The sequence below is a fragment of the Rutidosis leptorrhynchoides genome, chromosome 11 (assembly GCF_046630445.1).
Source record: "Rutidosis leptorrhynchoides isolate AG116_Rl617_1_P2 chromosome 11, CSIRO_AGI_Rlap_v1, whole genome shotgun sequence".
Lineage (NCBI taxonomy): Eukaryota > Viridiplantae > Streptophyta > Magnoliopsida > Asterales > Asteraceae > Rutidosis > Rutidosis leptorrhynchoides.
In genome coordinates this window covers 7,704,611-7,776,699 of record NC_092343.1, presented here as the reverse complement: position 1 = coordinate 7,776,699, position 72,089 = coordinate 7,704,611, and the positions used below count along the sequence as shown (strand labels likewise).

Sequence of the window (72,089 nt, the reverse complement as noted above, 5' to 3'; positions counted from 1 at the left end):
TGAATCGAATGATGTTATGAACATCATTACTACCTCAAGTTCCTTGGATAAACCTACTGGAAATGAGAAAAATGGATCTAGCTTCAAAGGATCCTTGGATGGCTTGAAAGTTCTTGAAGCAGAATCATGACACGAAAACAATTTCAAGTAAGATTTCCACTCGAAATAAGATTGTTATAGTTATAGAAATTGAATTAAAGTTTGAATATGATTATTACCTTGTATTAGAAAGATAACCTACTATAAGTAACAAAGGTTTCTTGATCTTGGATGATTACTTGGAATGGATTTAGAAAACTTGGAAGTAAACTTGCATCTTGGAAGTATTCTTGATTTTATGAAACTAGAACTTTTGGAATTTATGAAGAACACTTAGAACTTGAAGATAGAACTTGAGAGAGATCAATTAGATGAAGAAAATTGAAGAATGAAAGTGTTTGTAGGTGTTTTTGGTCGTTGGTGTATGGATTAGATATAAAGGATATGTAATTTTGTTTTCATGTAAATAAGTCATGAATGATTACTCATATTTTTGTAATTTTATGAGATATTTCATGCTAGTTGCCAAATGATGGTTCCCACATGTGTTAGGTGACTCACATGGGCTGCTAAGATCTGATCATTGGAGTGTATATACCAATAGTACATACATCTAAAAGCTGTGTATTGTACGAGTACGAATACGGGTGCATACGAGTAGAATTGTTGATGAAACTGAACGAGGATGTAATTGTAAGCATTTTTGTTAAGTAGAAGTATTTTGATAAGTGTCTTGAAGTCTTTCAAAAGTGTATGAATACATATTAAAACACTACATGTATATACATTTTAACTGAGTCGTTAAGTCATCGTTAGTCGTTATATGTAAATGTTGTTTTGAAACCTTTAGGTTAACGATCTTGTTGAATGTTGTTAACCCATTGTTTATTATAACAAATGAGATGTTAAATTGTTATATTATCATGATATTATTATATATAATATATCTTAGTATGATATATATACAGTTAAATGTCGTTACAACGATAATCGTTACATATATGTCTCGTTTCAAAATCATTAAGTTAGTAGTCTTGTTTTTACATATGTAGTTCATTATTAATATACTTGATGATATGTTTACTTATCATAATATCATGTTAACTATATATATAACCATATATATGTCATCATATAGTTTTTACAAGTTTTAACGTTCGTGAATCACCGGTCAACTTGGGTGGTCAATTGTCTATATGAAACCTATTTCAATTAATCAAGTCTTAAAAAGTTTGATTGCTTAACATGTTGGAAACACTTAATCATGTAAATAAAAATTTCATTTAATATATATATATAAACATGGAAAAACACTACTGTACGATTAGGTACACTGCCTATAAGTGTTGTAGCAAGGTTTAGGTATATCCACTCTATAAATAAATAAATCACTTGTGTAAAAAATTGTATCGTATTTAATAGTATTTTGTAGTAAATATATAACTATTTCGTATACACCTCTACGCACATCAGTAGTCATTTTAACTACCGGTGAAAATATCTCTTTGTAGTCAACCCCTTCCTTTTGTTGAAAGCCTTTGACTACCAAACGAGCCTTGTACCTTCTCTTGCCATCTAACTCATTCTTGATTCTATACACCCATTTTCTTTGCAATGCCCTTTTATTATGAGGTAACTTCACTAGTGACCAAGTCTTGTTCTTCTCAAGTGATCTCATCTCTTCTTTCATGGCAAGCTCCCATTATATGGATTCTTTTATCTTCCTTGCCTCAAAGTAACTTTCGGGTTCACCATTATCGGTATAGAGCAAGTAGTTTGCTGATGGAGAATACCTAGGATTAGGTTTGGGCACTCTAGTCGAGCGTCTTGGTATAGGAGTAACCGGAATGGTTGGACCGGTTTCATTTATGTCCTCCTCATCACTAGAACTTGCACTGTGTTCGGAATCATCACCGCTTTCCGAATCATCCCCATCATTAGCATTTTCTGACGCCTCACCGTCATTCGACAATTCATTGTTTCCCAAACTCCCACTAGAACCTGCAAGATCATCAATAGAAACATCGTCAAAAGTAACTTGACTCGGTTTAGGACTCCCCGTTTCCGGTTTGCCATAGACCGAATCTTCATCAAAAGTAACATCTCGCGAACGAATTACTTTTTTAGCTTCGTTGTCCCAACAACGATAACCCATTTCATCCGACCTGTAGCCTATGAAAATACACTTCTTTGACTTAGCTTCAAGCTTGTCTTTATTCGCATCTTTGGTCTTCACATATGCATTACACCCAAAGATCCTAAGGTGACCATAACTCACCTTCTTGCCTTGCCATTTTTCCTCGGGAATTCGGAAACCCAACGGTGTTGAGGGTCCCTTGTTTATCAAATAAGCTGCAGTGCTTACTGCATCCGCCCAAAACATCTTAGGCAAACCGGCATGTAGTCTCATACCCTTAGCCCTTTCATTTAACGTACGATTCATACGTTCGACGACCCCATTGTGTCGCGGTGTCTCCGGTACCGTTTTCAACATTCTAATACCGAGCTTTGCACAATAGTCTTTAAACTCAAGACTACCATATTCTCCTCCATTATCCGACTTCAAGCACTTGACCTTCAAGTTAGTCTCATTTTCTACCATAGCTTTCTACTTTATGAAAGTATTAAATACATCGGATTTAACTTTAAGAAAATAAACCCATACCTTTCGAGTGGAGTCGTCAATGAAGGCGACATAATAGCGAGAACCTCCATGTGATTCTACATTGGTTGGACCAAACACATCCGATGAACGAGCTCCAATTTCTCCAACTTAGGTGCATTCCCCGATTTCTCAAAAGTCACCTTCTTTTGCTTCCCATAGACACATGGTTCGCAAAACCCAAGTTCTACCTTTTTCAAATCTTGAATCCTCCCACTCGAAACAAGCATCTTCATACCCTTCTCACTCATATGCCCGAGTCTTCAGTGCCATAGAGTTGATTCGGACTCAACATTAACCATAGCAACCACCGTATCTTCATCTAACACTTCAACCATATAAAGAGTTCCCCTTTTATGTCCACGAGCCACTACACAACTACCCTTAACCACCTTCCATTGGCGGTTTTCAAAAGTAACCGCGTTACCTTCATCATCTAATTGACCAACCGAAATAAGTTTCCTTTTCAATTTAGGAATGTACCTTACGTTCTTCAAAGTCCAATTAGAACCAAGAGTAGTCTTCAAAACAACATCTCCAATGCCCTCTATGTTGAGTTGCTTATTGTCCGCGAATCTCACCTTGCCTTGATATGAATGAAAATTCGTCATCATGCTTTTGACATGAGTAGCATGAAACGAAGCTCCCGAATCCAAAATTTAAGACTCCATAGAATTTTGAACACTACACAAAAGTGCATCATCACTTTCCCCTTCGGCCAAGTTTACACCTTTCGCAGAACCATTTTTGCAATTCCTTTGAAAGTGCCCTTTTGATTGCAACCCCCAACAAGTAACTTCACTTCTATCTTTCGATGAATTCCTCTTCTTAGACTTCTTCCTACCCTTCTTCTCACCGCGTTCAAATTTCCTACCCCGGTTGTCGGTACTTAACAAAGAACCGGACGTTGATTCTCCCGAGTTTCTCCTACGAGTATCTTCACCAAGAATCAAATCCCTTATAGCTTCAAACGCTAGCTTAGTAGTTCCCGTAGAGCTACTAACCAAGGTAACCGTACCCGACCAACTTTCCGGTAATGATGAAAGCAAGATAAGTGCTTTTAGTTCATCATCAAACTTAATCTCTACCGATTCAATCCTTGAAACGATATTATTAAATCCATTGATATGATCCGTTGCACTCATACCTTCCTTCATCTTAGTATTGAACAATTGACGCATGAGAAATACCTTATTTGCAGCTGTAGGTTTCTCATACATGTTAGAGAGTGCTTTCAAGCAAGCAAACGTCGTCTTCTCATTCACAACGTTGTATGCAACGTACTTAGCAAGTGAAAGACGAATAGCACCCAAAGCTTGACGATCTAAAAGCGTCCAATCTGCATCGTCCATACTTTCGGGCTTGGTTTCTAACAAAGGTTGGTGTAGCTTCTTTTGATACAAGTAATCTTCAATTTGCATCTTCCAAAAGCCAAAGTCTCTCCCATCGAATCGGTCGATTCTAAACTTTCCATCTTCCGCCATCATTCCCTTAACGAAACCTGGCTCTGATACCATTTGTAAGATTGCATAGCCCAAACACAATGTCCTGAAATATAAGCCCAAGAGTCCAACCCAGAAGCTTATGGTAAGCAGTATAATGGACAACGAGCTATTCGATTTGGATAAATAGACTCGCAACCCCGTTCAACAATAATAAATTAAGTAATGTCATGGTTCTTAACGAGATACAACTTCGTAGTTTTGAATGGATCTCTGATAGATCGAAAAAGTTCACCCTTGATTGGCAACAATGGATATCGACACCCTTATCCTTCGTTGTTTGACTATCTAATAGGATTGGTATTGGCTGAAGAAGAGTGGATTCGGTTAAAGAAGTGGCCACGTTAAGTATTCAACAAAAGTTGTTTGAAGTCGCTTAAATAATCATCTCCACTTTCTCCATTGGCTGTGTTAACATTTTCTTCCAAATACTCAGTTTAAACAGATTATTCGTCATTAAAAAGTAGTAAATGCGTAAATATAGTCACCAGTAATTTAATCTCATAGAGCCTAAATTTATACCTGTTAGGATATTAGGACCCAAACAACGCAAGTGATTCTTCAAGATCACTCACCCACTTAATGAACGAAAGAATATAAATGCGAAAAAGTAAATCGACACAAGATATAACGTGGTTATATGCAATCGTTGTGATTGCTTTAGTCCACGGACCAACTAAAGATCGTTTATATACTGGATATTTGAGAGTGGTGTGGTACAATGAGATACAAAGAGCTCCATTTATAGGAGAAACAAGAACACTAACAAAGATTAGTTAGGAAACTTCACATGGCCAAGTAATCATCATGTTTGCCAAATAGCTTGCTTTTACACCCTTGAATTTGCATGATCACAGCCTTAATACAAGGTGTAAAGTACCCACTTTGCACCTAAAGCAAAAGGTTAGACAATAAAATCCGGAACACACTTGAACAACTTGCTGATTCCAGGTCGATGCGCAGCATCTCAAAGGTGATGCGCCGCATCACCTTGCTTTGTTGTGCCAGATAGGTTCCCACGATTGCAGGCTCAAGTTCCAGCTCCCGATGCGCCGCATCGAGATGGTGATGCGCCGCATCTCTCGTGTTTGATGCGCCATATTAGTTAAAAGCCCCGCATCCAAAACCTTCGGCATAAAACGCTGCATTAATGCGCCGCATCCATGTCGAGATGCGCCGCATTGATCACCTGAACCTGTTTTCTTGTTGTTTAAACGTCTCCACACTCCAACAATACCCCTTTTCAAGTTCAGTTTTGACCGCCATTTTTTTTCCTTTTTGCTCTCCATATGAATATCTCGATAATTTTTTTGAAAGCAAGTTATTCCACAATATTTTGAAGCTTTGGTCAGGCTCAAGAATATAAGTAAGCACTTATGGACAATAGTTGTTTTGTAGTAAATAAGTTCTTCTCGTTTAGCTTCTAAAGCAATATATCCTTGTCCCGACCTGTTATGAACACTAAGTGAAGAATTTCCGTTAACTGGCGTATGTAACCTGCATTTTCTCTTCTCGATTGATAACACGACCAACACCACATCCTATCCAAGTAAAGAATGTTTTTCAGATCCTATCTTTTCCCAACATCTCCTTTAATGTATCGAGCCATAACAGCTCGTCGTATCCATCGCATAGTCTTTGTAAACAAAACCATTTGTCGTACCAAATACTAGTTTGCCCACCACCATCGATAACTTTGTGAAATGAACTTGAGAATCTTAGGTCTGCCAAGTATGTTTAACTCGAATCCGATTGAAATTATCCTATTCAAATGGTTCATTTGACACAATTTGTTACTGTAACATAATCCTCCCTCGTACCCATATAAACTTTTGATGCTGATGTCCAAAACTAGTCCGGGCCGGCCCGCGCGTTGCGGCGGGGGATTTTGGCCTGTGTATTCATATTTAATGTAGCGTTGTGTATTTACATAGGGGAAAACGGGCCGTGTGTTAAGCGTCGTTGTAGGTGTCGTCGTATTCAGTGTTTTTTAAAAAGTATCTGTTTCGAACGTAGTTAGTTTCGTTTTGTTGATAAAATTATTTCGAGTCTAATGGTGCTTTCGGAAAAATTTAACTCGCGTCGAGGAGGAAGATACGGGCTGTCGTTGTGTTTAGCGTTTTTTAAAAAGCGCCCGTTTCGAACGTGGTTAGTTTCTTTTTGTTCATAAAATTAATTCGAGTCTGACGCTACCGTCGAAAAAATTTAACTCGTGCCGAGCGGGAAGATACGGGTTGTCGTTGTGTTTAGCGTTTTTTTTAGAAGTGTCCGTTTCGCGTATAGTTAGTCCCGTTGGATTCGGAAGATTTTTTCAAGTTGAACGGTGGTCTCTGAAAAATTTAACTCGCACCCAGCGAGAAAATACGGCCCGTTATAAATTCGGGTGGAGTTGATGTCTTATATTTTAATTAAATTATATATTTACACTTTTTACCCATTAAAAAGTGTAAACTTGGGTAGGGGTGTTCATTTTCGGATATCCGAAATTCGGATATCCGAATTTTCGGATATCCGAAAATTCGGATAGTGAAAAAACCTATCCGAAATCCGAATCCAAAATTTCGGATATCCGATTTTCGGATATCCGAAATTTCGGATTCGGATATCGGATTATCCGAATATCCGATATTTTTTAAGAACTTCCAATATTTTCGGATATTTCGGATATTTCGGATATTTTTTCGGATATTTCGGATAGTTTTCGAATATTTCGGATAATTTTCAAATAATTTTCGGATTTTTTGGGATTTTTTTCGGAATTTCGGATATTCGGATATCCGAATATCCAAAAATTTTGAAAACTCCATCCGATATCCGAATCCGAAAATTCGGATATCCGAATTTTCGGATATCCGATTTTTCGGATATTTTCGGATTCGGATTTCGGATAATTCGGATTCGGATTTCGGATTCGGATATTTTGAACACCCCTAAACTTGGGGGACTGTGTGAAAATATAGGCGAAGTTGAGAGACTAGTTGTAATGTGAGCGCAAAGTCAAAACTACAATCAAATATAACTAAAACTACAACATATGTCACAACTTTTAGTGTGTAAGGTAAATAAGTGTTTATTTTTCACCATTGAGGTATTGTCTGAGTAGTATACGGGGGGCAGCCTGTTTGTCCTCAACTAGTAGCCGCAAGTTCGATTTCAATGGTCGGGATCTAATTGGTACTGCCAACAATAATCTTATCAGAAGTGGTTTTCTCAACGTTCAACCGTACTGTCATTGTTGTTGCGATTTAGGTTTCTCCTAACGCGTGTGTTAGTGGCATATGATCGTGAAGGTGGTTAAGTCTCTTCTGGGTGATGCCAATAATAATGACTTAAATAAAAGTGTTTATTTTTCACTTTAGCTAATGAAAAATAATTTAATTGAAAATCAAGAAATTTTATTTGCTAAATAATTCGTTACTGAACACTAGATAATGTTAATTTCGCATACGATCGATGCGTCTAACAAAGTCAGCCATTAATATAGGTACTTAATCTCCAATTACGAAATCGAATAAAATCGATTTATATAAATAAAGTTTTATATTATCATCTGGTACAATAAAAGTCATTTAATAATTTAGTTCGTGCCATCTGAAGCATTCGATGTCACATAAAAAAAAAAAAAAATTAATAATAATAATAATAATAATAATAATAATAATAATAATTATAATGACGCCACACTGGCGGAGTTGCTGTCTAAACACCCTTCTTCTATAGCTCCATCCTTGCCTGATATACCGGTTGATCACCTTCACCTCGTTACGACTTCTGCTGTTGTTTTGGGCCAGATTAAAAGTTTTCCTCGGGGCACATCATGTGGTAGAGATGGTTTACGTGCACAACACCTTATGGATTGCTTGAGTGGTGCTGCTGTGGCAGTCTCGGATGAGTTGGTTGGATCTATTACCGGTGTCGTTAATCTCTTTCTAGCTGGAAGGTGTCCTATGGAATTAGGAGAGTATATAGCTAGTGCTCCTCTCACACCGCTTGTCAAGCCCGGCGGTGGTCTTCGTCCTATAGCTGTGGGTACTGTTTGGCGACGTCTTGTTTCGAAGGTTGGCGCTGCTATGGTTAGCCAGTCTTTGGGAAGTTACTTCGATGGTCTTCAATTTGGTGTTGGTGTTTCTTCAGGGGGTGAGGCAATTCTTCATGCTGTGAATCGGTTGATTGAGGATCGTGGCTCAGATGTTGGCCTCTCTATGTTATTAGTTGATTTTCAGAATGCTTTCAATCTAGTTGATCGTACGGTAATGTTACGTGAAGTTCGCCGCCTTTGTCCGAGCATTTCTCGGTGGGTTGACTTTTGCTACTCTAATCCTGCCAGACTGTACTATGGGAACCACACCTTATGGTCTTCTCAGGGGGTGCAACAGGGTGATCCCCTTGGTCCGCTGCTTTTTGCTTTGGTCTTGCAACCCTTGGTTTCTAAAATCAGAGATAATTTTGAGGTTTGTCTTCATGCGTGGTATTTGGATGATGGCACTATTATTGGGGACACTTTGGTGGTGGGGAAGGTTTTGCATTTGATTATGGAGGATGGGCCTCGTTTTGGACTACATCTCAACGTTGAAAAAACTGAAATTTTCTGGCCTACGGAGGACCCTCGCAGCAGGCTAGTGGGTGTCTTTCCTCCAAATATTGCTCGAACTTTAAATGGTGTTAAGTTGCTAGGGGCCCCCGCATGTTCCGATGCAGGTTTTAGTAGTGAAATGGTGATGCATATGGTGACCAAGTCCATTGCGCTTATGGATAAGGTTGCTAAGCTTGATGATCCTCAGTGTGAGTTGTTGTTGCTTAGGGCATGTACGGGTGTTTCTAAACTATACTTTTCCTTGCGTACTTGTCCTCCTAGTATATTTGAGGCGGCTCAACGCGCTTTCGATGAAGCTCTTCGATCTTCCTTGGAGCGTATTGTTACTGCTTCAGGGCCTGGGTTTGGTGATTGGCAGTGGCGGCTTGCCACCTTGCCATTTGCATTTGGAGGGCTTGGCGTTTATTCTGCGGGAGATGTTCGTCATTATGCTTTTCTGGCTTCTCGGTTACAGTCCGCTGGGTTGCAGACTAAGCTCCTACGTCATGCGGGTATTGTCGGTCTTGGTCGTGCTTTTGAAGATGCATTGGGTCTGTTTAATATAACGGTTGGGTTTGATATTTTAGGTAATCCGAGTGAGGTCGCTGCCCCAATACTCATGAAGAAATTGGCAGATGTTTATTTCACAAAGGTTACCGCTTCTGCTGAATCCACTTTTTCGTTATCTCCCCGACAATCGGCCTTATGGAAATCACAGCAGGGTGATCACACCTCTGCTTGGCTGAGGGCAGTCCCTATTTTGGGATTGGGTCAGACGATGAACGCTAAGACTTACCGATGTGTGTTGTGCTACCGGTTGGGTGTTCCATTGTTCTCTATCTCGACTGCATGCTCTGCCTGTTCTAGGGTTTTTACTGGGGATATTTATGGGGATCACGCGGTGTCTTGTGCTGGTATGGTGGGTATTAAGCATCGACATAATATTGTCCGGGATTCCCTTGTTGATGTTTGTTATCGATCTGGGATTTCGGCGAGAAAGGAGGTTGACATTGGGTTGTCTGGGGGGAACGACAGGACCCTCAGACCTGCAGATGTGTTACTTTATTCCTGGGATTGTGGTCGCGATGTTTGTGTTGATTTGACAGGGTCTTCTCCTTTGACACAGTCTGGGCTTTCTGACTTTGTCCCTGGACGTGCTGTGATTGATGCGGCTCGTCGGAAGCGGGTCAAGTACGGATCTAGTTGTCAGGCGATTGGTTATGGTTTCATTCCTTTCTCATTTTCTTCCCTTGGGGAATTAGAGAAGGAGGCTGTTTCTTTGCTAAAGCGGGTTCAGAAGAGTTCGATGGCGCAAGATATTGGTGCCGGTGCTGCTGCTCATATTTTTACTAGGATATGTTTTGCTATTGCTAGAGGTGTGGGGGCCCATATTGTCTCTAGGCTTCCCACTAATTTTTTGTAAGTTTTAAAAAACTTTTAAGTTTTTTATTATAATAATAATAATAATAATAATAATAATAATAATAATAATAATACAAATTGACATATTATACTAAATAATACTCCGTACTTGCTTATATTTATATTCATGAACGCATCATTTATAAACATAGAAAATATTTGGATTGGATACATTGAACCTTCCACGTATGTCTGAAACTACCTTGTAACTATTATTATAAGAGTATCGATATCGATTAAACAAATCGAAAATTCAATCTTAACACTGAAATGAATGTTAAAGTCACTCCCTATCTAATCTAAACAACCGTTAACATTACTTTAACGTCACATCAGCATAACAAAATTTAACATTACTTCAACTAATCTCTTCTTATTTTACACTTTCACCTCAAACGTTAATCCATTTAAATTATTATTTAAATACAACAAATAATAATAAAAACCTTGTCTTGTAACTCATGTGGTAGTGGTCTGCCACTCTTAACGAGAGGTCAGGAGTTCGACTCACGTGGGATGCAACATTGCACACAAATTTGCCCCTTTACCTTTGAATTTCACCAAAGGGTGCCTTTCGCACATCGCATTGCGGAGGTAGTAGGGGAGGAGGGGGGTTTTACCGGGTTTTCTCCTGACATCAGTTGGGGGAGAGTTATGCAAATGCTGGGAGATGAACATGTTGGTAGTGAAGTCCTCCCATGGATAATCTCGTACTGCTGTTAAAAAAAAAATCCTGAAAAGTTATATATAGAATACATACTAACGAATAATAATTTAATAATTAAGTCATAAATAATAATCATAATTAATAATTAATTATATGATGAAAGTTAATACTCGATTCACATCCAAAAAAATCCATACAATTCTTTTCGCATTAAAAATCATCTTAAATCCAAATCAATTCCTGAATAGAGCAACAAATGATAGAATCAGCAACAGTTTTGATCATAACACCAGATGTCGGCACATGAAACCTTGCTCCAGCGTCCGGCGACGGTGTCGGAGCCTAAGCAGAGACGGCATAGATCGCCACGAAAACGACGACCAACACAGTATCCTTCTTCACATAACTAATCTGAACCATTATTGTTAAGTTTAACGTGTGATTGTGTATTTACATTATATTCGTTATAAAACAGAAAAAAAGGGAAAATAATTTGTGGAACCACATCCATCCGCTAACCCTCGTTGCAAGAAGCATTGACGAACCCAGTCACGAGTTGCTCTCTATCTCGGTTATCTAGGTTATCTGTTGACGATCGTTAATTAAAACATTTGGTGACTTGATAGGGAGTGGCCAATAGTGTTGTTATTAGGGGTGTGCATTAAATGGTTTCGACCATGAAACTGCCCAATCCAAATTGATTTGGTCAAAGTGGGTTGACTTATTTGGTTTTGATTTGGTTTATTGGTTTCACCCGAAAATATTTACGGTTTTTGGTTTGGATTTGGCTTGTAAAATTAACATTTTGTTTCAAACCGAAAAACCGAAATATATTTTTATTTATGGTATATATATTAGATATTAAATATTTAATTTATTTTATTTTGAATTTTAAGTATGAGTTATCTTTTATTTGTTTCTGTTTGAGATCAATGTTTTTATTGGTTTGATTTCACTTTAACAATTGAATTTGTTTATTAGTTACTCCGTATTATTAATTTTTTATACTTGGAGACTTAGTTGATCCTTATTTTATTTTTTATTTTTGTCTTTTATTTACGTGGTTTAATTTTTATTTTGTACTTGAAAATTTAGTTGATCCTAGTTTTATTTTTTATTTTTATTTTTATTTTATTGTATACTTGAGTTTCTTCTCATAATGCATGCTTGAGAGGAAATATTATATCAATTGTATATTTATTGTTTAATCAATCAAATATGTTAGCTTTTTTTAAAAAAAAAAACAAAAATTGCACACTTGTTATCTAAAAGTTTTAATTTGGTTTAACCAAAACCAATCTATTTAAACCGATTTCTTATTTGGTTGGATTGGTTTGGTTTTGTCAAATTTGGTTCGGTTATTGGTTCTCAAAAATATTCTTGAAAACCATATAAACCAAACCGAATAAACCATGTAAACCATAAACCAACCGAACGAGCACCCCTAGTTGTTATAACCTCACAAACAAGTTTAAACTTAACTAGTAACAAATTGTGATCAATAAAATATTAGAAACGATCATTAGATATCCTATTAGATCGAATACACATTTGAGTTAAAATATTCGTCATCTCGTATAACATAATATAAAGATAACCTCATCAACTTACCAATATATATTACTCTGTATTAGATTAGTTCAAAAATGCCTAAAAAAAAAAATACAAAGAATCATATCTATCTATAGTTAATATTAAATCTCTATAATGATGATGTCATAATTCAGGATTATTCAAACTTAAAAAAAAAAAAAAAAAAAAAAATTTAAACCCCTCATGATGATGTCATTAAATTAATTAATTATAATTAATAAAAATACATGAATATATTATGTATATCTTTTCCTTAAATAAGTTAAACTTATGCAATCATTGTTGCTAAATATATCTTTAGTGATAATATATACAATAATTTTTCACGAGAGGGGTTTTCATATTGGCACACTTTTATTTTGAATAGAAATAGGTCTTATGAATATTTTATGATGTATTTATGATATATTAAAATGTTAATTGTATAATATATAAAACATTATGTAAAACTCACAAAATAAAACACTCATATGATCATATATACAATATTTGAAGTATTATGCACAAGCTTATGGTAAAACACCTTCATTACAATATGTACAATATTTGAAGCACTATGTACAACTTTATAATAAAATATTCACATGATCATATGTACAAACTCTAAAACAATTATACAATCTTCTACAAAACACTTACTGAACACATGTACAAATTTTGATGCATATTGTACAACATTTATATAATAGTTGTATATTAATTTTTAAAAAAATTTCAAAAGCCAACTGTTACTACTAATAATTATTATTAAAAATATAAATACTCAATTCAATTTTTAAGCAAACATTATTATTATTATTATTATTATTATTATTATTATTATTATTATTATTATTATTATTATTATTATTATTATTTATTATTGTAATTATAATCATAATTATTATTATATTATTAATATTCAAATATGGATTCTCATTAAGGGATTAATTACGTTACATATCTATGAGAAAATACATATTTCTGTAAAAAAAAACGACAAGTTTCTCAGTTGGAATTCGTGATTCCACGGGTTGTTAAAATAACTGACTTTATCATTCACATTCACTTAATACCTAAAACATATTATTAAACCGTTAGGTTTAAACAAACTCGTGATTCCACGGGTCATTTCACTAGTATATTATATATATTCTAATCAACGGAGTAAAATAATTTATTTCTTCTTTAGTCTTTTTTCCAGGCCACCATCAATTTCGGTATTATTTTTTTTCTAGGCCACCATCCGGGTGTCGGAGTCACCCTACCATCGTCATACGCGGACAATGGTGGCCATGCAAGCTCTTGAATGTACAAGTTAGATAATTCAATTACTTTAAACTACATATCGATAATAACGACATTTATATCTTAATAACAACGTTTTGATAATGTGGGCTGGGCACTAGGAGAAGAATGGATGCAAATTGTAAACGTATTGAGGCTCGGTTTTTCTTGTTAATACTATCATGTGACCGTTTATGTCCTTAAACTGGCTTTTTTTTTTTTTTTTTTTTTTTTTTTTTTTTACCACTTTAAAATACATTGTTAGTGAGTATTGAATCTGAGATGCCATAAATTTAAATAGTCATTACTAAAATCAAATTGGGATCCTAAGATCTCATGCTCTATGCCTTAGAAAAAGGATTTGCTGGTAGAAAAGTAGAAGAATTATTATTCGTTCCTGTTTTGGGGGTATAAAACAACATGATTGTTGGTTGTCATGTTTTATGTGCAAGAGACAAGGGGAAAAGGCGTTCCGGTTTATTAGGGATTTTGAGCTGTACAATCTTTCTATCCAATTATACACATCATGTAGAAAATATGGGTGCTTATCTATCTATCCATCTATCTTGTATTACATTATATAAATCACGTGATAATAATCTTACGTGTCAACTCCTCCTTTAGTTCTGTCACGTGTCAGTTATTTTCATATATTAATCACGTGATAATAATCTTACGGGTCAAATCCTCCTTTATCCTGTCACGTGTCAGTTATTTTCATATATTAATTGAATTATTAGATTTCCTAATTTAATTTAATATATATATATATATATATATATATATATAGATTTCATTACTTAAAATATCATATTATATTACTATTACTATATAATATAATATCAATATCAATATTAATATTAATAACAATAACGATTTTTTTTAAAGGCAAACAAAAATTTTATTAACGAAAAGTCGGAGAATACAAAAGCCTACAAGTGGGAGGCTAATTGAAACGAATACAACCTAACAAAAACTAAAGCTCTTCGAGAGCTAGACTCGACATTACAGTATACATCTCGATTACTAAATTAACCTGGATCTACAATCATATAAGGGTTTGAAATCCATTGGAGCCATTTGATATTCACTTTTTTTGCACGGTTGTTTATCCATTCGTAGCTACGGGATTGAATTTCTTGATACGCAATTGATCCCGTCCATTTGTTGCTTTCGAAAGAGTAACGTATTCCTGTTTTGCCAAATTGTATACGCGCATACCCAAGAGCACGCTTGCCATAAAAACATATTTGGATCTGAGAGGTTACATGTGTTGCGTGCCTTCAGAAGATCATTAACCGAGCTAGGGAAATGAGTTGGTTTACCCCACCACTTATGTAGCCGAATCCGTACGTCCTTTGCAAAAGGGCGGTGAAGGAGAGTATGATCTAACGTTTCAATGTCTTCATCACATACCGGGCACCTGGTGGAATCCAAATCAATCCCCCGTTTATCAAGTTCGGATCTAACTGATAATCTGTTTCTTTGAGCTCGCCACACAAAAACTTCGATTTTCTGTGGTAGGAAATTATTTCGCAAGGTAGGACTAGATGTTGATTCGATGGTGAGTCTTTCGTTGATTTGATCCGAGAGTACATGAGTACTAAAAAGATATACAAACTAGAGATATACATTAAATATTAATCTTTATGATCGGTTTTAAAACAACTTTTTTGAGACCCCATTATCTCCCCTTAAAAAGTTAATATTTAATGTATACAAACTAGAGATATACAAACTAGAGATATACATTAAATATTAATCTCAGGTTTGAACCGCCTGCCCCTCGGGATGGTTTAAGGTTCGGATCCGTGTAATGCGGTTCGGGTTTCCGCCCGAAAGCGCGTGCGTGACAAATGAGGGGTATTCGATGCCAACGAGTACTCAATGCGGCGATGGTGCGTGAAGAGTTTCCTCCTAGCGTGTGTGAGTGACAAATGAAAGCATTCGATGTCAAGATCGCCGATAAAAAAAGTTAAAACATTTAAATTATTAAGATTTTGAACAATTAGACACTTAATAATTACTATATGTTGGAATTATCACCAAAATGCCCAAATATTTTTTACCCCTTGGACCAGAGCCAAAAAAAAAAAAAATTGACAAAATGCCCTCGCAAGGCGCAAGGTACCTTGCGACCTTGCGTCCTTGCGTATTCTTCTAAAAAAATCACGGTTAAATGACATGTTTAAACCCGTCGCTCCACACTTTCATCCGACTTCGCAAACACGCAAATAAACAGTAACACAGGGAATTCGCAAAAACGCAAGCACAAACGCAAACCCTCTTCATCGCTTCCATTACTATTACCAGATTCTCCTCCTTCATCATCTCCACCACCACCTAACCCCTCTTGCCACCACCGTGACCTCTTATTCTAGCCTACAAGCGTTTACACGAAGTATTAGGGTTTTCACGCAAAATAAATAGGGTTTTCACGAGGTAATCAAGCTAATAATCAAGGAACCAACCTCTCTACGATGGCGAGCACCCAGGTTAGTGATTACTTTGTTATTTATGTGTGTTTTATCGGTTTATTTTGGGTTCGATGCGAATTGTATAAATGTGCACACCAACTGCTCGATGAAATGTCTCTTCGAGGTGTATTTGTGTTTAATGAAGTACAATCGTTGTTTTATGACATGCAACTGTATTTTAGGTTATATGGTCGAGTGAAACATACATAAACTGCTCGTAAAATTATGGAAATTAATCAGACGCAAGGCCTAGTTTGCGTGCTTGCGTACGCATCGTTAGTGGACGCAAGGTTATATTTGCGTCCTTGCGTGTCGCCAGAAACATGTCTTTGCGTCCTTGCGTTGGTCTATTAAACGGACGCAAGTTTTATCTTGCGTCCTTGCGTCGTTGTACTTTCTGCTAATTTTAAAGTTACTTATGCAGGGATTTGTGGAAGGAAAGTTAACGATGAAGAATAAGTTGAGCGTTATAGGGGATGTGAAGAAGGTCATGACTGAGAATCAAATTAAAAAGTTTAAAGAAACGTGTTTTGGTCCATGGTTAGATCTAGAATACTTTGGTAATGATCCCGGGCTTGTACATTGCATGCTTCAACGGAAGAGTGTGCGGCCGAAAAGACTGGATAATGTTAAGTACCCCGATGAGCATGAGGATATATGGTTTCATTTTCAGAACAATTTTTCGATTAGATTTGGTCGCCGTGAATTTTGTCTTGTGACGGTTTTTTTGTTTAGTAGCCGGACGGACATGGCACATTACATCCCGAAGAATTATGACGTCCAGACCGCACCTATTAGACGATGTTTATTTAAGGGTTTTAAAGATTCTCAAAATGTTTTGATTAGTGATGTTGAAAAGATGCTTTTAAAATCTGATCACAGCCGTATTAGTGATGATGATGTGGTGCGATTAGCAATTATCTTGATTCTAGAGAGAGGTTTTATGGGTAAACAAGGGATCCATGTTGTGAATAAAAAGTTTTTATGGCTAGTCGAAGAGTTATCGCGTGTTAATCAGTACCCATGGGGGTCTCGTATTTGGGAGCCAACTTACGAAGCGGTTAGTGAAGGCTTTGTTATTCGTGAAAGCCAATTAGAGAGTGGAAAGGCGTACAGTTTCGCGGAATTTATGTGGGCTTTCAAGGTAAATGGTTGAATATTTTTTATTTAATGTTAATATTTAAGATGTAACATAAATTAAATTAATTGTTTTTTTATTTGTAGATTTGGATTCTTGAGTCTTACCGTCGTACCATTAAACCGTTTGCAAAAAAGACTGACAAGAATGAAGTACCGAGGGCTCTTTTTTGGAAGCGTTCATCTGCCGAGTCATTTGGAATGTCTGAATACCTTAAACTCCTACATATTCAGGTTAGTTACATTTTTAAAATGTTAGCCTATCCTAAATTGTTGTGTAGTTTATCTGTTATCTGTTTACAGACAGGTTCTGGTATGGGCGCAAGGTATCCCTTGCGTCCTTGCGTGTGTTTTTATGTAGACACAAGGTGGACCTTGCGTCCTTGCGTGTGGTTTTGTTCCTCAACGCAAGAGTTGTTTGCGCCCTTGCGTACACGGACGCAAGCTTTTCTTTACGTCTTTGCGTATTGGTTTCTGCTAATATTCTTATTTGATAATTAAATAATTAATAATTAATTGTAGGATGAGTGTCCCAAGAAAAAGAGACCTTTTCGTGGTCTGCAGCCAACTGAAACAGAGCAGAGTTGTCAATGGTGGATTCAGAGTGACGTGTACTTTAGAGGAGGAAAGGTACCAGAAGATGAGATCGAGGTTGAGGTCCAGGATAATGAAGTTGATACAGATGATCCAGTTGTTAATGGGTCTGAGCAGACACACCACAAGCATTCAACAGAAGATGTTCATACAGAGGGCCTTCACGATGTACACAATTTACATCGTATGTTAGAGTTGTTGACAAAGCGGGTGGACAAACAAGAGAAAGAGTTAATTGATTGCAAAAAACTTGTTATGCAACAAGAAGAACTTTTATCGCAACAACAACAACAACAACAATATCAGGTACATTGAATTGAATTGATTTATGTTGATTTATTTATTATTATTTTGGTATTAATTGAATTGATTTATTGATTTATTTATTACTTATGTTATTTATTGTGTTTAGGATGATGATATGTCTTTCAATCGATCTTTGTCTGATAATGAGACTGAAAGGCCGTGTCCAATGCACATTCGACATGGAATCAGAGAAAGAAAGGCAACTGGTGTATTAAGGTCCCCATTCACAACACCTGGGTACAGAAAACCCATTGAGAAGGTACAGCCCAGCAAATTAAAAAAGTTGTATGTTAAATTATTGCAATAAACAATGGCTATTTAATGTTATTTTCTGTTACTGTCTCGGACGCAGGACATGCCTTGCGTCCTTGCGTGTCGCAAGAGTGTTCTTGCGTCTTGGCTTCTAGGCACGCAAGGTTGTACTTGCGTCCTTGCGTGGGCTTGTCGCAAGGTTGAGTTTGCGTCCTTGCGTATGGTTGTTTACTAAGTTAGCATTTGTATTTTACTCAGTTGTCAAAAGATGTGATTGAGAAAGTGGAAAGCATGAATGCTGTAAAGTTAGGGACTGAAGAAGATCAAGGTCAACAACAAATTAATGAGGATGTGGTACCCATGGACACAGATGCAGCAGCAGAGGTAAGTTTGGCTGGCGCAAACAATCATTTGCGTCCTTGCGTCTGTTATCTTTTAGGCGCAAGGTTGTTCTTGCGTCCTTGCGTGTGGTGTATTCCACACACGCAAGATTATGTTTGCGTCCTTGCGTCTGTTTGAATTAATTTATATTAACCTTGTTTCCCATAATTATTGTAGGTTAGTGTTGATAAGCAGCCTGTTAAAGTGACTAAGAGAAAAAGAAAGGAACAAGACTGGGCTACTGAGGAAGAAATTTGGGAGATGATTGACTTGTTTATAAATGATCAAAGAACTCTGCAACCACCGCCACCTAATGCCTGGAGAGATGGTAGAAAGCATGCAGGTCCAGCAAAAGATCCAAAGACAATGATTGAGAGCAAGCAAGAGACGCGTTGCATGTCCATCTTTCAAAATGAGCAATTCATTTTTATAAATCAAGAGTTTTGACTTCGATTACTGGCATTAGGGTATTCTGGTTATTTGGATAACTTGGTAAGTTTGTTATTTTGTTATTCTTTTGTTAATTTTATATAATTTTATACAATTTATAAATTATACTAAGGTTACACTGTATATGTTAACTTGTTATATTTATAGCACATTGACGGCTGAGCTACATTTCTGTTGAGATATCGTCAGAGATTTCTCCCCCGAGCCAGTCAAGTTTATGCCACTCCTGAGTTTCCAGCTGAGGTGCTTAAGGCTAGTTCTAGATGGACTATTATTCCACTGGGATTCCTGAACATGTTTGAGAGGTTCAACACTTATTTTGACAATACTCAGAAGGAGGTGGACACGCAGGAGGAATCTACAACAGATGGAGAGGGAATTATTGGCCAAAATCCTCAAGATTACATGTACTTAATTGGACTTGGATACGGCAGTGTTGACCTATATCCATCTTGGGCTGACTGTGATCAGGTAAACACAAGAATTTTTACAGCATTTGTTGTTCTGGAGCAGACGCAAGGACATTCTTGCGACCTTGCGTCTTGGTTACTGGACGCAAGTTCCCCCTTGCGTCCTTACGTGTCTATGTCGCAAGGTCAACCTTGCGGCTTGCGTGTGTTTTTGCTACGCAAGGTTTATCTTGCGTCCTTTCGTCCCTTTGTCGCAAGGTTGACCTTGCGCCCTTGCGTATGTTTTGGGTGTTCGCAAGGTTTATCTTGCGTCCTTGCATCTGTTGTTTTGTTTTAACCTTTCTGCCTGTCTGTTACAGGTCTTGATCCCAATACATTTTTATGACGAAGAACATTTCCTGCTGCTTCAGTTGAAGTTAGAAGAAATGAAGGTTTTTGTGTACGACAGTTTACCCGGATGTGTCAGTGAAAAAAAACTTGACGCATTTTTCAAGATTTTGGGTGACAACTTGCCAGTGTACTTGAAGGCGATTGACTATTTTAACAAGACGCAAGACTCCCAAATTGTCGGATACTATGAAAATAAAGAGAGTGTGGAGTTGATGATTGAACCTGGTCCTGTTGTGCCAATGCAGACTGGTGGTCATGGTGATTGTGGGGTTTGGGTGTGCATACATATGGAGAGGATTATTTATGGAAGGGAGGAGGTTGACAACATTGGAGATGCTAAAAAGGCTGCAGAGCAGTATAGAAACAGAATGGCAAGGACGTTTTTTCGTGCACGTTTTGATACACAAGAACCGCCGCCACCTGTCACGACCCGGAAAATTTCGACTAATTTTAACCAAACTCTTGATACGATTTTGTATTCTTGACACATTAAGCAAAGTCTGTAAGGTTGAGTCTCAAAAAGTTTGAACTGTTTCCTATATTCAATTGACCTTCGACTGTTCTCGACGGTTCACGAACAACTATTTGTAAATAGATACATATATATGTGTGTGTATATAAATGTGTATATAAATACTACTTGAAAATATATAAAATAATATTTGTTTAAAAATGTATAATATATAATTATGTGATAAAACTTGTTATTTAAAACTGATTATATATAGAGAGAGAGTAAATGGAAAATGAATGATTACGAGTTTAATTGGAAAATGTCGGTAACACTCGGTTGATGTTTTGTTAGTTTTAATATAGATATTGTACATGTCCAGGAAGGATTGAAATAAAAGTTGGAGTGTAAATTGATTACGAAGATTTTAGATTTGTCAAAAAATATTTTTACCTTTTTAAGTTTAAATATTAGTACTCCGTACATATAAATTGGAACAGAAAATAAACAATTATCGAACCTTTTTGATCAGGTTTCAAACAGTTAATGAGTGAAATAATTAATTATATTTAATCTAAAAATTTGGGATTTTTAGGAACACTTTTATACGTTAACTGTTTAACAACGGACATCGATATAATATCCGTATATTAAAATATGTCGACAGGCGGCTATACTATTATTACTATTATTGATTGAAGTAATATCAATTAGTTTACTGTTTTTGGAGTTAAGTATCCTATCTATTTATATCACTGTTTTTGCTTTAAGTAATTTATATTTATTATTCTTCTATCTTTATATATACACACATACATATGATATATTACATACACACTTGCAGAGTATTGCATGATCAACCATCGAATATTTTTTTCCTTCATTGCTAGTCGACAACCTCCATCACCATCCAACCTCCGGTCACCTCTCATTCACCACCACGAAATTTCAACCATCACTACCACCTCTATATCATCACCTCACGATAACCCAATATGAACCACCATCACCATACGAACCTCACCATTCGTGCACCACCCTACGCCACCACAATAACCACCTCCTCCTCATTCTTTCTTCTTTTTCTTATTTGATCACCACCCTAACTCCATCTCTTTCTCTATATATCTCCCTCTCTCCTCTATTTTAGTTCGAGAAACAAACCCACCATGAACAACCACCGACACATTCATTGATCCACCACCATCTCCATAAGCATAACCAACCGCCACCACTCCTCAACACTATACATACTGCTGCTGCACCTTCCCATGTATCTGTTTCGAATTACCCATGTCCACCACATCGCCACCGTGATCCACCCTTAAACCGCCATGTTCATCTCTCTCCCCTCTCTCTCTTAATTTTCTTTGTGAACTCAAGATAGCCAAACACCCATATTTTCTGTTTTGATCAGTCTATTACCGTTGCTACGTTTCTCTATTTTTTTTTTTTCATTTCATTCGAACCACCACAAATTACTGCTGTAGCTGTTACATTTTCCTGTTTAAACAGTCGCAACTCATCACCAATTGTTCATCATTTGTTTCTGTTATGAAGATTAACCGAGAACAAAAACCAACTCGAAATCACTGCTACAGTCGTTATCTTTTCTTTCTGTTCTATCGCTACTTCTACTGCTAATTTTCTGTGTTTAATGTTCGAAGCAAACCCCAACATAATCACCAAACAGTTATTTTTTCCCCGTTCAACTATTGCCGCTGCAGTATTTTTTTTTTTTCTCTTCTTTCTTTACTCACTACTATAGCGACTATTGTGATTTCTGTTTCTTGAAGTAACCTACGACTAGAAAGGGATGATAATGATTGATGATGATGATACCGTGATGATAAACGATGATGATGGACGACATCGTGATTAACTGGTTATTCGGTGCTACAGGATTTAAGAAGTTACGGAACAGAAGCTAAACAGGGTTTTGATTAATTGGGTTTGATTATATGGGTTTCATTAGTTGGGCCATTATTGTTTTAAGTGGTTTTACTAATGGACTATTGATTGTTGGGCCTATGTCTCTAGTTTTCTATTGGGTCGAAACACCAATAAAGATGATGATGACGGTTAGACGAGAATGATGATGATGCTATGTTATGATTCGAAAATAATGATGGTCATTAGATTGATAGTGATGATTTTATGAAGAGAAACTGTTATGTCTATGTTAATTAAGTTGAGACGCGAGTTAATACAAGAAATGTAACAATGGTTCAATGGTTTAGGGTGTGGGTGTGTAAGTGGGAGGTTGTTGCGGGTTCGATTCTGAGCAGGAGTGTTATTTTTTTTTAAGGCCTATTCTTTGAGGTAGTCCTATTATTATTATTATTATTATTATTATTATTATTATTATTATTATTATTATTATTATTATTATTATTATTATTAAAAGAACTTTTATTTTTAAATTATAATTTTGATTAAAATTATTAGTGATATCAAAAGTATCATTTAAAATTATCATTTTTCTTAAGATTTATATTAACTAATATTATTAGTAAAACTACCTTTTTATTTAAAAATTTCATTTTCATTGTTATTATTATTGTATCATTATAATAAATAAATATTTTGTATATAAAAATATACTTATACTAAAATTATATTAACATTACCTATAATTTTATATTAAAAATATTAACTATTTTAAATATATATACAAATAATTTAAGATTTGATATAAAAATTTGCTTGATTACGATTATTTGTATTAATATATATACTCGATATAGGTTCGTGAATCCGAGGTCAATCCTACACTTGTTAATTTTCGTTCTATGTATTTTTACTACAAAATACAGTATGGTGAGTTTCATTTGCTCCCTTTTTAATTGCTTTTGCAATATATATTTTTGGGCTGAGAATACATGCGCTGCTTTTATAAATATTTACGAAATAGACACAAGTACTTAAAAATATATTCTACGTTGAGTTGTACCACTGGCATACTTCCCTGTAGCTTGGTAACTACTATTTACATGGGTATTGTAAACGCGAATCCTGTTGATAGATCTATCGGGCCTGACAACCCCAACCGGACTGGACGACCAGTATTCAACGGTTGCACAGTACTTCGTTTCGGTGACTACACTTGGTACGGTGTAGTGAGATTTCATAATAAAGGGAATATGCGACGTGATTAAATGTTAAGTATGGTTACCAAGTGCTCAACCACTTAGAATGCTTTACATACACTTGCGAGTGTATTATGTTTATGATTATGAAATCTTGTGGTCTATTAAAATATTGAAATGATTGTTATGATAAACCTATGAACTCACCAACCTTTTGGTTGATACTTTAAAGCATGTTTATTCTCAGGTACAAATTAAGTCTTCCGCTGTGCATTTGCTCAATTTAAGGACATTACTTGGAGTCGATCATCGCAATGGGACCAAATGTTGATGACTTCGTCCAGGTGGATAAGGACGGGTCTTTACAGGTGGTATCAGAGCGTTGGTCCTAGCGAACCAGGTCTTGCATTAGTGTGTCTAACTGATAGTTGTTAGGATGCATTAGCGAGTCTGGACTTCGACCTTAGCTGCATATTATAAGTATTGTATATCATTCCTAGTGGAAAATTTCCTGCTAATCATTCCTAAGTCTAGACATGCCTTACTGCCTTTATTGCATAGATAGTGTATAGACAAATTTATATCTTAGCGTATCTATTACGGTAAACTTTACCTGATATCTTCCGTAAATTTCTCCGTAATTTAAGGGATCCTGGTACTATATATATCTAGGCATATTATGCATTGAGAATACCATCCAACTATCATTTGCTGTCACTAAGCTTTTCATACCAAAAATATTTTCTGTGATCGCATACGATGGCCTCTACGAATCGACCAAGTTCTTCTGACTCCGAAGATAGCGTGACGGGAGCGCACCAACCGATCAACTACCGTGATTTCTTTAGAAAGTGGGGATGGGTTCGCGAAATACTTACCCTATGGAGAAATGAAGAAGGTACTCCATATCACGAGTCGAACTTACCACCTAACGTCGGAGTGCTCGACCCGCTCACCGGCGAACCTGTTCGCAACACCGTTTATACCCTTTTTGCAAGAATTTTTCGTCTTGAGGCTACCATTAACGGAACTAGAGAAGATATCCGACCTCTACCTCACACTGATAACCAACCAGGGTTAGTAGAAGAAGTTAAAGAACTTCGAGCTCGGGTGTTAACTTTAGAGAGCACGGTACACAATTTGCAAGCACTAGCAGTATCATCAACACCAGTAACATCACCAGCCTCAGCACCAACAGCACTAGTACCACCAAGAACAACATCCGCGTCACCAGCTTCGACATTTCATTCTGTACCTCGAGTATAATCATCGTTCTACATGACGTTCTACATCATTTATCTTAGTTCGACATAGTGATTATGTAACCTCTAATGTTTTAGAGATTATATATTCTTGTTCTAATGGTAAATCAAATCAGTTTAATATCATATTGACTCATTAAATCCATGATTACATCTGAAGAAAATATATATGTATATATGTTTTCATAAAGATTGTAATTTAAAATTCTTTTGTACAAATTGTTAATGGTGAAAATATTTTAACGGGTAGGTAATACCCGAGGAATATTTAGATTTCACATTAATAAGTTACACTGTACATTCTTCGAATCTGATTCAACAGTCATTTACTATCCTACTTACATTCACCGATATACGTATCCGTTCACCGCATAATAACCCTTTTCATTCAATTTCATATTTGGATTTTGACTTATCAAAATCTAACAAGTGGCATAATGAAGGAAACATTGAACAAAATAAAATTTGTTAGAAACAAACGAATTAACTAATTGAAATTTTGTTAAGAATCCACGCTAACTGTTCCAGCTAACTGTTCCTAGCTAACTGATTACATTTTATTTATCGCAATTTAATTATCGCAATTTTATTTATCGTCATTTAAATTCTGTTATTTACTTTACGCATTTTATTTATCGTCATTTAATTTCTGTTATTTACTTTTACGCACTTTAAATATCGGGACACGTATACAAAGTTTTGACATATCATATCGACGCATCTATATATATTATTTGGAATAACCATAGACACTCTATATGCAGTAATGCGGGAGTTAGCTATACAGGGTTGAGGTTGGTTCTACAATAATATATATAGTTTGAGTTGTGATCGAGTCTGAGACGTATACGGGTCACGAAACGTATTAATTAATTCGAATATTATATATTAAACTATATATGAATTATTGGACTGTTAACTATGGACTATCGACTGTGGACTAATAATATTGGACAACTAAAATGAATTAAAATATTGATTATAACATATGAAACTAAACATTTCTTCAAGTTTGCCACTTGATTTCATTTTAAACTTCATTTGTATCTTGGTGATTACAATCTGCGTTCAAACCTTTCATGATTCTTGAAAACACCTCAATCGAGAGAATGAACCAACCACACTTCATCTACAACAGAAAAGATTGATGCATATAGTTATGCACCTGAAAAACACTCGGAACCTGAGTAAACGTTTAACACGTAGCCGTGCTAATTCTTTAGTGTTATTATTACCCAAAATAACTTAATAATTCCTTTCAAAGTAGTAAATTTTGTCACAGCTTCAGCAAGACACTTTTGACTTTTCGTTCGAAACAACCTTATTATAACTTTGATATATATGTGTGCTCTTTTATTGTTACCGGAGAACCTTTTATATTCCACCATATTACCATCAGCGTTTAATCATCTAAAACACAATTCTCTTGAAAACACCTCGGATTGCTAACCAAAGAATTCAGATATGGCTGCATTAAATGCAGAGGAAACAGTAAAATTGTAGATGGCCTAATGGCCAAGAGTTTGATGATAAAGAATGGAGTGTTGGGAACACTCGTTAGAAAAATTGATATTGAAAAACGGATTAAGCTAACCATGAAGGAGACCAAGGACAAATACAAGGACCAAACCCTATATTCAAAGAATCCAGGTAATTCTGGATCCATCGAAATCTTTAGAGAATATTTTATTCCGAAGTCATATTAAAATCTTGCGAAAAATCTTTCTTCATCAACCTTCGAACTTAGAAACTCCAAAATATCATCATAAATATCTTCGATATTTCTGAGGATATTTTCATAAATATTCTTGTCCGAAATTATCTACCTCTGCGTGTTTTCGGTATTTCATTATATTGGAAACTTCTGTAAAATCTAAGTATAAATTATGAATGAATTGTGGAGAAGTGTTGGGAATTGAAGCATGAGTTAGTATAATATAATGACGCCGGGCCAACGTGGTTATATTACAGTAAGTCATGCTAAATTTCTAATGTAACGTGATGATGATTCACAGACCTTATCCTCATCATGTGTCATGTTACACGACTCTTTCATTCTACTTAAACTCTAAGCATATCACGAAAATACTTCATTTGATATTTATGTTCTTCCGTAATTCTAACAGTTACTAATAAATCGTGTTATTACATTTTCTTTCTGAATAGAAGATTTTCTTAAAATCCTTGAATTCCGAAAATCCACCATGACTACGTCAAAAGTTAAGACGAAACTTTTCACTCTTTTGTGATAGCTTCACTCGTACGCTTCACATGATCGAATCGTTTTAATCAATATTACTTCATGATGATAAAACTCTATTATCAACTCATATTTGTCATGAAAACATTCTTATTGTTAACCATGACGACCTCGATCAAATTTCGGGACGAAATTTCTTTAACGGGTAGGTACTGTCACGACCCGGAAAATTTCGACTAATTTTAACCAAACTCTTGATACGATTTTGTATTCTTGACACAATAAGCAAAGTCTGTAAGGTTGAGTCTCAAAAAGTTTGAACTGTTTCCTATATTCAATTGACCTTCGACTGTTCTCGACGGTTCACGAACAACTATTTGTAAATAGATACATATATATGTGTGTGTATATAAATGTGTATATAAATACTACTTGAAAATATATAAAATAATATTTGTTTAAAAATGTATAATATATAATTATGTGATAAAACTTGTTATTTAAAACTGATTATATATAGAGAGAGAGTAAATGGAAAATGAATGATTACGAGCTTAATTGGAAAATGTCGGTAACACTCGGTTGATGTTTTGTTAGTTTTAATATAGATATTGTACATGTCCAGGAAGGATTGAAATAAAAGTTGGAGTGTAAATTGATTACGAAGATTTTAGATTTGTCAAAAAATATTTTTACCTTTTTAAGTTTAAATATTAGTACTCCGTACATATAAATTGGAACAGAAAATAAACAATTATCGAACCTTTTTGATCAGGTTTCAAACAGTTAATGAGTGAAATAATTAATTATATTTAATCTAAAAATTTGGGATTTTTAGGAACACTTTTATACGTTAACTGTTTAACAACGGACATCGATATAATATCCGTATATTAAAATATGTCGACAGGCGGCTATACTATTATTACTATTATTGATTGAAGTAATATCAATTAGTTTACTGTTTTTGGAGTTAAGTATCCTATCTATTTATATCACTGTTTTTGCTTTAAGTAATTTATATTTATTATTCTTCTATCTTTATATATACACACATACATATGATATATTACATACACACTTGCAGAGTATTGCATGATCAACCATCGAATATTTTTTTCCTTCATTGCTAGTCGACAACCTCCATCACCATCCAACCTCCGGTCACCTCTCATTCACCACCACGAAATTTCAACCATCACTACCACCTCTATATCATCACCTCACGATAACCCAATATGAACCACCATCACCATACGAACCTCACCATTCGTGCACCACCCTACGCCACCACAATAACCACCTCCTCCTCATTCTTTCTTCTTTTTCTTATTTGATCACCACCCTAACTCCATCTCTTTCTCTATATATCTCCCTCTCTCCTCTATTTTAGTTCGAGAAACAAACCCACCATGAACAACCACCGACACCTTCATTGATCCACCACCATCTCCATAAGCATAACCAACCGCCACCACTCCTCAACACTATACATACTGCTGCTGCACCTTCCCATGTATCTGTTTCGAATTACCCATGTCCACCACATCGCCACCGTGATCCACCCTTAAACCGCCATGTTCATCTCTCTCCCCTCTCTCTCTTAATTTTCTTTGTGAACTCAAGATAGCCAAACACCCATATTTTCTGTTTTGATCAGTCTATTACCGTTGCTACGTTTCTCTATTTTTTTTTTTCATTTCATTCGAACCACCACAAATTACTGCTGTAGCTGTTACATTTTCCTGTTTAAACAGTCGCAACTCATCACCAATTGTTCATCATTTGTTTCTGTTATGAAGATTAACCGAGAACAAAAACCAACTCGAAATCACTGCTACAGTCGTTATCTTTTCTTTCTGTTCTATCGCTACTTCTACTGCTAATTTTCTGTGTTTAATGTTCGAAGCAAACCCCAACATAATCACCAAACAGTTATTTTTTCCCCGTTCAACTATTGCCGCTGCAGTATTTTTTTTTTCTCTTCTTTCTTTACTCACTACTATAGCGACTATTGTGATTTCTGTTTCTTGAAGTAACCTACGACTAGAAAGGGATGATAATGATTGATGATGATGATACCGTGATGATAAACGATGATGATGGACGACATCGTGATTAACTGGTTATTCGGTGCTACAGGATTTAAGAAGTTACGGAACAGAAGCTAAACAGGGTTTTGATTAATTGGGTTTGATTATATGGGTTTCATTAGTTGGGCCATTATTGTTTTAAGTGGTTTTACTAATGGACTATTGATTGTTGGGCCTATGTCTCTAGTTTTCTATTGGGTCGAAACACCAATAAAGATGATGATGACGGTTAGACGAGAATGATGATGATGCTATGTTATGATTCGAAAATAATGATGGTCATTAGATTGATAGTGATGATTTTATGAAGAGAAACTGTTATGTCTATGTTAATTAAGTTGAGACGCGAGTTAATACAAGAAATGTAACAATGGTTCAATGGTTTAGGGTGTGGGTGTGTAAGTGGGAGGTTGTTGCGGGTTCGATTCTGAGCAGGAGTGTTATTTTTTTTTAAGGCCTATTCTTTGAGGTAGTCCTATTATTATTATTATTATTATTATTATTATTATTATTATTATTATTATTATTATTATTATTATTATTATTATTATTATTATTATTATTATTATTATTATTATTATTAAAAGAACTTTTATTTTTAAATTATAATTTTGATTAAAATTATTAGTGATATCAAAAGTATCATTTAAAATTATCATTTTTCTTAAGATTTATATTAACTAATATTATTAGTAAAACTACCTTTTTATTTAAAAATTTCATTTTCATTGTTATTATTATTGTATCATTATAATAAATAAATATTTTGTATATAAAAATATACTTATACTAAAATTATATTAACATTACCTATAATTTTATATTAAAAATATTAACTATTTTAAATATATATACAAATAATTTAAGATTTGATATAAAAATTTGCTTGATTACGATTATTTGTATTAATATATATACTCGATATAGGTTCGTGAATCCGAGGTCAATCTTACACTTGTTAATTTTCGTTCTATGTATTTTTACTACAAAATACAGTATGGTGAGTTTCATTTGCTCCCTTTTTAATTGCTTTTGCAATATATATTTTTGGGCTGAGAATACATGCGCTGCTTTTATAAATATTTACGAAATAGACACAAGTACTTAAAAATATATTCTACGTTGAGTTGTACCACTGGCATACTTCCCTGTAGCTTGGTAACTACTATTTACATGGGTATTGTAAACGCGAATCCTGTTGATAGATCTATCGGGCCTGACAACCCCAACCGGACTGGACGACCAGTATTCAACGGTTGCACAGTACTTCGTTTCGGTGACTACACTTGGTACGGTGTAGTGAGATTTCATAATAAAGGGAATATGCGACGTGATTAAATGTTAAGTATGGTTACCAAGTGCTCAACCACTTAGAATGCTTTACATACACTTGCGAGTGTATTATGTTTATGATTATGAAATCTTGTGGTCTATTAAAATATTGAAATGATTGTTATGATAAACCTATGAACTCACCAACCTTTTGGTTGACACTTTAAAGCATGTTTATTCTCAGGTACGAATTAAGTCTTCCGCTGTGCATTTGCTCAATTTAAGGACATTACTTGGAGTCGATCATCGCAATGGGACCAAATGTTGATGACTTCGTCCAGGTGGATAAGGACGGGTCTTTACACCACCAACTCCACCAGTAGAGATTCAGGTTGATTGATACAATGTAGCTAATAGGTAGCAGGTCTTGTATGCAAATATGGTGTAAATAGGTTGCTGGTAAATTCACTTTTGCAACAGTTGTATTTGACACTACACGCAAGGACGCAAGCTTATGCTTGCGTACGCAAGCTTAGATTTGCTTCCTTGCGTGTATATATTTTTGGCTGTTTTTTATACACAAGCAAGATTTTGCGTCCTTGCGTGTGTATACTTTCGTCTATCTTACGTATGCAAGCAAAGCCTTGCGTACGCAAGCAAAGCCTTGCGTACGCAGTAAGTGATTTGCTTCCTTGCGTGTGTTGTAAAACAAGTTACATTTATTACATAAAATAACACAGTAGGTACCTAGAATACAAGAGAAATACAACAATACATTACAACTAACGAAATCCAACAATAAGTTAAAAATAAAATTGACATTCCAAATGCGATAGTGTTACTAATTATCGCTCCCTAAATTGCACGTTGCATAAAACTGAGACTGATATGTCTTAAAAACTTCAGCATATGTGGCCTTCTCCTTACCCTTCTTCGATTTTGAGGCCGATGTTTTTACTACCCTTTTAGAAGTTGATTCACCTGTTCGGTCATAGTAAGATGTGCACGTATCCCTACCATGACCTGGTTCTTTGCAACGAGTGCAAGTTCTTACGGTTTTTTCAGTATCTTCACCCTTCGACGAAATACGTTTTGTACTTTTAGGGCGTCCAGGGGCTCTTTTCTCCTTAATGGGAGGGTTTACAATTTGTAAAAAGCCGGGCGACGGATACGACCATTCTGACCGATGGGGCAAAGGAAGGATGTGTTCCAAATACGTATTTATATAAGTTTGAGTTGTGAACAAGTGTTATACAAATTGAGTAACATCCTCTACGCCGAAAAGTCGTGCTGCTGCAATAACATGACCGCAAGGTATCCCCGATAAATGCCACTGCCCACATGAACATACTTTATCGTCGAGATTAACCATTCCATTTTTTCTGCCATCTCGCACTTCTATTAGATTGTTTGTCGATGGAATTGCTTGCCATCTTCTAGATTTTCTCGTCCTCTTGCCTAGTTTATGTTCAGCATATGGGGTAACCGTTGAAGTAAGACTAACCGACTGGTTGCGATGTTTGAAATACCAATCTTGTACTGAAGCGCGAAAAAACTCAAACAACATGCAAACAGGTAGTTTTCGAGCATGTTTGGATAGTGCGTTAACAGACTCTACACTGTTGCTAGTAAGGTATGAATACCTAACAGGTTCAGCTCTACTTCTGGACCATTTGTGGAAACCAACTTGTTCTAAATAATTGTAAGACGCTCTCAATCTTCTTCGAAATACACTAAGATGATCCTCAAAATCCGACACACGGTAAGCTTTCACCATTTTCCAATAATGCCATTCAAAATATTTGAATTTATTAGATTTAGTCTTGATGCTTCCAAACAAATGACGTGCGCAAAAACAGTGAAAGGCTTCAGGAAACACAGTTGAAACACCGTGTGCTATTGAAGCAGCACGATCAGAAATAAAAGTAAGCTCTGAAATACGATCACTCATACCACAACTCATTAAATGATCTCTTAGGTTGCCTAAGAACCATGACCAAACCTCGTTTGTCTCGCCGCCACCAATTCCATAGGCCAATGGCAGAATTCCATTATTGCCACCCATCGCAACGGCAACTAAATTTGTCCCCGAGTACCCTGCCTTCAAATGCGCACCATCGACGATGATTACCGGGCGACAATGTTGAACAAATGATCGAACCTACATAGATTTTAGCAGGTCAAAAGTGTTCAATTATAATAAGGTCAATTATAAGTTAAAAATGAGAGAGATTATCGATACTTACAACTACGCCAAGGGAATAGTAACACATCAAAAATCTATCTTCTTTGTCGGTGACCAAATTACTTATGCTTCCCGGGTTGTGGATCCTAATGTTATATAGGTAAAGGGGAAGCATTCGGAACGAGTCCTCAGCACTGCCACGAAGCATCTGTAATGTATGACATTTGGCCCTCCATGCTTGATTGTAAGATATGCTGACACCGAACCGTTGTCCTATATTCGCACGTATATCATTTGCTTTGTATTCCCGGTTTGCAGACTTGAAAGAATCCACAAGCATACTACCCAACACCTTTTTGGTAGCATGTTTATTGTTTCCCATAATTAGTGTGCGTGAGCATGTGTGTACGTCATGCAATTTCTTTACCATAAAGTTTTCAGTGTTCCGTATTTTGTAAGCACTAATTTTCCATTCATAATTTGACAACACACAATTAGAGGTGTATCGAGATTTGTCCGTCTTTACAGGCTTAATTTGGAAGTTTTCTTCAAGACATTTTGTAAATAGAGTGTTTATGAACTCGGCCTTGTTCAAAAAAGTTTGACGAACTTTAATTAAATCTGATACCCTATACATGGTTGGTGTTTGTGTCGTAAATTCAGGCTCTTGCTCTTGCTGACTCAATAGAGGTGGCATATTCCAGAATAAATCTTGCTTTTCTTCTTCATATTGATCTTCTTCGTCTTCGTCTTTTTCTCCATCTGAATCACTAGATGCGACAACAGATATCTCAAACGGGTGGTCTCCTTCTTTAATTTTACATACGTTTTCAACACCATAGTTAAACATATCAAACTCTTCAGTGTTTGGAGGTGGCATTTCAAGCTCTCCCGCTTCTAAATTATGAAGGTTTGGTTAAGTGACTTGTGTTGAGTGTGTTTCTGGGTTGGTTGTGGTTGGAGTGTTTCTGGGTTTCGTTGTGGTTGGTGTGTTTCGTAGTTTCGTTGTGGTACGTGTGTTTCTGGGTTTCGTTGTGGTAGATTCATTCGTACTTTCTCAACAACATAAATATCAATCGGAGCATTTACAATTGCATATTGTAAGAACTCTTGAAAGTCTTCATAATCATCCGTAATATCAAAAACATGGTTATTATAAATGTATCTCATTGAAACAGGCGAATTGGGTGGCATTTGTATTTTTTTTAAGAATATTTTTTAATAATATTCTCTGATTCATTGGTTTTACAGGTGCAACAGGTAGTTTTAGCCGAATTCTAAAACAATCTAGGGGTAAATACATGGGAATGTTGTTAATGTACTCAAAAGAACCCCCACAACATATATGAACAACAAATTTATCTTCATTAACACAATTCATAAATACTTAGTTAGTGAAAAAAATGCTTGAAAATGTACCTTGTGTAGCCAATAATCACTGAAATTCTTTTGGAATAAGTTGTTAGGAAATGATAAATTACTAGTTCCAGGGACATTCTTTATATAGGATCGAAATTATATCCATGAAAATCTAGAAAATCTAATGAAATCTTATCCTGAAAATCCTATCCTGATAAGATAAAGGTGCAAGGACGCAAGAAGGCTTGCGTACTTGCGCCAGTGTGTACGCAAGGTACCTTGCGCCTTGCGAGGGCGTTTTGTCAATTTTTTTTTTTTTTGGGCTCTGGTGCGAGGGGTAAAAAATATTTGAGCATTTTGGTGATAATCCCCTATATGTTTTACCACTGCTTGACTTGAGTGGTATGAGTGAGATCCAACTTGGGGTACTGCCAACCCAGGTTCGATTTTCACTTCAAACAGGGAGTTTCCAACTTTTTACGGTACTGTCAACATCAATACGATTTGGGAATGACTCTGGGGTTTTCCCAACCTTATATGGTACTGCCAACATCATCGTGAAATGAGTTTCCTCTTCACGCGTGTGTGGATGACAAATAAGAGCATTCGATGTCGATATTGCGTTCAAAACAAAAATAATTATTTGTTTTATCATCAAACGCGTTGATAGTATTATATGCTATATTGGATAGTATTTTGATTTTGATAGTATACCTTAAAAGGCTAAATAATTGGGTTGAGTACATAGATCCAGTATTTTAAAGCCCAATATTTGAATATATTGATTCAGTGAGTCTAGCTAACAAACTCAAATATATTAAACAAAAACGCCCAAAGCTTATACCTACACATCAATTAAAGAAAAAAATCAACCAAAAAAATCAAGGATTGTTAATGAGATATAAAGAATATGTTTGATGTTTGAAGGGGCAAACAAATTTATATAAGTGTCAATCACTCAATATGAAATTAACGAGACATTTACTTACTGAACTAATTTAAACTCATGTATACACACTCAACTATAAGATAAATTTGCAATTTAACACGTTTTAGTTGGTTGTGACACGTTTCATTCGGTTTTGAGGTCGACTAGACATATGAATACACGTAAGTATACACATGAGAGGCCTAATGTTGCACTCGAATGTTAAGTTTCATCAACCATAAGTTGATCGTTTTATGATACTTTATATAAACTGTATCTTTCTAGTTCCTTTCAATTCAGTTAAGGTCCTATTTTTAGTCATAGAAGTAGACAATATAGAGTTACAAGTTCTACAATACCATTATTTTTTTTTTGGAAAAAAACATCCCCACCATCACAAATCACAAATAGACCAATGGACATTCAATTATCGGAGGTATAACAAGATGTATTTTGGACACATTTGGACCCACAGTCCGCAACAACAATTACAACAAATAGACCCACAATCCACAGCACTGTAAAGCATCTCCATCTCAGCTTGTACTTTTCAAGTGAGTTGCAAAGGGATTAGAGCAAGGGTATAAGAATTTTTCCTGTAGTCGTCATGTAGTTCTAAGTTTTTGTATTCATTTTCGAGTCTGTAATTTTGATGCATAGCTTTCGTGTATATATCCTGTAATATGTAGAACAGTGTAGAACAATTAGGATACTCCTTTGGGATGTACTTATTTTATTTTTAATAATAAGATCGAACTTTCAAAAACAAAAAAAACAACAATTACAACAATTCCCAAACCTTCAAATGCGAGGTAGGAGGGAAATGACATGTAGACAATACTTCCTCTATCCTAAAATAGAAGATAAGTCGTCTCTCTAACCACGAGTTGAGAAAAATTCTCCACCCACCGGATAAGAAAGTCATCTCTCACTACTCCAGTCATCTCTCTCTCTACTCCAAGGTAGAGAGACTGTTTTCGTTGGGACCTCCGGGGAAAGGAAAAAAAAACCTTTTAGCTTCAAACTTTTATAAAAAAAAAACCTCGTGTCTAATAAGAAGTTTCGTTTGATTAAAAGAGCTTATTGCAAAAAGCTTTTAGATGGAGAGAAAAAAACCAAAAGTTATTAGAACTAGCGTTTGAAAAAAAGCTCATATTTTTAGTTATTTTACTGAAGAGCGATATTTTATTAATGACCACCCTCTTAACGAGCAGCTAAGGAGGCAAAAAACAAACAGATTACAACGGCTTATGTTGGTCCCGATTTAACAACAGATTACAACGGCTCCGTAACTATTTTCATCTATTAACAATAAAGACATATTGGTCTTATTATTTTTTTTTGATTATTTAGTGATTTTTTGAATATATCTTAGTAAATCTTCTACTCTTAAATCATACGAAGTGTTAATATAAGATAACGACTTAATTGCGTTAATTTTTAAAAGTCAACAATTCCATAACGAAACGCGGAGATGCACATATATTGTTAATTTAAAATAACATTTAAATCTTTGACGGGTTATACCTTTTAGTTCGACTGGAGTTGCGCTTCAACGACATCATCGTTAGCCGCGAAATAATTTTACAAACTAAAGCAATAAAATACATTGAAAACAGAACCCCCGACGCGAAGCGAAGGTTCGAAAACTAGTATATAACATAAGATATAATACAATAATAAAACATAGTAATAATGATAATAATAATAATGATAATATACTAATACAAAGACTACTGGTATCGGGAGTAGGCCACGCCGTTGGAGGCTGACTTGGCACCAACCGCCGCCCCCTTTCTCCGATATCAAGGCGTTGCCGGCCATAAAATTTGAGGCGTTCCTAGGTTGGCAACGAGGATGGCAACGGGTGTTGCTTTTACTTTTTTACTTTTTTATTAATTTTAAAATATTTTATTATCCTCGTTTTAATAACTAACCAATTATATTTTAACATATCACCACAAAACTCTCAATTCATACTCACAAACCACACCAACCGTCTAACATTACTCACATTAAAAACTCACACATCTTACTCATAAAAAAATAAAAAAAAACCAACGCCTCCAATTCACATCCTCAACCACTATAAATAACAGGTACATGACTAATAATAGCAATATAAATAAAAGAAAAGGACGTCACCTTCAATAACCGCTTTACTTATTTTGACACAGCTACTACACGTGACACGTGCTATCCCGACATCAAAACTATCAAAACAAAAAACATGTAAGGCATCACGTACTTTGTCTTTTTACAAAAATTCTATAGTTGAATAAAGACAACACGAAACATATAAACCTGTTTATTTATCTGTTACACCTACGTAAAAAGCACACACCACCCACCTTCTTTTCATTCTATCCTTCTATTATGCCATGTTTTATTCCAAGCTTTTAGTGACCACATTAACAATCCTTATGTTAATTGTATCTATGTTATTATGTTGTGGGTTTACGTTTAATAATCGTGTTAACGATAACGATGATGCTGAAGTTATTCAGATTGACGGTGGTGCAGTTGGACCCGAAAGCTTCGATTTCGATCATGGTGATGGTTTGAGTCCGTACACGGGTGTTTCCGATGGCCGGATTGTTAAATGGATCGCTAGCGAACGAAGATGGATTGATTTTGCGGTCACTTCGAACAAAAGGTAATTTATTTCATTTTATAATGTTTGATTAAATCAATGTACATGGAGTAATATAATTGGCATTTTAGTATAAAGAATTATAATAAAAAATTTATATTCGGTGCCGATAAAAAGGAATTTATTTGTGAGAATAATAGTCGTTTTATAAAGATTTTTCGGTTCAAGTTTCTTAAATTACAAGAAAGTTTTTTTCTATTCTAAGATTTTTATATAAATATTGGAAGTTTCTTTATAGTTTTATATAAGTATTAAACGTATTTTATTTTTAGGTTTAAATGAATGAATTGGCTAGAAAATAGTTAGAAATGATTAGGGAATAATCAAGTTAGTTTGTATACACTTGGTATATGTCCTCGTTGAATAGATTTGATGGAAAATTCTTTTGTATTTTATAAAGACAAAATTACTTCATTAATCATTAAATGTTTCTCTAAAGTTATACCGATGGACCTAGAGTATTTTTTGACGTGAATAACCTTAATGTTTAAAAATCTTGTGTCGTTTGTCAATGAGTGTAACATACGTTCTGTTTCCATTGTTTGTGCCCATCGATGCACACGAGGGCTTTTAGTCATTAACAATGGAAAAATAGCGTGTGTTACGACGTACGTAAAATGTGTAAAAATCCCTCTCACATGATGCACAATAACCATGATTCCTAGAACGAGGCAAAATTTTTAAACAATTTGGTCATCCACGTCTAAAAATCTATTTTAAGTCCATCCATGAAACTTTAGACAAACGTTAAGGATCAATGTCATAATTTTGTCTTTTATAAATCACATTAATCGACAATGCTATGGCTAATGTGAAATTTCCGAAATTTGAGGATTTGAAGTCTTGAAAATCCATATAATTCCGGTATTTTCAAATAGTCCTCAAGGAGGACACAATAATAACCTGGATAAATGATGATGATGATTGAAGTATTGTAAATGATCAGGATCATTAAATGGTTAGTCAATATTGCACGAACCTATAAATTAATCACAGTGTAATAAATGTGATTATTGGAAAGTACTTTCCAGCACATAAAGCTATAACAATAAGTGATCAGTTAATATAAAATTAGTACGATATTTAAGTTAATTTGGTGCGATTTATGGTTAGTCAATATTGCACTATTAAGTCATAACTTTTAGTGAAATTAAGTGTTTATAACGAAGTTGTAATGTTACAAAAAATTGAAATTACATGTTGACCCAAAATATTTGGTTACCAAACATCTGATTCAAAAATGGCACCCATTCAATGACGAAAGGAGTTAACAATGTTACGTGCCTATTTAATTGACCAGACAACTGATATTGAATATTTATATGTTACCCCGTATGTTTGTTTAAATCGAGATATTAACAAATATGTACACTCCTGAGTAGTTTAGTTTTGAATTCGCTGTAAAATATATTTTTATTTTTATGATGAGCGGCCCGATATGATATTCATAGAAACTTAAAATCTAAAAGCATTATTAGTAGCTCAACGTTGACCTTCAATGCTAAGCTCAACTTTAGGTGAGAACATTGAGTTGTAGCTCAGTTGGTAGTGGTCTGACTCTCTTTCAGGAGTTCGATTCCGCTGGGCTGCAACATTGCACTCAATATTATCCCTGACTTGAAATATCCACCACGTCGCCTTTCGCATAGTGCGTGGGCAGCGGGGTTTTACCGGCCATGCCCTCGAATTGGTCCGGTATCCTCCAGGGCAGTAGTTGGGGGAAGGTTATGCAACTACAAGAGATAAATGTGTAGGTGGTTAAGTTCCTCTTAGGTGATCCCAAACTAATGTCCAAAACAAAAGGTGAGAGTGGGGCCCAGGGAGTGGAGTTAATCAGCATCCAGACTTAGCGCTGCTAATACATCCCACTCCTCTTGATATTGATATTGATATAAACATTATAAGATTCTATACATTAGTTAGCAATTTATAACTAAAAAATTGAATTCAAGACTTGAAAGGTCAAACATATACACATTTTCATATATATCTTTTATAATAATTTTACAATGGTAATGCACATATTAACATAAGTAATGCCAATTCATAAATATATGTTGTATAGAAATTTCTCATATATAAAATACGGAGTATAAAATACTATAAAATGCTTAATTAATACGGAGTATGAAAATTATTTTATGATAGGGATGGGTGTGGTGGACCAGAGATGGAGCATATATGTGGACGTCCGTTGGGCCTAAAGTTGGATAAAAGTAGAGGTGATTTGTATATTGCAGATGCATATTTTGGGCTACTTGTAGTTGGCCCAAAAGGTGGGTTAGCAACTTCACTGGTGTCACAAGTTCTAGGCCTTCCATTAATGTTTACAAATTCGTTAGAAATTGACCATGAAAATGGACTCGTCTACTTCACTGATAGCAGTCAACGTTACACTAGAAGGTACGTTCTTTTAAATGTCTATAATTTTTCTTAATAATTAGGTTAAGTGATTGAATTTATGATAGTTAGCATGTATAATTTGACGTCATATCTAATAACGGGGAAACTATGGGAACCATTCAAGATAGATTAGTGATTGGAGTCCTTTGATCGTCACAAGAGGTTGGTTAACACTTCACTGGTAACAAATCTTAGAGTGATGAAGAAAAAATATGTGAAACTGAGTACGAAATAAGTGTGGGCCCAAATACCAAGTGGGCCAATAAACGGGCTCACTTGATATTTTGGGTGTACGTTATTAGACATATTTCTCCATATCTTATGTATATTTTTTTCTTCTTCTTCTTTTTTAATAACTAGGCGTATTTCTAAAACATTGTTACCCAAGATTTTCAGGTCACTCATGTGCCATAACTAATAAAAATTCATTTGGACATTAAAAGTTTTTTTAGTTGGTCGTAACTTCCATAACTTCTTTGTATATAAAATGTTCCATTAATTGTATCGAATTGAACTACAATTGAATTATTTGTTTTTAACGTTCGTTATTCAGGGATCATACGCTTGCTGTACTCACTGATGACCAAACCGGAAGATTATTGAAATACAATCTGGAAACCAAAGAGGTCAATGTCCTACTTTATAATCTCACATTTCCAAACGGAGTCATTTTAAGTCAAGATGGTAATTTTCTTCTCGTTGTTGAGACAACGAACTGTAGAGTTTTGAGATTTTGGCTTAAAACACAGAAAGCCGGTATGCTTGAAGTTTTTGCCGATCTTCCAGGATATCCTGACAATATTAAAAGAAACAAGAACGGGGAATTTTGGGTTGCGATGTTTTCAAGAAAAAGAACATTTTTGAAATTGATTCATTACATTCCTTGGATTGTAGAAGGATTAATTAAGCTTCCAATTGACGTTGTTAAAGTCAGCTCATACATTGCTAAAGTTGGAGGTGAAGGGTTGGCAGCAAAGTTGGGGGTAGATGGTGAGATATTGAAAATCTTGGAGGATACAAATGGTAAAATATGGAAATATGCTAGCGAGGTGATGGAGATAGATGAGCATTTGTGGATTGGTTCCGTTGAGAACCCTTTTGTGGTCAAACTAAAAATGCAAGCTCAAATGTAAAGAAAATGGTTTATAGATGACATATGAGCATAGGAATATATAGAATGATGTGCAGCATTTTGTATACCATTTTGAATACAATATTCAATCTTGCGACAACGTAGTAAGGAAAAAAGACAAGATGTAGACAGTCATACTATACACTCATACTTTATCAGAAGGTAAAGAATAAAGATGGCGGGTAAGAGACAAATCACATTATATGTGTGTGTGTACGTATGTATGTATGTAAAGACATATTTATCCTGATGTGCAAGGCATGTGCTTCAATTAAATGGAGATATTTAACATCTGTTAAACAAAGGGACTGCCTATGCAACATTTGCATACCGCAATTTTTTCTTGTCAAAAAATGGTTTAGTGACTAAACTTGCAAATTGAAACAAATAACAGAGAGTTTTGTAATTATGTCTACTTGTAGTAACGGATTGTACTTGTTTGTTTTGTTTTACAATGAAATCTTTGAGTGAATTTGTACAAGTACATACCAAATAAACATAGATAAGTGTTTGTGACACTTGCAAAGCTATAATAAGTTATCTTAAATTAATTAATTTATTTAGTATAGCAGTGATATCATAGGTGATAAATGGAATGCTTAAAGAATAATTTACATCAAGTTTAATAAACAAGTGCCAATGACAAATTAAAAACATATTTAGAAGAATTATTGGATAAGTACACTCTAGAGAGAGTTTAAAGTGTGCATAGCACATGTCTTGCTAAACTTACATGTAGTTATGAATGATAAAATTGTGCAAGGCACACGCTCCACGTGAATGCATCCTTCAACATTACCCTAATAAACTAATAACACAGACACACACATATACAAATAAGTCTAAGTATGCTAAATTAAATATAAAATTTGATGGTTTTCCAACATAATGTAATTAATATTTTGATATTGGATAATTATTTGGTTTGACTTGTAACCCAGTTGGTTATAGTCTTCTGCTGATTTGTTGACAATTTTATTCCTAAATGATGTATGAATCACTGTTATATTACAATAAGAACTCATAGTTACTATTGTATAAATACACCAACTTATCATCCTCATTATCTCATAAAACATATATCAAAAACTTATTATCCAAAACAATAAAAGAAAAGGAAAGAAAAGATGTTGGCATTATCCCCTCTATTTTCATATGGATGGCGAATTGAGGATCTCATTACCCAAAATATTCAACAAGATTGCATTAATGATACTACATCTTTAGAATTTGAAGCAAATTCATATCATTCTCTTCTTGATCTTCCTTCAAATGATCAAATTATTCACTATGATATTACACTGGAAAAGTCCATTTCCATTTCTTCTGGTAGAACTGTAAATGAAAATAATGGTGATCCTATGAAAGTGGCCAAAAAGCTCAATCATAATGCTAGTGAAAGAGAACGTCGTAAAAAGGTTAACAACTTGTATGCATTCCTTCGTTCGCTATTGCCCATGCCATATGATCAAAAGGTACTTAACCATATAGTGCATTTTTTACTTAATGAAAAAATTATTAGCTAGTTTCGATACAAGTAGACTAATGCAATTCACTTTCGTGACAGAAAAAATTAAGTATTCCGCGAACAGTGTCACGAGCTCTGAAGTATATACCCGAGTTACAAAAGGAAGTGGAGGCGTTAAGGCGTAAAAAGGAAAAACTTTCATCCTTTTCAACATCAATCGCTAAAAGCGCTGGCATCAAGAAAGAAAGTGCAAAAGATGCTATATTAAAAAGAAAATCATCGGTAGTTTCATCTGTTAACGTTTTAGGTGAGAAAGATGCAATGATTCAGCTGATTTTTTCAAACGGTTCTACGAAATTGTCTAAAGTTTTGGAATACGTGGAACAAGAAGAAGAATATGGATTTGTTGTGCTAAATTCAACGATGTTTAAGAGTTCGGGAGAAGGCATTGTAACAAACACTCTTCATCTTCAGGTACTTCTTAGTTTTATGAAATGTATTAATCATTAAAATACATATTGAGTGAAATATTTGAACTCTCATGACTAAAATAACTATGAATAATCTAAACAGACTTAATAAAGGTTGTCATTGTCTTAATGATGTATTTGAAACAATTAAGCAGACTTAATAAAGGCATATGTGACATATGATATGCCTATTAAATTATGTTAATGAATATTAAATTATTAATAATTTTAATAAAGCCAATTTATTGTATTGATCAGGTGCAAGTTGATAAGAAAATAGAGGCTGACTGGGTAAAGGCAAAGCTCTGCTCTTTCTACCAAGAATCAGAAGAACTTTTACTCTAATTCATCGTTTATCGAGATGATATAATTTGTGGACGAGAAATAGATGGTCGTGTCTGTAAAATGTCTCCATTTGTATATAATATCTACGGTGATTATTTTATTATTTTTTTTGTTAGATCTCTTTTATTGCAGTGTACATCTGAGTAAAAACCCTTAGTATAGCTGAACAGATGATACCTTATCCGTTTATCCGTTCCTTATAGTAATTGCAGATATTGTTAGGAAATACGCCGATTACATGGATAAAAGATTATATAAACGCACGTAAAGAGAAAAGTGTTTACATTACTATCCAGTTCTGTTGATTTATTATTCATGCCTAGTTAAACTCTAATTTGTTGGAAATTAAACTTGATTTGAGCTATTTGTTTTGAATTTGGGCTTGCAAGTATCAAGTCTTTTGGATCAAGATCATAATCCATTATGTAGAAACTTCTTGTAAAATGTAGTAGACAAAGTGTGTAGAAAGTGTGTAGAATGATCTTATAAAATATCTAGGTCTAGAAGTATCATAATACTAAGAAATATCTAGATGCTAGTAGATTGTGAAGTATTCTAAACTACTCCATTGAGTAGTATAAATAGAGGGCTTCACCCCTCATTTGTAATCAAGCAACAAAGCAATTCAATAAGCAATAAAAGAAAAGCTTTCAAGATCAATAAAACTTCTAAATCATCAATCATCTCTTCCACAAATAATATACATAACCTCCTATTTCTAACAAATTGGTATCAGAGCTTGGTTCGACAAGATGATGGCCAACAATGTCATCACGTTTCCTCGCCTCACAAAGGATAATTATGATCGATGGAGCATCCAAATGAAGACCTTCCTAGGTGGACAAGACTTATGGGAGATTGTGGAGGAAGGCTATGAGGAACCTGCAGAAAAAGGTCCTCTCGGCAAGGAGAAAAAATTAATGAAGACGAACGATCAAAAGGCTCTTTCCATCATCCAACAAAGTGTAGATGATGGAGCTTTTGAGAAAATTGCAAGTGCAACCACCGCCAAGAAAGCATGGGAGATCTTGGAGAATTCTTATAAGGGAGTTGATAAGGTGAAAAAGGTTCGACTACAAACACTACGAGGTGAGTTCGAATCCTTAAATAAGAAAGACTCAGAATCAATTTCTGATTATTTTACAAGAGTCTTGGCGGTTGTCAATCAATTAAAGAGGAATGGTGAAACTCTAAGTGATGTAAGAGTCATTGAGAAGATTCTTAGATCATTAGATTCAAAATTTGACTATATAGTCGTAGCCATCGAAGAATCTAAAGATCTAAAATCAATGACTATCGATGAACTCATGGGTTCACTACAAGCCCATGAAGAGAGGTTCAATAAGAAAAATAAGGAGCCTTTGGAGCAAGCTTTACAAGCAAAACTCTTTTTCAAGGAAGAGAGCAGTGAAAAGACTCATCAAACGAGTCAACGAGGTCATGGTCAAGTACGTGGCTGAGGACGAGGATAAGGATATATCAAATGTAGAGGTTATAGTTCTTACAGAAATGAAGAAAGAAGTCAAAATTTTCACCCGACAAGAAGTCGCGGGAGAGGCTACACAAGTAGAAGGCCAAGGTATGACAATTCTCAAACCAAATGCTATAATTGTCATAAATTTGGTCACTATGCTTCGGAATGCGAGAAGTCAAACAATTACGTGCAAGAAAGAGCAAATTTAGTGCAAGAAGATACCGAAGCAGTGAAAAACACTTTGTTACTAGCATGCAAAGGTGAAGATAACGGAGAATCAAATTTATGGTATCTCGACACGGGTGCAAGCAACCATATGTGCGGTGACAAAAACATGTTTGTGGAGTTAGACGAGGTAATTAGTGAAAATATCACCTTCGGAGATTCCTCTAAAGTCCCGGTTAAAGGCAAAGGTAAGATTCTCAACCGCTTGAAAAATGGAAGGCATCAATTTATCTCTAACGTGTATTATGTGCCCAATATGAAGACGAATATACTGAGTATTGGACAACTCTTAGAGAAAAGCTCTGATATTCACATGATAAATCGTACCCTTTCTTTAAAAGACCAAAAAGGAGGTTTGATTGCTAAGGTGCCAATGTCAACGAATAGGATGTTTATGCTAAATATTTAACATGACATTCCAAGATGTTTAAAAGCATGTTTCAAAGATAAGTCTTGGCTTTGGCACATGATGTAGTGACCCGAACTTTTCCATGTTTATATATACTAATTGAGATTGATATTTACATGATTAAATGTTTCCAACATGTTAAGCAATCAAACTTGTTAAGACTTGATTAATTGAAATATGTTTCATATAGACAATTGACCACCCAAGTTGACCGGCGATTCACGAACGTTAAAACTTGTAAAAACGACATGACGATATATATATGGATATACATATGGTTAACATGAGATTATGATAAGTAAGTATCTCCATAAGTATATTAACAATGAGTTATATACATATAAACAAGACTACTAACTTAAGGATTTCGAAACGAGACATATATGTAACGATTATCGTTGTAACGACATTTAAATGTATATATATCATATTAAGATATATTAATATATCATAATATCATGATAATATAATAATTTAACATCTCATTAGATATAATAAACAATGGGTTAACAACATTAATTGAGATCGTTAACTTAAAGGTTTCAAAACAACACTTACATGTAACGACTAACGATGACTTAACGACTCAGTTAAAATGTATATACATGTAGTGTATTTAGATGTATTAAAATACTTTTGGAAGACTTCAAGACATATATCAAAACACTCATACTTAACCAAAATGGTTACAGTTACTTTTCCATTCTTTTCTTTCATCAAGAATTCTAGTCGTATTCTTATCCGTATTATACACAGCTTCAAAACGTACTTACTATGAGTATATACCAATAGGAACTAGCATGGGATTCCACTCTTGATTATTTCATGTATGACTAATCAATTTTAACTTCTACCATGAGCTAGTCAACTAACTAGAACTCCTTTTAACCCCACTCACCACTCACCACTCACCAATTACCACTCATCATTCACTCCATTTCACTTCCAATTCTCTTTCTAATTCTCTCTCAACACACACACACTATTATGAACGTATTTTTCCAGTATTTAATCATCATCTTCATCAAAAATCACTTCAAGAATCAAGCTATAATCATCATAGGAAGAACACTTCAAGAACACTTCAAAAATCCCTTCAAGTTTACTAATTTACTTCCAAGCTTTCTAATCCATTCCAAGTAATCATCTAAGATCAAGAAACCTTTGTTATATACAGTAGGTTATCTTTCTTATTAAAGGTAATATTCATATTCAAACTTTGATTCAATTTCTATAACTATAAACTATCTTAATTCGAGTAAAAATCTTACTTGAACTTGTTTTTGTGTCATGATCCTACTTCAAGAACTTTCAAGCCATCCAAGATCCTTTGAAGCTAGATCATTTCTTGTCACTTCCAGTAGGTTTACCTACTAAACTTGAGGTAGTAATGATGTTCATAACATCATTCGATTCATACATATAAAGCTATCTTATTCGAAGATTTAAACTTGTAATCACTAGAACATAGTTTAGTTAATTCTAAACTTGTTCGCAAACAAAAGTTAATCCTTCTAACTTGACTTTTAAAATCAACTAAACACATGTTCTATATCTATATGATATGCTAACTTAATTATTTAAAACCTGGAGACACGAAAAACACCGTAAAACCGGATTTACGCCGTCGTAGTAACGCCGCGGGCTGTTTTGGGTTAGTTAATTAAAAAATATTATAAACTTTGATTTAAAAGTTGTTATTCTGAGAAAATGATTTTTATTATGAACATGAAACTATATCCAAAAATTATGGTTAAACTCAAAGTGGAAGTATGTTTTCTAAAATGGTCATCTAGACGTCGTTCTTTCGACTGAAATGACTACCTTTACAAAAACGACTTGTAACTTATTTTTACGACTATAAACCTATACTTTTCTGTTTAGATTCATAAAATAGAGTTCAATATGAAACCATAGCAATTTGATTCACTCAAAACGGATTTAAAATGAAGAAGTTATGGGTAAAACAAGATTGGATAATTTTTCTCATTTTAGCTACGTGAAAATTGGTAACAAATCTATTCCAACCATAACTTAATCAACTTGTATTGTATATTATGTAATCTTGAGATACCATAGACACGTATACAATGTTTCGACCTATCATGTCGACACATCTATATATATTTCGGAACAACCATAGACACTCTATATGTGAATGTTGGAGTTAGCTATACAGGGTTGAGGTTGATTCCAAAATATATATAGTTTGAGTTGTGATCAATACTGAGATACGTATACACTGGGTCGTGGATTGATTCAAGATAATATTTTTATTTCTGTACATCTAACTGTGGACAACTAGTTGTAGGTTACTAACGAGGACAGCTGACTTAATAAACTTAAAACATCAAAATATATTAAAAGTGTTGTAAATATATTTTAAACATACTTTGATATATATGTATATATTGTTATAGGTTCGTGAATCAACCAGTGGCCAAGTCTTACTTCCCGACGAAGTAAAAATCTGTAAAAGTGAGTTATAGTCCCACTTTTAAAATCTAATATTTTTGGGATGAGAATACATGCAGGTTTTATAAATGATTTACAAAATAGACACAAGTACGTGAAACTACATTCTATGGTTGAATTATCGAAATCGAATATGCCCCTTTTTATTAAGTCTGGTAATCTAAGAATTAGGGAACAGACACCCTAATTGACGCGAATCCTAAAGATAGATCTATTGGGCCTAACAAACCCCATCCAAAGTACCGGATGCTTTAGTACTTCAAAATTTATATCATATCCGAAGGGTGTCCCGGAATGATGGGGATATTCTTATATATATGGATCTTGTTAATGTCGGTTACCAGGTGTTCACCATATGAATGATTTTTATCTCTATGTATGGGATGTGTATTGAAATATGAAATCTTGTGGTCTATTGTTACGATTTTATATATATAGGTTAAACCTATAACTCACCAACATTTTTGTTGACGTTTAAAGCATGTTTATTCTCAGGTGAATACTAAGAGCTTCCGTTGTTGCATACTAAAATAAGGACAAGATTTGGAGTCCATGTTTGTATGATATTGTGTAAAAACTGCATTCAAGAAACTGATTTCGATGTAACATATTTGTATTGTAAACCATTATGTAATGGTCGTGTGTAAACAGGATATTTTAGATTATCATTATTTGATAATCTACGTAAAGCTTTTTAAACCTTTATTTATGAAATAAAGGTTATGGTTTGTTTTAAAAATGAATGCAGTCTTTGAAAAACGTCTCATATACAGGTCAAAACCTCGCAACGAAATCAATTAATATGGAACGTTTTTAATCAATAAGAACAGGACATTTCAGTTGGTATCAGAGCGTTGGTCTTAGAGAACCAGAAAATTTGCATTAGTGTGTCTTATCGAGTTTGTTAGGATGCATTAGTGAGTCTGGACTTCGACCGTGTTTTCTTTAAAAATGATTGCTTAACATTTTTGTTGGAAACTATATATTTTTAACATATGAATATTATGTGATATATTAATCTCTTAACGTGTTTGATATTATGTGATAGATGTCTACCTCTAGAACAAGTCCCATTGACTCACCTAATAATAATGAAGAGTCAAATGTAAATTGGAATGATTCGTGGACTGATTCACAAGTTCCCGAAGAGGAACCGGAAGAAGAGTCGGAACCGGAAGAAGAATCGGAACCGGAAGAAGAATCGGAACCGGAAGAAGAAATAGAACCGGTGGGGGAAATAATAAAACGGTTAAGTAAAAGAGAATCCTCAACCAACCGACCAAGGTTAATTATGGTCAATGGTGTTTCCGCCAAGGAAGCAAAATATTGGGAGGATTACCAATTCTCCGATGAATCGGATTCCGACGAGAATTCCGATGATGTTATAGAAATTACCCCAACTGAATTTAAAAAGGCAAAAGAAAATAATAAGGGAAAGGGCATAAAAATAGAGAAATCTAATTCCAACCCCGATGAACTTTATATGTATCGTCAACCCCCGAAGTCCTTAAGTTGTAACAATGACCCGGGAACCTCTAAACCACCAGGTTTTTCTAAACCAATGTGGACAACGACGGCTCGTATTAGGGGAACATCATATATCCCTAGAAACTTGGCAAAACGAACCAAAACCGAACAAGAAGAAACGAGCGAGTCGGAATAAGATAGTTGTATTCGTGTGGTGTAATATATGTAATATAGTGTGCTTATGCTTTATGATATATGTAAAAATTGCTTGTATTAATAAGTATTTTTTTTATGAATCTAACTCTTGTCTATTTTACAGTATAAAAACACAAAATGGATAGACAACCCAATATTTTAAGAGACCTACCCGGAGACATGATTGATGAAATCTTGTCTAGAGTCGGTCAGAATTCCTCGGCACAACTATTTAAGGCGAGATCAGTTTGTAAGACATTCGAAGAATGTTCCAAGAATGCCTTGGTTTATAAAAGGCTTTCGTTCGAAAGATGGGGGATATCACATTGGGAAATCCATAAGTTACGATGTGTTTACTTTGACGCATATATTGCGGGGAACCCAAATGCTATTTTACGCAACGGGTTAAGAAATTATTTTGACTCAGTATATCCGAATATAGGACTTCGTGATTTAGAAAAAGCGGCTAACATGCAACATAAAGAAGCATGTTATGCTTACGGGTTAGTAATGTTCGCTTCTCACCAAAGTGAGAACAAGAACATCGGGCTACAACTATTAAACAAAACGTTCCCACAAGTGACGGAGTCGGTAATTGTGGTAAGAAATGAGGTTTTTAGGTTATTACGAGACTGTTGGTCATTACGTAACCCTCATCCCTTTGACGACGTTACAACACGCTGTCTTATCAATGACCATAACGGTTATGTTCCACAAGACTAAGGATGGGAAGTAGTCCTAGTAAAACCAGAATGCATGACTTGTTTCTGGACGTATGAATTACGTGTCTTTATTGCCTTTGCTGAACGACTTGTGTACTAGCTAGAATTATCTTCACAACTATCTTGTATCAAAGTTATTGTGTGCTATATTTCATGCTTTATGTAAAATAAGCGGTATTGTAAGTTTGTAAAATATTGTATAAAAGTTTGAACGCGAAATATTATTACAATCAGTTTTTCATATAGAATTGTAGTAGTTGAATTGTATATTAGCTACTAAGTATGAACTTAACGGGTAGGTACTACCCGAATTTAAACTTATAAAACGCTAATATGAAGAAAAAGCTTTTATAAATGAGTTCATATTATGCTACGAAATACTATTAACTACTCTTAATATTCTGTATGATTAACTTGTTCCATTTGACTATTTTGAAGGAAATGGCACCGACTACTCGACACACCGTGAATATGAATGAAGAGGAATTCCTACTTTTCTAGCTTCAAACATAGCCGCAGTACAGGCTGCGCTACATACCAACAATAACCTTGGGTCTGGCAGTACAGAAAATCGTGTAGGATGCACCTACAAAGAATTCACTGCCTGCAAACCTTTGGAATTTGATGGAACCGAAGGACCGATCGGATTGAAACGGTGGACCGAGAAGGTCAAATCGGTGTTTGCCATAAGTAAGTGTACTGAAGAGGACAAAGTGAAGTACGCTACGCATACCTTCACAGGTTCTGCATTAACATGGTGGAATACCTATCTAGAGCAAGTGGGACAAGATGATGCGTACGCACTACCGTGGTCAGCATTCAAGCACTTGATGAACGAGAAGTACCGTCCCAGAACCGAGGTCAATAAGCTCAAGACAGAACTTAGAGGGTTACGAACCCAAGGATTTGATATTACCACGTACGAAAGACGATTCACAAAATTGTGCCTATTGTGTCCGGGAGCATTCGAAGATGAGGAAGAGAAGATCGACGCGTTTGTGAAAGGATTACCGGAAAGAATCCAAGAAGATATAAGTTCACACGAGCCCACCTCCATACAACAGGCATGTAGAATGGCTCACAAACTAGTGAACCAGATTGAAGAAAGAATTAAAGAACAGACTGCTGAAGAGGCCAATGTGAAGCAAGTCAAAAGAAAGTGGGAGGAAAACGGTGATAAGAATCACCAATACAACAACAACAGCAATTACAACAATAATCGCAACAATTATCCCAACAATCGCAACATCAATCGCAACTACAACAAACGGCCCAACAACAACAACAACAACAACAACAACAACTACAACAATCATCCCAACAACAATAATAATCGCAACAACAACAACAATCAGAAGCAGCTATGCCAAAGGTGTGAAAAGTATCACTCGGGGTTCTGCACCAAATTTTGCAACAAGTGTAAAAGAAATGGTCATAGCGCGGCGAAGTGTGAGGTCTACGGACCAGGGGTTAATAGAACGAAAGGAACAAATGGTGTCGGAACGAGTAATGGCAGAGCAAGTAGTGTCGGAGCAAGTTATGCCAATGTAGTTTGTTATAAATGTGGAAAACCGGGCCACATTATTAGAAATTGCCCGAACCAGGAGAACACGAATGGACAAGGCCGCGGAAGAGTTTTCAATATTAATGCGGCAGAGGCACAGGAAGACCCGGAGCTTGTTACGGGTACGTTTCTTATTGACAATAAATCTGCTTACGTTTTATTTGATTCGGGTGCGGATAGAAGCTATATGAGTAGAGATTTTTGTGCTAAATTAAGTTGTCCATTGACGCCTTTGGATAGTAAATTTTTACTCGAATTAGCAAATGGTAAATTAATTTCAGCAGATAATATATGTCGGAATCGAGAAATTAAACTGGTTAGCGAAACATTTAAGATTGATTTGATACCAGTAGAGTTAGGGAGTTTTGATGTGATAATCGGTATGGACTGGTTGAAAGAAGTGAAAGCAGAGATCGTTTGTTACAAAAATGCAATTCGCATTATACGAGAAAAAGGAAGACCCTTAATGGTGTACGGAGAAAAGGGCAACACGAAGCTACAAATTATTAGTAATTTGAAGGCACAAAAACTAATAAGAAAAGGTTGCTATGCTGTTCTAGCACACGTCGAAAAAGTACAAACTGAAGAAAAGAGCATCAATGATGTTCCCATTGCAAAAGAATTTCCCGATGTATTTCCGAAAGAATTACCGGGATTACCCCCACAGCGATCCGTTGAATTTCAAATAGATCTTGTACCAGGAGCTGCACCAATAGCTCGTGCTCCTTACAGACTCGCACCCAGTGAGATGAAAGAACTGCAAAGCCAATTACAAGAACTTTTAGAGCGTGGTTTCATTCGACCAAGCACATCACCGTGGGGAGCTCCTGTTTTGTTTGTCAAGAAGAAAGATGGTACATTCAGGTTGTGTATCGACTACCGAGAGTTGAACAAACTTACCATCAAGAACCGCTACCCACTACCGAGAATCGACGACTTATTTGATCAACTACAAGTCTCGTCTGTTTATTCAAAGATTGACTTACGTTCCGGGTATCATCAAATGCGGATGAAAGAAGATGATATTCCAAAGACTGCTTTCAGAACACGTTACGGTCATTACGAGTTTATGGTCATGCCGTTTGGTTTAACTAATGCACCAGCTGTGTTCATGGACCTTATGAACCGAGTGTGTGTGAAATGTCCCGTTCTTATTGATTAAAAACGTTCCATATTAATTGATTTCGTTGCGAGGTTTTGACCTCTATATGAGACGTTTTTCAAAGACTGCATTCATTTTTAAAACAAACCATAACCTTTATTTCATAAATAAAGGTTTAAAAAGCTTTACGTAGATTATCAAATAATGATAATCTAAAATATCCTGTTTACACACGACCATTACATAATGGTTTACAATACAAATATGTTACATCGAAATCAGTTTCTTGAATGCAGTTTTTACACAATATCATACAAACATGGACTCCAAATCTTGTCCTTATTTTAGTATGCAACAGCGGAAGCTCTTAATATTCACCTGAGAATAAACATGCTTTAAACGTCAACAAAAATGTTGGTGAGTTATAGGTTTAACCTATATATATCAAATCGTAACAATAGACCACAAGATTTCATATTTCAATACACATCCCATACATAGAGATAAAAATCATTCATATGGTGAACACCTGGTAACCGACAATAACAAGATGCATATATAAGAATATCCCCATCATTCCGGGACACCCTTCGGATATGATATAAATTTCGAAGTACTAAAGCATCCGGTACTTTGGATGGGGTTTGTTAGGCCCAATAGATCTATCTTTAGGATTCGCGTCAATTAGGGTGTCTGTTCCCTAATTCTTAGATTACCAGACTTAATAAAAAGGGGCATATTCGATTTCGATAATTCAACCATAGAATGTAGTTTCACGTACTTGTGTCTATTTTGTAAATCATTTATAAAACCTGCATGTATTCTCATCCCAAAAATATTAGATTTTAAAAGTGGGACTATAACTCACTTTCACAGATTTTTACTTCGTCGGGAAGTAAGACTTGGCCACTGGTTGATTCACGAACCTATAACAATATATACATATATATCAAAGTATGTTCAAAATATATTTACAACACTTTTAATATATTTTGATGTTTTAAGTTTATTAAGTCAGCTGTCCTCGTTAGTAACCTACAACTAGTTGTCTACAGTTAGATGTACAGAAATAAATCGATAAATATTATCTTGAATCAATCCACGACCCAGTGTATACGTATCTCAGTATTGATCACAACTCAAACTAAATATATTTTGGAATCAACCTCAACCCTGTATAGCTAACTCCAACATTCACATATAGAGTGTCTATGGTTGTTCCGAAATATATATAGATGTGTCGACATGATAGGTCGAAACATTGTATACGTGTCTATGGTATCTCAAGATTACATAATATATAATACAAGTTGATTAAGTTATGGTTGGAATAGATTTGTTACCAATTTTTACGTAGCTAAAATGAGAAAAATTATCCAATCTTGTTTTACCCATAACTTCTTCATTTTAAATCCGTTTTTAGTGAATCAAATTGCTATGGTTTCATATTGAACTCTATTTTATGAATCTAAACAAAAAAAGTATAGGTTTCTAGTCGGAAAAATAAGTTACAAGTCATTTTTGTAAAGGTAGTCATTTCAGTCGAAAGAACGACGTCTAGATGACCATTTTAGAAAACATACTTCCACTTTGAGTTTAACCATAATTTTTGGATATAGTTTCATGTTCATAATAAAAATAATTTTCTCAGAATAACAACTTTTAAATCAAAGTTTATCATAGTTTTTAATTAACTAACCCAAAACAGCCCGCGGTGTTACTACGACGGCGTAAATCCGGTTTTACGGTGTTTTTCGTGTTTCCAGGTTTTAAATCATTAAGTTAGCATATCATATAGATATAGAACATGTGTTTAGTTGATTTTAAAATTCAAGTTAGAAGGATTAACTTTTGTTTGCGAACAAGTTTAGAATTAACTAAACTATGTTCTAGTGATTACAAGTTTAAACCTTCGAATAAGATAGCTTTATATGTATGAATCGAATGATGTTATGAACATCATTACTACCTTAAGTTCCTTGGATAAACCTACTGGAAAAGTGAAAAATGGATCTAGCTTCAACGGATCCTTGGATGGCTCGAAGTTCTTGAAGCAGAATCATGACACGAAAACAAGTTCAAGTAAGATCATCACTTGAAATAAGATTGTTATAGTTATAGAAATTGAACCAAAGTTTGAATATGATTATTACCTTGTATTAGAATGATAACCTACTGTAAGAAACAAAAATTTCTTGAGGTTGGATGATCACCTTACAAGATTGGAAGTGAGCTAGCAAACTTGAAAGTATTCTTAATTTTATGAAACTAGAACTTTTGGAATTTATGAAGAACACTTAGAACTTGAAGATAGAACTTGAGAGAGATCAATTAGATGAAGAAAATTGAAGAATGAAAGTGTTTGTAGGTGTTTTTGGTCGTTGGTGTATGGATTAGATATAAAGGATATGTAATTTTGTTTTCATGTAAATAAGTCATGAATGATTACTCATATTTTGGGTAATTTTATGAGATATTTCATGCTAGTTGCCAAATGATGGTTCCCACATGTGTTAGGTGACTCACATGGGCTGCTAAGAGCTGATAATTGGAGTGTATATACCAATAGTACATACATCTAAAAGCTGTGTATTGTACGAGTACGAATACGGGTGCATACGAGTAGAATTGTTGATGAAACTGAACGAGGATGTAATTGTAAGCATTTTTGTTAAGTAGAAGTATTTTGATAAGTGTATTGAAGTCTTTCAAAAGTGTATAAATACATATTAAAACACTACATGTATATACATTTTAACTGAGTCGTTAAGTCATCGTTAGTCGTTACATGTAAGTGTTGTTTTGAAACCTTTAGGTTAACGATCTTGTTAAATGTTGTTAACCCAATGTTTATAATATCAAATGAGATTTTAAATTATTATATTATCATGATATTATCATGTATGAATATCTCTTAATATGATATATATACATTAAATGTCTTTACAACGATAATCGTTACATATATGTCTCGTTTAAAAATCATTAAGTTAGTAGTCTTGTTTTTACATATGTAGTTCATTGTTAATATACTTAATGATATGTTTACTTATCATAGTATCATGTTAACTATATATATATATATCCATATATATGTCATCATATAGTTTTTACAAGTTTTAACGTTCGTGAATCACCGGTCAACTTGGGTGGTCAATTGTCTATATGAAACATATTTCAATTAATCAAGTCTTAACAAGTTTGATTGCTTAACATGTTGGAAACATTTAATCATGTAAATATCAATCTCAATTAATATATATAAACATGGAAAAGTTCGGGTCACTACAGTACCTACCCGTTAAATAAATTTCGTCCCGAAATTTTAAGCTGTTGAAGGTGTTGACGAATCTTCTGGAAATAGATGCGGGTATTTCTTCTTCATCTGATCTTCACGCTCCCAGGTGAACTCGGGTCCTCTACGAGCATTCCATCGAACCTTAACAATTGGTATCTTGTTTTGCTTAAGTCTTTTAACCTCACGATCCATTATTTCGACGGGTTCTTCGATGAATTGAAGTTTTTCGTTGATTTGGATTTCATCTAACGGAATAGTGAGATCTTCTTTAGCAAAACATTTCTTCAAATTCGAGACGTGGAAAGTGTTATGTACAGCCGCGAGTTGTTGAGGTAACTCAAGTCGGTAAGCTACTGGTCCGACACGATCAATAATCTTGAATGGTCCAATATACCTTGGATTTAATTTCCCTCGTTTACCAAATCGAACAACGCCTTTCCAAGGTGCAACTTTAAGCATGACCATCTCTCCAATTTCAAATTCTATATCTTTTCTTTTAATGTCAGCGTAGCTCTTTTGTCGACTTTGGGCGGTTTTCAACCGTTGTTGAATTTGGATGATCTTCTCGGTAGTTTCTTGTATAATCTCCGGACCCGTAATCTGTCTATCCCCCACTTCACTCCAAAAAATCGGAGACCTGCACTTTCTACCATAAAGTGCTTCAAACGGCGCCATCTCAATGCTTGAATGGTAGCTGTTGTTGTAGGAAAATTCTGCTAACGGTAGATGTCGATCCCAACTGTTTCCGAAATCAATAACACATGCTCGTAGCATGTCTTCAAGCGTTTGTATCGTCCTTTCGCTCTGCCCATCAGTTTGTGGATGATAGGCAGTACTCATGTCTAGACGAGTTCCTAATGCTTGCTGTAATGTCTGCCAGAATCTTGAAATAAATCTGCCATCCCTATCAGAGATAATAGAGATTGGTATTCCATGTCTGGAGACGACTTCCTTCAAATACAGTCGTGCTAACTTCTCCATCTTGTCATCTTCTCTTATTGGTAGGAAGTGTGCTGATTTGGTGAGACGATCAACTATTACCCAAATAGTATCAAAACCACTTGCAGTCCTTGGCAATTTAGTGATGAAATCCATGGTAATGTTTTCCCATTTCCATTCCGGGATTTTGGGTTGTTGAAGTAGACCTGATGGTTTCTGATGCTCAGCTTTGACCTTAGAACACGTCAAACATTCTCCTACGTATTTAGCAACATCGGCTTTCATACCCGGCCACCAAAAATGTTTCTTGAGATCCTTGTACATCTTCCCCGTTCCAGGATGTATTGAGTATCTGGTTTTATGAGCTTCTCTAAGTACCATTTCTCTCATATCTCCAAATTTTGGTACCCAAATCCTTTCAGCCCTATACCGGGTTCCGTCTTCCCGAATATTAAGATGCTTCTCCGATCCTTTGGGTATTTCATCCTTTAAATTTCCCTCTTTTAAAACACCTTGTTGCGCCTCCTTTATTTGAGTAGTAATGTTATTATGAATCATTATATTCATAGATTTTACTCGAATGGGTTCTCTGTCCTTCCTGCTCAAGGCATCGGCTACCACATTTGCCTTCCCCGGGTGGTAACGAATCTCAAAATCGTAATCATTCAATAATTCAATCCACCTACGCTGCCTCATATTCAGTTGTTTCTGATTAAATATGTGTTGAAGATTTTTGTGGTCGGTATATATAATACTTTTGACCCCATATAAGTAGTGCCTCCAAGTCTTTAATGCAAAAACAACCGCGCCTAATTCCAAATCATGCGTCGTATAATTTTGTTCGTGAATCTTCAATTGTCTAGACGCATAAGCAATCACCTTCGTTCGTTGCATTAATACACAACCGAGACCTTGCTTTGATGCGTCACAATAAATCACAAAATCATCATTCCCTTCAGGCAATGACAATATAGGTGCCGTAGTTAGCTTTTTCTTCAATAACTGAAACGCTTTCTCTTGTTCATCATTCCATTCAAATTTCTTCCCTTTATGCGTTAATGCAGTCAAGGGTTTTGCTATTCTGGAAAAGTCTTGGATGAACCTTCTGTAGTAACCAGCTAGTCCTAAAAACTGGCGTATGTGTTTCGGAGTTTTCGGGGTTTCCCACTTTTCAACAGTTTCTATCTTTGCCGGATCCACCTTAATACCTTCTTTGTTCACTATGTGACCGAGGAATTGAACTTCTTCCAACCAAAATGCACACTTTGAAAACTTAGCGTACAATTCTTCCTTCCTCAATACTTCTAACACCTTTCTCAAATGTTCACCGTGTTCTTGGTCATTCTTTGAGTAAATAAGTATGTCATCAATGAAAACAATGACAAACTTGTCAAGGTATGGTCCACACACTCGGTTCATAAGGTCCATGAACACAGCTGGTGCATTAGTTAAACCAAACGGCATGACCATAAACTCGTAATGACCGTAACGTGTTCTGAAAGCAGTCTTTGAAATATCATCTTCTTTCACCCGCATTTGATGATACCCGGAACGTAAGTCAATCTTTGAATAAACAGACGAGCCTTGTAGTTGATCAAATAAGTCATCGATTCTCGGTAGTGGGTAGCGGTTGTTGATGGTAAGTTTGTTCAACTCTCGGTAGTCGATACACAACCTGAATGTACCATCTTTCTTCTTGACAAACAAAACAGGTGCTCCCCACGGTGATGTGCTTGGTCGAATGAAACCACGCTCTAAAAGTTCTTGTAATTGGCTTTGCAGTTCTTTCATCTCGCTGGGTGCGAGTCTGTAAGGAGCACGAGCTATTGGTGCAGCTCCTGGTACAAGATCTATTTGAAATTCAACGGATCGATGTGGGGGTAATCCCGGTAATTCTTTCGGAAATACATCGGGAAATTCTTTTGCAATGGGAACATCATTGATGCTCTTTTCTTCAGTTTGTACTTTCTCGACGTGTGCTAGAACAGCATAGCAACCTTTTCTTATTAGTTTTTGTGCCTTCAAATTACTAATAAGATGTAGCTTCGTGTTGCCCTTTTCTCCGTACACCATTAAGGGTTTTCCTTTTTCTCGTATAATGCGAATTGCATTTTTGTAACAAACGATCTCCGCTTTCACTTCTTTCAACCAGTCCATACCGATTATCACATCAAAACTCCCTAACTCTACTGGTATCAAATCAATCTTAAATGTTTCGCTAACCAGTTTAATTTCTCGATTCCGACATATATTATCTGCTGAAATTAATTTACCATTTGCTAATTCGAGTAAAAATTTACTATCCAAAGGCGTCAATGGACAACTTAATTTAGCACAAAAATCTCTACTCATATAGCTTCTATCCGCACCCGAATCAAATAAAACGTAAGCAGATTTATTGTCAATAAGAAACGTACCCGTAACAAGCTCCGGGTCTTCCTGTGCCTCTACCGCATTAATATTGAAAACTCTTCCACGACCTTGTCCATTCGTGTTCTCCTGGTTCGGGCAATTTCTAATAATGTGGCCTGGTTTTCCACATTTATAACAAACTACATTGGCATAACTTGCTCCGACACTACTTGCTCCGCCATTACTCGTTCCGACACCATTTGTTCCATTCGTTCTATTAACCCCTGGTCCGTAGACCTCACACTTCGCCGCGCTATGACCATTTCTTTTACACTTGTTGCAAAATTTGGTGCAGAACCCCGAGTGATTCTTTTCACACCTTTGGCATAGCTGCTTCTGATTGTTGTTGTTGTTGCGGTTATTATTGTTGTTGGGATGATTGTTGTAGTTGCTGTTGTTGTTGTTGTTGTTGTTGGGCCGTTTGTTGTAGTTGCGATTGATGTTGCGATTGTTGGGATAATTGTTGCGATTATTGTTGTAATTACTGTTGTTGTTGTATTGGTGATTCTTATCACCGTTTTCCTCCCACTTTCTTTTGACTTGCTTCACATTGGCCTCTTCAGCAGTCTGTTCTTTAATTCTTTCTTCAATCTGGTTCACTAGTTTGTGAGCCATTCTACATGCCTGTTGTATGGAGGCGGGCTCGTGTGAACTTATATCTTCTTGGATTCTTTCCGGTAATCCTTTCACAAACGCGTCGATCTTCTCTTCCTCATCTTCGAATGCTCCCGGACACAATAGGCACAATTCTGTGAATCGTCTTTCGTACGTGGTAATATCAAATCCTTGGGTTCGTAACCCTCTAAGTTCTGTCTTGAGCTTATTGACCTCAGTTCTGGGACGGTACTTCTCGTTCATCAAGTGCTTGAATGCTGACCACGGTAGTGCGTACGCATCATCTTGTCCCACTTGCTCTAGATAGGTATTCCACCATGTTAACGCAGAACCTGTGAAGGTATGCGTAGCGTACTTCACTTTGTCCTCTTCAGTACACTTACTTATGGCAAACACCGATTCAACCTTCTCGGTCCACCGTTTCAATCCGATCGGTCCTTCGGTTCCATCAAATTCCAAAGGTTTGCAGGCAGTGAATTCTTTGTAGGTGCATCCTACACGATTTCCTGTACTGCTAGATCCAAGGTTATTGTTGGTATGTAGCGCAGCCTGTACTGCGGCTATGTTTGAAGCTAGAAAAGTACGGAATTCCTCTTCATTCATATTCACAGTGTGTCGAGTAGTCGGTGCCATTTCCTTCAAAATAGTTAAATGGAACAAGTTAATCATACAGAATATTAAGAGTAGTTAATAGTATTTCGTAGCATAATATGAACTCATTTATAAAAGCTTTTTCTTCATATTAGCGTTTTATAAGTTTAAATTCGGGTAGTACCTACCCGTTAAGTTCATACTTAGTAGCTAATATACAATTCAACTACTACAATTCTATATGAAAAACTGATTATAATAATATTTCGCGTTCAAACTTTTATACAATATTTTACAAACTTACAATACCGCTTATTTTACATAAAGCATGAAATATAGCACACAATAACTTTGATACAAGATAGTTGTGAAGACAATTCTAGCTAGTACACAAGTCGTTCAGCAAAGGCAATAAAGACACGTAATTCATACGTCCAGAAACAAGTCATGCATTCTGGTTTTACTAGGACTACTTCCCATCCTTGGTCTTGTGCAACATAACCGTTATGGCCGTTGATAAGACAGCGTGTTGTAACGTCATCAAAGGGACGAGGGTTACGTAATGTCCAACAGTCCCGTAATAATCTAAAAACCTCATTTCTTACCCCAATTACCGACTCCGTCACTTGTGGAAACGTTTTGTTTAATAGTTGTAGCCCGATGTTCTTGTTCTCACTTTGGTGAGAAGCGAACATTACTAATCCGTAAGCATAACATGCTTCTTTATGTTTCATGTTAGCCGCTTTTTCTAAATCACGAAGTCCAATATTCGGATATATTGAGTCAAAATAATTTCTTAAACCGTTGCGTAAAATAGCATTTGGGTTCCCCACAATATATGCGTCAAAGTAAACACATCGTAACTTATGGGTTTCCCAATGTGATATCCCCCATCTTTCAAACGAAAGTCTCTTATAAACCAAGACATTCTTGGAACGTTCTTCGAATGTCTTACAAACTGATCTCGCCTTAAATAGTTGTGCCGAGGAATTCTGGCCGACTCTAGACAAGATTTCATCAATCATGTCTCCGGATAGGTCTCTTAAAATATTGGGTTGTCTATCCATTTTGTGTTTTTAAACTGTAAAATAGACAAGAGTTAGATTCATAAAAAAATACTTATTAATACAAGCAATTTTTACATATATCATAAAGCATAAGCACACTATATTACATATATTACACCACACGAATACAACTATCTTATTCAGATAGTTGTTTCTTCTTCTTCGGTTTTAGTTCGTTTTGCCAAGCAATTTTGATCAACTACAAGTCTCGTCTGTTTATTCAAAGATTGACTTACGTTCCGGGTATCATCAAATGCGGATGAAAGAAGATGATATTCCAAAGACTGCTTTCAGAACACGTTACGGTCATTACGAGTTTATGGTCATGCCGTTTGGTTTAACTAATGCACCAGCTGTGTTCATGGACCTTATGAACCGAGTGTGTGTGAAATGTCCCGTTCTTATTGATTAAAAACGTTCCATATTAATTGATTTCGTTGCGAGGTTTTGACCTCTATATGAGACGTTTTTCAAAGACTGCATTCATTTTTAAAACAAACCATAACCTTTATTTCATAAATAAAGGTTTAAAAAGCTTTACGTAGATTATCAAATAATGATAATCTAAAATATCCTGTTTACACACGACCATTACATAATGGTTTACAATACAAATATGTTACATCGAAATCAGTTTCTTGAATGCAGTTTTTACACAATATCATACAAACATGGACTCCAAATCTTGTCCTTATTTTAGTATGCAACAGCGGAAGCTCTTAATATTCACCTGAGAATAAACATGCTTTAAACGTCAACAAAAATGTTGGTGAGTTATAGGTTTAACCTATATATATCAAATCGTAACAATAGACCACAAGATTTCATATTTCAATACACATCCCATACATAGAGATAAAAATCATTCATATGGTGAACACCTGGTAACCGACAATAACAAGATGCATATATAAGAATATCCCCATCATTCCGGGACACCCTTCGGATATGATATAAATTTCGAAGTACTAAAGCATCCGGTACTTTGGATGGGGTTTGTTAGGCCCAATAGATCTATCTTTAGGATTCGCGTCAATTAGGGTGTCTGTTCCCTAATTCTTAGATTACCAGACTTAATAAAAAGGGGCATATTCGATTTCGATAATTCAACCATAGAATGTAGTTTCACGTACTTGTGTCTATTTTGTAAATCATTTATAAAACCTGCATGTATTCTCATCCCAAAAATATTAGATTTTAAAAGTGGGACTATAACTCACTTTCACAGATTTTTACTTCGTCGGGAAGTAAGACTTGGCCACTGGTTGATTCACGAACCTATAACAATATATACATATATATCAAAGTATGTTCAAAATATATTTACAACACTTTTAATATATTTTGATGTTTTAAGTTTATTAAGTCAGCTGTCCTCGTTAGTAACCTACAACTAGTTGTCCACAGTTAGATGTACAGAAATAAATCGATAAATATTATCTTGAATCAATCCACGACCCAGTGTATACGTATCTCAGTATTGATCACAACTCAAACTAAATATATTTTGGAATCAACCTCAACCCTGTATAGCTAACTCCAACATTCACATATAGAGTGTCTATGGTTGTTCCGAAATATATATAGATGTGTCGACATGATAGGTCGAAACATTGTATACGTGTCTATGGTATCTCAAGATTACATAATATATAATACAAGTTGATTAAGTTATGGTTGGAATAGATTTGTTACCAATTTTTACGTAGCTAAAATGAGAAAAATTATCCAATCTTGTTTTACCCATAACTTCTTCATTTTAAATCCGTTTTTAGTGAATCAAATTGCTATGGTTTCATATTGAACTCTATTTTATGAATCTAAACAAAAAAAGTATAGGTTTCTAGTCGGAAAAATAAGTTACAAGTCATTTTTGTAAAGGTAGTCATTTCAGTCGAAAGAACGACGTCTAGATGACCATTTTAGAAAACATACTTCCACTTTGAGTTTAACCATAATTTTTGGATATAGTTTCATGTTCATAATAAAAATAATTTTCTCAGAATAACAACTTTTAAATCAAAGTTTATCATAGTTTTTAATTAACTAACCCAAAACAGCCCGCGGTGTTACTACGACGGCGTAAATCCGGTTTTACGGTGTTTTTCGTGTTTCCAGGTTTTAAATCATTAAGTTAGCATATCATATAGATATAGAACATGTGTTTAGTTGATTTTAAAATTCAAGTTAGAAGGATTAACTTTTGTTTGCGAACAAGTTTAGAATTAACTAAACTATGTTCTAGTGATTACAAGTTTAAACCTTCGAATAAGATAGCTTTATATGTATGAATCGAATGATGTTATGAACATCATTACTACCTTAAGTTCCTTGGATAAACCTACTGGAAAAGTGAAAAATGGATCTAGCTTCAACGGATCCTTGGATGGCTCGAAGTTCTTGAAGCAGAATCATGACACGAAAACAAGTTCAAGTAAGATCATCACTTGAAATAAGATTGTTATAGTTATAGAAATTGAACCAAAGTTTGAATATGATTATTACCTTGTATTAGAATGATAACCTACTGTAAGAAACAAAGATTTCTTGAGGTTGGATGATCACCTTACAAGATTGGAAGTGAGCTAGCAAACTTGAAAGTATTCTTAATTTTATGAAACTAGAACTTTTGGAATTTATGAAGAACACTTAGAACTTGAAGATAGAACTTGAGAGAGATCAATTAGATGAAGAAAATTGAAGAATGAAAGTGTTTGTAGGTGTTTTTGGTCGTTGGTGTATGGATTAGATATAAAGGATATGTAATTTTGTTTTCATGTAAATAAGTCATGAATGATTACTCATATTTTTGGTAATTTTATGAGATATTTCATGCTAGTTGCCAAATGATGGTTCCCACATGTGTTAGGTGACTCACATGGGCTGCTAAGAGCTGATAATTGGAGTGTATATACCAATAGTACATACATCTAAAAGCTGTGTATTGTACGAGTACGAATACGGGTGCATACGAGTAGAATTGTTGATGAAACTGAACGAGGATGTAATTGTAAGCATTTTTGTTAAGTAGAAGTATTTTGATAAGTGTATTGAAGTCTTTCAAAAGTGTATAAATACATATTAAAACACTACATGTATATACATTTTAACTGAGTCGTTAAGTCATCGTTAGTCGTTACATGTAAGTGTTGTTTTGAAACCTTTAGGTTAACGATCTTGTTAAATGTTGTTAACCCAATGTTTATAATATCAAATGAGATTTTAAATTATTATATTATCATGATATTATCATGTATGAATATCTCTTAATATGATATATATACATTAAATGTCTTTACAACGATAATCGTTACATATATGTCTCGTTTAAAAATCATTAAGTTAGTAGTCTTGTTTTTACATATGTAGTTCATTGTTAATATACTTAATGATATGTTTACTTATCATAGTATCATGTTAACTATATATATATATATCCATATATATGTCATCATATAGTTTTTACAAGTTTTAACGTTCGTGAATCACCGGTCAACTTGGGTGGTCAATTGTCTATATGAAACATATTTCAATTAATCAAGTCTTAACAAGTTTGATTGCTTAACATGTTGGAAACATTTAATCATGTAAATATCAATCTCAATTAATATATATAAACATGGAAAAGTTCGGGTCACTACAGTGTGGACCATACCTTGACAAGTTTGTCATTGTTTTCATTGATGACATACTTATTTACTCAAAGAATGACCAAGAACACGGTGAACATTTGAGAAAGGTGTTAGAAGTATTGAGGAAGGAAGAATTATACGCTAAGTTTTCAAAGTGTGCATTTTGGTTGGAAGAAGTTCAATTCCTCGGTCACATAGTGAACAAAGAAGGTATTAAGGTGGATCCGGCAAAGATAGAAACTGTTGAAAAGTGGGAAACCCCGAAAACTCCGAAACACATACGCCAGTTTTTAGGACTAGCTGGTTACTACAGAAGGTTCATCCAAGACTTTTCCAGAATAGCAAAACCCTTGACTGCATTAACGCATAAAGGAAAGAAATTTGAATGGAATGATGAACAAGAGAAAGCGTTTCAGTTATTGAAGAAAAAGCTAACTACGGCACCTATATTGTCATTGCCTGAAGGGAATGATGATTTTGTGATTTATTTTGACGCATCAAAGCAAGGTCTCGGTTGTGTATTAATGCAACGAATGAAGGTGATTGCTTATGCGTCTAGACAATTGAAGATTCACGAACAAAATTATACGACGCATGATTTGGAATTAGGCGCGGTTGTTTTTGCATTAAAGACTTGGAGGCACTACTTATATGGGGTCAAAAGTATTATATATACCTGTAGTGACCCGAAATTTTCCATGTTTATATATATTAATTGAGATTGATATTTACATGATTAAATGTTTCCAACATGTTAAGCAATCAAACTTGTTAAGACTTGATTAATTGAAATATGTTTCATATAGACAATTGACCACCCAAGTTGACCGGTGATTCACGAATGTTAAAACTTGTAAAAACTATATGATGACATATATATGGATATATATATAGTTAACATGATACTATGATAAGTAAACATATCATTAAGTATATTAACAATGAACTACATATGTAAAAACAAGACTACTAACTTAATGATTTTTAAACGAGACATATATGTAATGATTATCGTTGTAAAGACATTTAATGTATATATATCATATTAAGAGATATTCATACATGATAATATCATGATAATATAATAATTTAAAATCTCATTTGATATTATAAACATTGGGTTAACAACATTTAACAAGATCGTTAACCTAAAGGTTTCAAAACAACACTTACATGTAACGACTAACGATGACTTAACGACTCAGTTAAAATGTATATACATGTAGTGTTTTAATATATATTTATACACTTTTGAAAGACTTCAATACACTTATCAAAATACTTCTACTTAACAAAAATGCTTACAATTACATCCTCGTTCAGTTTCATCAACAATTCTACTCGTATGCACCCGTATTCGTACTCGTACAATACACAGCTTTTAGATGTATGTACTATTGGTATATACACTCCAATGATCAGCTCTTAGCAGCCCATGTGAGTCACCTAACACATGTGGGAACCATCATTTGGCAACTAGCATGAAATATCTCATAAAATTACAAAAATATGAGTAATCATTCATGACTTATTTACATGAAAACAAAATTACATATCCTTTATATCTAATCCATACACCAACGACCAAAAACACCTACAAACACTTTCATTCTTCAATTTTCTTCATCTAATTGATCTCTCTCAAGTTCTATCTTCAAGTTCTAAGTGTTCTTCATAAATTCTACAAGTTCTAGTTACATAAAATCAAGAATACTTTCAAGTTTGCTAGCTCACTTCCAATCTTGTAAGGTGATCATCCAACCTCAAGAAATCTTTGTTTCTTACAGTAGGTTATCATTCTAATACAAGGTAATAATCATATTCAAACTTTGGTTCAATTTCTATAACTATAACAATCTTATTTCAAGTGATGATCTTACTTGAACTTGTTTTCGTGTCATGATTCTGCTTCAAGAACTTCGAGCCATCCAAGGATCCGTTGAAGCTAGATCCATTTTTCTATTTTACAGTAGGTTTATCCAAGGAACTTAAGGTAGTAATGATGTTCATAACATCATTCGATTCATACATATAAAGCTATCTTATTCGAAGGTTTAAACTTGTAATCACTAGAACATAATTTAGTTAATTCTAAACTTGTTCGCCAACAAAAGTTAATCCTTCTAACTTGACTTTTAAAATCAACTAAACACATGTTCTATATCTATATTATATGCTAACTTAATGATTTAAAACCTGGAAACACGAAAAACACCGTAAAACCGGATTTACGCAGTCGTAGTAACACCGCGGGCTGTTTTGGGTTAGTTAATTAAAAACTATGATAAACTTTGATTTAAAAGTTGTTATTCTGAGAAAATGATTTTTATTATGAACATGAAACTATATCCAAAAATTATGGTTAAACTCAAAGTGGAAGTATGTTTTCTAAAATGGTCATCTAGACGTCGTTCTTTCGACTGAAATGACTACCTTTACAAAAACGACTTGTAACTTATATTTTGGACTATAAACCTATACTTTTTCTGTTTAGATTCATAAAATAGAGTTCAATATGAAACCATAGCAATTTGATTCACTCAAAACGGATTTAAAATGAAGAAGTTATGGGTAAAACAAGATTGGATAATTTTTCTCATTTTAGCTACGTGAAAATTGGTAACAAATCTATTCCAACCATAACTTAATCAACTTGTATTATATATTATGTAATCTTGAGATACCATAGACACGTATACAATGTTTCGACCTATCATGTCGACACATCTATATATATTTCGGAACAACCATAGACACTCTATATGTGAATGTTGGAGTTAGCTATACAGGGTTGAGGTTGATTCCAAAATATATATAGTTTGAGTTGTGATCAATACTGAGATACGTATACACTGGGTCGTGGATTGATTCAAGATAATATTTATCGATTTATTTCTGTACATCTAACTGTGGACAACTAGTTGTAGGTTACTAACGAGGACAGCTGACTTAATAAACTTAAAACATCAAAATATATTAAAAGTGTTGTAAATATATTTTGAACATACTTTGATATATATGTATATATTGTTATAGGTTCGTGAATTAACCAGTGGCCAAGTCTTACTTCCCGACGAAGTAAAAATCTGTGAAAGTGAGTTATAGTCCCACTTTTAAAATCTAATATTTTTGGGATGAGAATACATGCAGGTTTTATAAATGATTTACAAAATAGACACAAGTACGTGAAACTACATTCTATGGTTGAATTATCGAAATCGAATATGCCCCTTTTATTTAAGTCTGGTAATCTAAGAATTAGGGAACAGACACCCTAATTGACGCGAATCCGAAAGATAGATCTATTGGGCTTAACAAACCCCATCCAAAGTACCGGATGCTTTAGTACTTCGAAATTTATATCATATCCGAAGGGTGTCCCGGAATGATGGGGATATTCTTATATATGCATCTTGTTAATGTCGGTTACCAGGTGTTCACCATATGAATGATTTTTATCTCTATGTATGGGATGTGTATTGAAATATGAAATCTCGTGGTCTATTATTATGATTTGATATATATAGGTTAAACCTATAACTCACCAACATTTTTGTTGACGTTTAAAGCATGTTTATTCTCAGGTGAATATTAAGAGCTTCTGCTGTTGCATACTAAAATAAGGACAAGATTTGGAGTCCATGTTTGTATGATATTGTGTAAAAACTGCATTCAAGAAACTGATTTCGATGTAACATATTTGTATTGTAAACCATTATGTAATGGTCGTGTGTAAACAGGATATTTTAGATTATCATTATTTGATAATCTACGTAAAGCTTTTTAAACCTTTATTTATGAAATAAAGGTTATGGTTTGTTTTAAAAATGAATGCAGTCTTTGAAAAACGTCTCATATAGAGGTCAAAACCTCGCAACGAAATCAATTAATATGGAACGTTTTTAATCAATAAGAACGGGACATTTCAGTTGGTATCCAAGCGTTGGTCTTAGAGAACCAGAATTTTGCATTAGTGTGTCTTATCGAGTTTGTTAGGATGCATTAGTGAGTCTGGACTTCGACCGTGTTTACTTGAAAAATGATTGCTTAACAAATTTTGTTGGAAACTATATATTTTTAACATGTGAATATTATGTGATATATTAATCTCTTAACGCATTTGATATTATGTGATAGATGTCTATCTCTAGAACAAGTCCCATTGACTCACCTAATAATAATGAAGAGTCAAATGTAAGTTGGAATGATTCGTGGACTGATTCACAAGTTCCCGAAGAGGAACCGGAAGAAGAGTCGGAACCGGAAGAAGAATCGAAACCGGAAGAAGAATCGGAACCGGATGAAGAAATAGAACCGGTGGGGGAAATAATAAAACGGTTAAGTAAAAGAAAATCCTCAACCAACCGACCAAGGTTAATTATGGTCAATGGTGTTTCCGCCAAGGAAGCAAAATATTGGGAGGATTACCAATTCTCCGATGAATCGGATTCCGACGAGAATTCCGATGATGTTATAGAAATTACCCCAACTGAATTTAAAAAGGCAAAAGAAAATAATAAGGGAAAGGGCATAAAAATAGAGAAATCTAATTCCAACCCCGATGAACTTTATATGTATCGTCAACCCCCGAAGTCCTTAAGTTGTAACAATGACCCGGGAACCTCTAAACCACCAGGTTTTTCTAAACCAATGTGGATCACGACGGCTCGTATTAGGGGAACATCATATATCCCTAGAAACTTGGCAAAACGAACCAAAACCGAAGAAGAAGAAACAAGCGAGTCGGAATAAGATAGTTGTATTCGTGTGGTGTAATATATGTAATATAGTGTGCTTATGCTTTATGATATATGTAAAAATTGCTTGTATTAATAAGTATTTTTTTTATGAATCTAACTCTTGTCTATTTTACAGTATAAAAACACAAAATGGATAGACAACCCAATATTTTAAGAGACCTACCCGGAGACATGATTGATGAAATCTTGTCTAGAGTCGGTCAGAATTCTTCGGCACAACTATTTAAGGCGAGATCAGTTTGTAAGACATTCGAAGAACGTTCCAAGAATGCCTTGGTTTATAAAAGGCTTTCGTTCGAAAGATGGGGGATATCACATTGGGAAATCCATAAGTTACGATGTGTTTACTTTGACGCATATATTGCGGGGAACCCAAATGCTATTTTACGCAATGGGTTAAGAAATTATTTTGACTCAATATATCCGAATATTGGACTTCGTGATTTAGAAAAAGCGGCTAACATGCAACATAAAGAAGCATGTTATGCTTACGGATTAGTAATGTTCGCTTCTCACCAAAGTGAGAACAAGAACATCGGGCTACAACTATTAAACAAAACGTTCCCACAAGTGACGGAGTCGGTAATTGGGGTAAGAAATGAGGTTTTTAGATTGTTACGGGACTGTTGGACATTACGTAACCCTCGTCCCTTTGACGACGTTACAACACGCTGTCTTATCAACGGCCATAACGGTTATGTTCCACAAGACCAAGGATGGGAAGTAGTCCTAGTAAAACCAGAATGCATGACTTGTTTCTGGACGTATGAATTATGTGTCTTTATTGCCTTTGCTGAACGACTTGTGTACTAGCTAGAATTATCTTCACAACCATCTTGTATCAAATTTATTGTGTGCTATATTTCATGCTATATGTAAAATAAGCGGTATTGTAAGTTTGTAAAATATTGTGTAAAAGTTTGAACGCGAAATATTATTACAATCAGTTTTTCATATAGAATTGTAGTAGTTGAATTGTATATTAGCTACTAAGTATGAACTTAACGGGTAGGTACTACCCGAATTTAAACTTATAAAACGCTAATATGAAGAAAAAGCTTTTATAAATGAGTTCATATTATGCTACGAAATACTATTAACTACTCTTAATATTCTGTATGATTAACTTGTTTCATTTAACTATTTTGAAGGAAATGGCACCGACTACTCGACACACCGTGAATATGAATGAAGAGGAATTCCGTACTTTTCTAGCTTCAAACATAGCCGCAGTATAGGCTGCGCTACATACCAACAATAACCTTGGATCTAGCAGTACAGGAAATCGTGTAGGATGCACCTACAAAGAATTCACTGCCTGCAAACCTTTGGAATTTGATGGAACCGAAGGACCGATCGGATTGAAACGGTGGACCGAGAAGGTCGAATCGGTGTTTGCCATAAGTAAGTGTACTGAAGAGGACAAAGTAAAGTACGCTACGCATACCTTCACAGGTTCTGCGTTAACATGGTGGAATACCTATCTAGAGCAAGTGGGACAAGACGATGAGTACGCACTACCATGGTCAGCATTCAAGCACTTTATGAACGAGAAGTACCGTCCCAGAACCGAGGTCAATAAGCTCAAGACAGAACTTAGAGGGTTACGAACCCAAGGATTTGATATTACCACGTACGAAAGACGATTCACAGAATTGTGCCTATTATGTCCGGGAGCATTCGAAGATGAGGAAGAGAAGATCGACGCGTT

At 35.0% G+C, this 72,089-nt stretch overlaps 2 protein-coding genes and 1 long non-coding RNA gene across 4 annotated transcripts; all 3 read left to right on the top strand.

Annotated features, from left to right (window-relative positions):
* Positions 1-18,438: 18,438 nt before the first annotated feature.
* Positions 18,439-19,132, top strand: LOC139876796 (uncharacterized). Its single transcript, XR_011768300.1, has 3 exons — positions 18,439-18,497; positions 18,749-18,874; positions 19,049-19,132. It is a non-coding gene; the product is annotated as an uncharacterized lncRNA (long non-coding RNA).
* Positions 19,133-37,335: 18,203 nt separating this feature from the next.
* Positions 37,336-41,311, top strand: LOC139877714 (protein STRICTOSIDINE SYNTHASE-LIKE 10-like). 2 transcript variants are annotated; one of them, XM_071865140.1, is made up of 4 exons: positions 37,336-37,616; positions 39,762-40,016; positions 40,570-40,700; positions 40,803-41,311. In XM_071865140.1, exons 1-4 carry the CDS (start codon positions 37,342-37,344, stop codon positions 41,147-41,149), a joined length of 1,008 nt encoding a protein of 335 aa, XP_071721241.1. In that variant the 5' UTR covers positions 37,336-37,341; the 3' UTR covers positions 41,150-41,311. The 2 variants fall into 2 exon arrangements, with proteins under 2 accessions (XP_071721241.1, XP_071721240.1); XM_071865139.1 differs by having other exon boundaries at positions 40,570-41,311.
* A 952-nt stretch (positions 41,312-42,263) lies between these two features.
* LOC139876228 (transcription factor ORG2-like) lies at positions 42,264-43,431 on the top strand. The gene is made up of 3 exons (XM_071863515.1): positions 42,264-42,623; positions 42,716-43,090; positions 43,345-43,431. The coding sequence occupies exons 1-3, from the start codon at positions 42,276-42,278 to the stop codon at positions 43,429-43,431; spliced, it is 810 nt and encodes a 269-aa protein (XP_071719616.1). The 5' UTR covers positions 42,264-42,275.
* The last annotated feature ends 28,658 nt before the right edge of the window (positions 43,432-72,089 follow it).

Coding starts and splice junctions, on each gene's coding strand:
- LOC139877714 (XM_071865139.1), top strand. CDS start 37,342: ATGTTTTATTCCAAGCTTTTAGTGACCACATTAACAATCCTTATGTTA. Junction 37,617..39,761: donor GCGGTCACTTCGAACAAAAG/GTAATTTATTTC, acceptor ATTTTATGATAG/GGATGGGTGTGGTGGACCAG. Junction 40,017..40,569: donor AGTCAACGTTACACTAGAAG/GTACGTTCTTTT, acceptor TTCGTTATTCAG/GGATCATACGCTTGCTGTAC.
- LOC139876228 (XM_071863515.1), top strand. CDS start 42,276: ATGTTGGCATTATCCCCTCTATTTTCATATGGATGGCGAATTGAGGAT. Junction 42,624..42,715: donor CCATGCCATATGATCAAAAG/GTACTTAACCAT, acceptor CTTTCGTGACAG/AAAAAATTAAGTATTCCGCG. Junction 43,091..43,344: donor CAAACACTCTTCATCTTCAG/GTACTTCTTAGT, acceptor TGTATTGATCAG/GTGCAAGTTGATAAGAAAAT.